The sequence below is a fragment of the Melospiza georgiana genome, chromosome 10 (genome assembly GCF_028018845.1).
Source record: "Melospiza georgiana isolate bMelGeo1 chromosome 10, bMelGeo1.pri, whole genome shotgun sequence".
Lineage (NCBI taxonomy): Eukaryota > Metazoa > Chordata > Aves > Passeriformes > Passerellidae > Melospiza > Melospiza georgiana.
This window is the reverse complement of record NC_080439.1, coordinates 21,875,057-21,936,004: the sequence shown is the minus strand read 5'-3', so window position 1 is coordinate 21,936,004 and position 60,948 is coordinate 21,875,057. Positions and strand designations below refer to the sequence as shown.

General features: G+C 41.9%; 2 protein-coding genes across 8 annotated transcripts in view; one reads left to right on the top strand and one right to left on the bottom strand.

The window, feature by feature from the left end:
- Positions 1-5,030: 5,030 nt before the first annotated feature.
- Positions 5,031-45,628, bottom strand: UGGT1 (UDP-glucose glycoprotein glucosyltransferase 1). Of its 3 annotated transcripts, XR_009114888.1 has the most exons (42): positions 45,574-45,628; positions 43,064-43,199; positions 41,243-41,325; positions 40,568-40,698; positions 39,656-39,768; positions 38,267-38,441; positions 36,876-36,972; positions 36,202-36,280; positions 35,903-36,003; positions 35,019-35,118; positions 33,864-33,924; positions 32,208-32,299; positions 31,411-31,561; positions 31,041-31,160; positions 30,194-30,279; positions 29,624-29,759; positions 28,583-28,714; positions 27,110-27,274; positions 26,798-26,918; positions 25,993-26,091; positions 24,654-24,677; positions 24,024-24,118; positions 23,234-23,440; positions 22,524-22,655; positions 21,420-21,550; positions 20,676-20,771; positions 20,247-20,349; positions 19,711-19,790; positions 19,071-19,260; positions 17,163-17,321; positions 15,447-15,532; positions 15,021-15,105; positions 14,065-14,153; positions 13,670-13,774; positions 13,011-13,095; positions 12,288-12,470; positions 10,913-11,073; positions 10,296-10,410; positions 9,940-10,056; positions 9,505-9,664; positions 8,678-9,110; positions 5,031-5,546 (listed from the first exon to the last, which is right to left on the bottom strand). XR_009114888.1 is itself a non-coding variant. In XM_058030966.1 (41 exons), exons 2-41 carry the CDS (start codon positions 43,186-43,188, stop codon positions 9,085-9,087), a joined length of 4,596 nt encoding a protein of 1,531 aa, XP_057886949.1. In that variant the 5' UTR covers positions 43,189-43,199; positions 45,574-45,628; the 3' UTR covers positions 5,031-9,084. The 3 variants fall into 3 exon arrangements, 2 of the variants coding, with proteins under 2 accessions (XP_057886949.1, XP_057886950.1); XM_058030966.1 differs by having other exon boundaries at positions 5,031-9,110; XM_058030967.1 differs by lacking the exons at positions 5,031-5,546; positions 8,678-9,110; positions 9,505-9,664; ... (1 more) ...; positions 10,296-10,410; positions 10,913-11,073 and having other exon boundaries at positions 12,443-12,517.
- Positions 45,629-47,844: 2,216 nt separating this feature from the next.
- Positions 47,845-60,948, top strand: part of SAP130 (Sin3A associated protein 130) — a 19,901-nt gene continuing 6,797 nt past the window's right edge. For 3 of the 5 annotated variants that reach the window (XM_058030963.1, XM_058030961.1, XM_058030965.1), the window contains exons 1-14: positions 47,845-47,918; positions 48,388-48,504; positions 49,234-49,469; positions 49,960-50,118; positions 51,127-51,238; positions 52,739-52,863; positions 53,641-53,765; positions 54,329-54,479; positions 54,664-54,754; positions 55,030-55,134; positions 56,149-56,290; positions 56,467-56,588; positions 58,853-59,155; positions 60,123-60,300. In XM_058030963.1, the coding sequence (XP_057886946.1) occupies positions 48,393-48,504; positions 49,234-49,469; positions 49,960-50,118; positions 51,127-51,238; positions 52,739-52,863; positions 53,641-53,765; positions 54,329-54,479; positions 54,664-54,754; positions 55,030-55,134; positions 56,149-56,290; positions 56,467-56,588; positions 58,853-59,155; positions 60,123-60,300 (1,961 nt within the window). In that variant the 5' untranslated portion in view covers positions 47,845-47,918; positions 48,388-48,392. The remainder of the gene's footprint in view (positions 47,919-48,387; positions 48,505-49,233; positions 49,470-49,959; positions 50,119-51,126; positions 51,239-52,738; positions 52,864-53,640; positions 53,766-54,328; positions 54,480-54,663; positions 54,755-55,029; positions 55,135-56,148; positions 56,291-56,466; positions 56,589-58,852; positions 59,156-60,122; positions 60,301-60,948) is intronic. The other 2 variants (XM_058030964.1, XM_058030962.1) reach the window with 1 other exon arrangement.

Here is a 60,948-nt window from a genome sequence, read left to right as displayed (position 1 = left end):
AAACGCCGTAATACTGCCTTGTACTGGTATGCCCAGTGTCTCCATGGAACTTTCCTGAGAAGAAATTAATTTCCTGCATGATACACATCACCATTGCTCGGTTCTGTTGTCTGCCTGCTTCTTCACCTAGAGAAAGCTGCCCTGTCTCAATCTAAATATTTACTCATGGCATCACAAGGACTGAATAAGTTTGTCAGATGCAGCGTGTTCATCAACTGCATTTCTAAATTTAAAAATTAGTAGACTGGAAGTAGAGGTAATATCAACTTACACCTAGCACAATAACTTAGGCCACTTGAAACAAAATTCTACTTCCTTAAATTTTCTTATCTCACTTTGCTGACAATACTGCTTCTGATATAAAAAGTGTAATCCTATACACTTCTTTTTTTTACACAAAGGAGTGTAACTGCCCATTTTATCTCTATTTTGGTATAGATACCAAAATATATATGGTTAGGATTTGAAAGTTACGTGAAACAAGGCTTTGCAACACTTTGACAAAACAAGTGTAAGAATGCCTGAGACCACAAAGCAAGGGGAGCCCACCTGCCTGGATAGAGAAATAACACAGGCCAACACTATCATTTTGCATTGTCTGTTCCCTGGGAGACCTTGGGTTTTTACCTCAGGTGACAAGAGTCCTCAGAAGTGGAGGTCCAGGCTCAGCCTTTGCATTTAAGCACGACAAGAAGAGGTTGTTGTTGTCAAATTGTGTAACTGGATTATCAGAGAACATCACAAAACCCCAGTCTGGATGATAATTTCTGAGGCAAACCAGTTCTCCTTCCTGAATCAGGTATTTTGTTTCTGAGAATCAATTTCCCATATCCTTGTAGCTTTCCTAATACTGAATAATTAAAAACATTTTGACACATTCAAAGAGCTCCATTCAAGTTCCTTTAAAGGAATGACACTGAGTCATTAGTGCCACTGGCAAACACACACAACACATAAATGAAATGGTTTAAGGTATGAGAGCAGCATAAAAAGCATATCAAGAGTCAAAGTAAACATCACTTTTCTTTAAATAAACTCAGTTTAAAACAAATGTGTAGACCTCATATATGTAGACAATAGAATGCCTGCAGAGAAATTCAGGAAAGCCTCCAAACACATTCTAGCCAAGCAACAGGAAACTGTGATCCTAAGAATGCACTGGAGATGTTTTTCTGTTGGTTTCTTTTAATAACAACTATAGAAAAAAACACTTGGTATGCAGTTTGCTGTGGAAATACTGCAATCGTGTACATGTCAGCCCTTCCAAGAATCCCATCTCAGTCATGGACATAACTGCAGAATAAAGTAATCAGGCCCTCCCCTCTGTGTATGGCAGGCTGGGTATTCACCTGTGCTGCAGTTTCTCCCAAATTCCTTTTCAGTCTCTCATTGGAAATGAAAAACTTTTCAGTTGCCCTCTGGCCAATTATTTTCCTGGATTTTCTTGTCTGACACTTCTTTCAGGCCTTGCATATGCTGCAATTTGAACTATTTTCCTCTTTCTCATCCGAGTTAATCTTAGTCACTGCAAACTTTGTTAATCTAAGAGAGGTATTAAAGAATGGAGAATCAAAACCATGCAGGGAAACTTTATCTCATATCCAGTAAGATATTGGTCAAATGTACTGAAAAGGTTGTGCTGAATTCTGCACCAGACTGACTTTTTTAATATCATATCAGTGATATTCTACTCTGCAAAGTATGAACAGGGACTCATAGTTCAGGGGGTTTTGTGCAATTAAAACTTTCAGAAATGTGCCCCTTAGCAGATTAGATATCAAGGTACATCTTTGTACATCAGCAGAGGTGTCCAGATGAATAACCAGGCAGGAGATGATCACAGCATCACTACTTGGCTGCAGCATCGCAAAAACTGCTTTCTTCCAAGGTGAACAGGGAGCCCCTGGAGCTCTCTGTCTGCACTCCTGCTTCCTCCTCCCACTCCAGGCACTGCCCCGAGTTCACAGTTTCCCCTTGAAGGCAGGAACACATAATGCAGGCAAATGTGATCCCATTTCAAAATAACTCAAATACCTGGCATAGAATTAACCTTGCAAAAGTGAGGCAGATGATAATTCAGGTAAGAGCTGCTTCCCCCTCTTGTTCAGGACACTCCAGCTTCAGCCAGAGAAATGGGAATCTGTGGAAGGTACCTTGCTTGAACTGCAAGAGACTATATCCAAAAGGAGATTAGGCCACAAGACAGAAATATATTGATGGGTTTATTCCAAAAGAGAGACATTTTATGTAAAGACATGCTAGTGCTTCAAATCACTGAGCCAACTTTATTTTGTCTGTAACTAAGTTAACTGTCAATACAGCTACAAGTAGAATAAATTTATCCTCTGGGATTGATGTTTTGATTTTGTGGCTTAAATACTTTATTATCTACCTGATAAGTTATTTTTATATTATACTACCTTTTTGGTCTAAAGTAAAAAGACTAATTTCTATGCCTGTGTTCAAAGCCATTATCTCCAAAGCATTTACTCAGATGATACATTTCACTTTAAATTTGATTCCAGCTTCAACTGGACTGTTTTCTAATTACATTTCTGGTGTAGGTTTCATCCTTATATCCATGTGAGCTGAGTTATTCACAGTTAGAATTTTATTTCATCTAAATTACAAGTTTGGAATGTTGCTTCATATGTAATTAATTTGAGTAATTGTCATGGGTCTGCTAAACAGCCCATGTTCATTGAGATGAGGCTTTATAAATCAGACAGGCAGTGGGTCTACCAGGAGAGTTGGTGTAGTAGAGAAAGAGTGCTGTTTTCATGTGTAATTAGAAAATGCATCATTCTCCAATTAAGGAAATTAATTAAAATCAAGCAGATGGTAATCAAGGCATATTGCAATATAATTTTCCCTAGTACATGCATTACTCTCAGGTGCTATCAATGTACACTATTGGTTTTACACTGTAAATTTAGCTCCAAGGTACATTATCCTGATTATCTATTTCTTGAGATAATCTTCTCACTTAGTTTTCAATGTTTTTCATTGAACATTGTACAATTAATCCTGCGCTACACATAAAAGGCAGTGGCTACAAAATTTTTATTATGGGATATTGTTCTTGTCCACAATAGTCCTGGGTCAAATACAAACTTAGATTAGCAAATATTTTGTCCATGTACAAATTAATCTCATTGTTATATGTGATGTGTTGTGATAACATTGATCATGTAATATAATGAGAATTGTCATCATATTGACCCTGGAGAACAGAACATGTTGCACACTTTACAAACATTTAACATTCTCTAAATGCTTGATTGAGAGAATGTTAAAATTTTCTGAGCCTGCAGGGTCTGGGGGTGTGTGAAGCACCCCCTGGCAGCACCACTGAGAAAGCTCTGGGGGAGTGGCAGGCTTTGGGAAGGCCAGTTCCTGGAGGAACCCTGTGCTTGGTGTCCCACTGGGCATTGCTGGGTTAGGGATGGCAGACTGGAGAGGCTTGGTGCAGAGGCTGCAGGTTTAACTCCTTTCCTGGCATGCATTGCTGCAGATCAGGCTGCACTTGTTGGACACAGCAGGTACAGCTCTGGAGAGCAGTTCCAGCACTGCTGAGGGCTGGCTCTGCATCCTCACTGGGGATCTTCCCCTCAATTTGGGCACCCTCCTGTCGGTTTCTCGGCTGTTTTATGGCCTGGAAAGGCCCGGGGTGGCCTTGGGCAGCCCGCGCTCCAAAGGACGAGAAGAGGCTTCAGGTTTTTTCTCGGTCTCCAGTGTTTATTAATTGTTTATCTAAAAGATTTTCTCTTGGCCCGACAGAGGTCTGCTCAGCAGCCAGCCATGAGCACACTGAGAGCCCCCGGGGCGGTCACCTATCTTTATACTCAAAACTACGTACACAATATCTATCAATTTTCCCCAATACCTTTTACCCTTATTGACCAGTGCACTTTTAGTAATAACCAATCCCAAAGTGCCAACATCACCACAGAAGATGGAGGCTAAGAAGAAGAAGAAGAAGAAGAAGAAGGACAGGACACGCCCCAATTCCTCCATCTTACTTCTTTAGACCCCCCTGTACAGAAATCCTAAACCCTGTGTCTAACACTCTAATTAACTTATCCCTCCACCATTCACCCAGTGAAATCCTCCCATCCTCATACAGGTGTCGTCTCCTGTGTAGAATCAAAGTGCAGCCACCAGACACTTCTGGCAACATTCCAGGACTCCCGAGCCCCCCAAGGGTGGTCTCGGTGACTCTGCACATCAGTCCTGAGGTGCTGAGATCCCACACCCTCCCCAAGGAGAGGCGGGAGGGCTGGCCTGGCAAACTGGGCAGAGCCCCCGTGTGGATCGAGGGGTTTGCCTTGAGAACTGCAGCTGTTTGCTGGGCACAGCATTAACTCCAGCAGCCTGGGCTCTCCAGGCAGGGCTGGCTGCAGGCAAGGGGTGCCTGGGGATGGGGCAGGAAGGGCTGCTGCACCCAGAGCAGGGCTGGTGTGCTGGTGTGTGCTGAGTGCTGAACTCAGGGATGTCTGTGCATGCACAGGAACTGCCAGGTGTGCCTTGGATGGGCCAAAGCAGCAATGTGGGAGCAGGACCCCTTCAGGATTAGCACAGTGGCATGGGTTATCCCTGTCCCTCTAAGCCCTGGGGGGATAGGGGCAGCACAACTGGTGTTGTCTGACTACGAAGTGCATTTTTGTGACTTTCCATCTTGTTAAATGATGACTTTTCATTTAGTTAAATAATACTTGCACTGTTACATCAGTGCAAGTATTCATTTTCTTTATATCCCCACACAGCTAAATGAAAGAGAAATCTCCAAGTCTCATTTCTTTGTTATTTGCTTTTTAGTAAAGCAGTGGCATTCTCCTTTTAAGATAAAATACATGGAAATGGGCAGCAAGAGCAGCTCGTGGCCTGGTGGTTTGTTCACCTGTAGACAAAGTGCTGCCTGCCCTCATATGGCTTTGTAACTTCCCCAGAAAGAGCCTAAGTGGTACACAGCAAACCAGCAAGGAATGGGATAGCTTGCCCATCAAAGAAACCTGTTGTATCCAGGTTAATACAATTTTTAAAAATTTTATTTAAAAAAAGGATTCAAAACTACTTTTTGCATCCCCTCTCCCCACTCCCCCATCAGAATTTTTCTCATTTATGCAGCTCTTTTGGGGTGGAGGGTGATCAGTTCTTCAGCATTAAGTATATACAGTTACATGCTTCAATAGGTACTTCAAAAAGCAAAAGGGGAGGAGTGCAAAATCCTGTTGAGGTCATAGGCATATGATGTGTATTTATTCTTTCTGGCTGCTTCCTTTTCCTCTTTTAGTTGTCTCCTGGGATTTGGTCTCATTTCCCAAACCTGAGCAAGTTCAAACAGTCAAGTGCAGGTCTCTGTAGCATTCAGCTGGGCTTCCTGTGTCAAGCTGTCCATTTTATAGCTCTTTGATTAATAAAGATGCTCTGGAAAAGAGCCCTTGAGAGTCCCATAGGAGTTTGGAATTCATTCCCAACTCTGAAAGAACTTCAGACACATCTCTGTACTTGGAAGTATTTCAGGAGCATCACTTTCCCAGTGCTTACTGTGAAGGATCAGTGTAAAACCAAATCAAATGAAGAAATGACAAAAAGCTGACCTAGAAACATTCTTTTATAGTAGCAGTAGGTAGAGTTCCAAAAAAAAAAAAAAAACCTAAAAGGCAGATTTATATAAAATATTCCTATTGTTTAACAGAAGTTTAGGGGTTACCCAAATACCATTATTAACAAGACTGGCTGGGAGGAGGAACCCTTTCCTCTTTTTCCCTTCTGGCTTTTCAACAGCATCCCAACACCTGCATGCAAGAAGTGAAAAATGTACTCCAAGGAACACTATTAAAACCTCAGTTATGTGCCCCAAAGCAATTGACAGGAGAGACAAGGGTAAAGAACAGCAGAGGTTTTATTGTGTTGGATCTTGTTCTTAGGGAAGCTCACTGTGATCTCAGTGCCAGTCAGTAAAGAGAACTCCCCATACCTTGGATCACTTGCCACACAGAGTTATGGAATATTCTTGAACAGATTACAGAAGATTTGGGTAAAACCAGGTCATAATTTAACCATGTTCTGATTCCTCAGACTGTTACTGGGTATTTACTGCTTTTATATGTCCCTTTCATTTTCTTTATAACCCTATATGGCTAAATGAAAGAGAAATCTTAAAGTTTTGTTTCTTTGCTATTTGCTTTTAGTAAGGCAGTGAAAAGTTCCTTTTAAAATAAAAGTAGAGGGCATTTCTCAAGTGTGAACTCCTCACCAAGAGGTCAAGCTGCTTTGTAGCCAGAGATGGAACAATGTCATCACCTTACCCTAGACATGGCTTTTCTACTCTGAGGGATGCAAAACCCCACTGTGACCTCTGTAATCCCCATTTTCTAATTATCATCACTCTGCTAGTCCCAGGACCAGGCCATCAGTGATATGACCAGCAGCTGCTCTATTTCATTAATAGATTAATTTCATCTCTCTACAAGATGCTTTCTACATGAGGGTAACAAACCATTTGTCTTTCAAGGCCCCATTGAGCATCTAAGAGCAAACACATGCACAGATCCAAAAGAAGTGATTATTCTCTTTTTGATTGTCATTTTTGGGTGGAAATAAATAGCAGCTTCTCAGGAAAAAGGGGGAATAGTTCACATTCAGAATGATCAATACCATGTGCATTTTATACTGTACTTGAGAACACCTTAAAAGTACTGCAAAGGTGTAGAATCTCACAGTACGCTTCTGGTTTCTTTCTGTATCAATTGTGAGTTTGATGACTTTTATTTCTTCATAAAAAAATGAAGAGCATGGTGTCTGTTAACTGGAGACATAAATACCCTCCATAGCCAGAGAGATCTTATCATTAAAAAAAAACCAATAGGATGCAGTGTGGGTGTTTAAGTACATACATTACCTATAAGAATGAAGAAGCACATTTAAAAAAAAACAATTGTAACTGACATTTAATTTAGATGTATTTTCTTATCCAACAAAGCATTGTTAATGTGCTGAATTTAAGAGTTGGGTTTCTTCTCAGTCTTGTGGCTCCTAATATAATTTGGGAGAAAAAAGAAGCCAGATACAGTTCTAGAGAGGAAAGGGCCTTGTTTCACAGACAGCTGCTCCTGTTCTGAGGGCTTGAGCACATTCTTGCTCCATCCATCTCCAGAAGGAATAAGTGGTGTACAGCTCCTGCCCACTTCTCCCTGTGCCACTCCATGTGCTCCAGCAAGGCTGAAGTGATTTGGATCAGAACACAAAAAGGACAACCTTGCCTGTGCTGTCTTAGCTGTTTAAAAGAGGCTAATTGACACAACATGTAATTAATTTGTTAACAGGTGTATTGTTTTTTACACTAGAAAGAAGTCCTGCTATTGTAAGTCTGCTTATCCTTAAGTGGAGCAGTTTTGATGGGAAGCATAAGGCACCTCACCTGTCATTTCCAGAGACACCAGACAGACTATCTGAATTTAAAACCCCACAAAGTGGGAAATACTTAAGCTGATAAACTCTGTAAGTTGCTCTTAATGTGCTTTTTTTAAGAGTTTGGGCCCTTCCTTCAGCTGGCTGGAGAAGAGCTGCTTTTTCTCTTAAATCACACTATTGAACAGTTTAACACTGCTGATGTCTTCTTTCATATTCCTCCAAAACATTATAGCATTTATAACACAGCAATTCCAGAAGAATATTTCAATATTCTTATACTGAGATATGATTATTGGGTTGAAGGTCTTACAGCACAAAACATTGATAAATGTATGAAAACAAGGGAGTCACAAAAACCAAAAAAGTTTGGATTTCTCAAGCTGCATAGGTGACTATATTTTGTACTAGAAATCTCCTTTTAGTTTTTACATTTCAACTCTTCAGAGTTACAGGGAGCAGACTATATTAACCCTACAAAATGGGGGAAACTGGGTTTGAGGGTTTTCTTTAATTGGTATGTTCATAGTACAGAACTATGGCAGCAGCAGCGTCTTTCAAAATGAAGACATGAACATGAATGATAAAACAGCCCAGGGTAATTAATCCTTGCAAGAAGAAACATCCTTGTCTATGCACAGAATGCAAGCAAATGCAAGTGAAATATCCAGAAACCCCAAAATTAAATGAGGACTGTAATGTGTGCAAGGAAAAAGGATGATCAAAGTGGGAACTAAGGCTTAAGACCTAAGAACTCTGAAGTTTTTATTGATGTGACAACTTCTCTGTTTGAAGAAAAATAAAGTTAATGAAATTTACATGATGATAAACTTCCAAGTTCCACAGATTTTTCATAAACAAAAAAACATTCATGAATCAGTGAACCACAGCAAGAGTAAGGCTCTGCCAGTTTTGCAGACTAATTTACACTTGGAGGAGGAGGAAGGGAGGGCACTTTGATTCAAATCATAGAGACTAGGATGAACTCAGCTGCCAAATTCTGTGTTCTGCTCACTTTGTGAGCTTAGGCATTTGCATTTGGATGGGCATTTAAAGAGACTGTGGTAGAGTTTTACATTAAGCCAAACCATCAAAAGTTGGGCAATAAATGAAGACAGAAAAGAGAAAATCAAAATAATGCTGATTTTGTTACAAAATCAAGGGCAGACTGAACAAATCCAAGAAGTATTTTCAATTGTTTGTAAACCTGAAGATGAAACAGTGTCCCAAATTCAAGGCATAATTTCGAGCTTTATAATGTTACCTGGAAAAAATTATGTCCATCAGATGAGGTTAGGATGTATGTCTGCAATTCCCAGACTCTCAAGTTAGATCTGAGGCTAAACTGGAGCTTCAGCAGTGGTGGAGGCAGCAACAGCTGAAGGAACAGGCTGTGGCTCTTCTGGTGGATTGTGAAGTTTTGTTTCTGAAACACTAAATTCCATCACGGGGTCTTTCATCACCACCACAGGTGCAAAAAACACCAGTAAAGCTAATTCCAGCAATCCAGATCCTATTTCATATGCAGAAATTAACCCAAAGGCAAGGAATAGAAATGCATACATCATCCCATTCAATTATTCAGCAGTTTTGCAGACACACCGGAAAAAAACTAGCTTCCAATATAAAAATTGTCTATGAAAGAGTCTAACTTGAATTTGTCTCCATGGATCATAATTCCACATGTGCCTCTGGATCTGCAGAAGAGAAGAGAAAAATGAGCACTCAGTTTGAGCTGCCTCAGTTGGCAGGTTGGTTTGAGAATCAATAAAGCCTCCCAAGACTTGTTCTTTGCAAGGTATCAGTGCCTGCAGAACAATTCTCACCCACAGTGTGTAGCAGAACTTCTTTAAGGGTTAAGAAAAGGCCAAGCTCATAAAATTTCAGGAACAGTGAGGGTCTTTTACAGAACTGGAACAAATCTGTTCTCTGGCTTTCAGAATTAGGTTAAATTACACCAGACTTGCTCAGCAAGTTCCTTCCATCCCATGATGATTTCATTCAGCCCTGTGCATGGTACAAGTGAGGGAGGACACAGCACAAGACCAAAAGGCACAGAGAAAGTCACAGAAGTACAGAAAGAAAAATTACCATGTGTGTGTTGTCCTGGCATCTCAGCTGGTGTTCCCATTTCCTTCTCCTTCTGGAAATTACTCTGGAGCAGTTTGATTTCTTGATCATAGTCCTGCCACTCTGGAACTATCCTCATGGCTGCCTGCAGCTTGGGCTCTTTGGTCATTGGGTTGTTACACTGCAAACAGAACAGAGAGGCTACAAAAGGTGTCTGCACTCAACAGAGGTGTGCTCCCCTCTGCAGGGATCTTCAGCCAGAGAACAGTGCAAAGTCTCCTTCCAAATTCATAACAATGCCACTGCTCCAGGTAAGAGAAACACAGAAACTAATGGAAAAAACTCAAGTGCTGAAAATGTGCAAGTAGTGGTAGAGGCTGAGGAAGGGAAGTGCCTCTACAACTGGTTGCTGTATTTTATTGTGCTGTAAGAGTGAGGGAATCATCCTGCACTCACCAGATCAATGGTTTTTGCTCTCTTCTTTGAGGAATCATCACACCATGTTTCACACCACAGCCACTCCTGTGGTAAGGACTTGATTGGTACTTGATGGATCATGTTGTTTGGCAAATCCTGTTGTGCAGAGTAAGAGTTAGTGGCTGTTTCCACAGGGTGAAGGATGGGAGGAGCAACCCTCCTCCCAAACCAACAGGATTGTGAAGGTTAACTTCTGTAAGAGTTTTCTTATTTCCCAATGCAAATATAAAGTGATGAATCCACACCTCATCCCATTCCAAAGACCTCTGGGAAAATCCCAAGTCCCATCCTGACACCATAGCCCAGTAAAACAAAACAAACACAATAAAGCACACCTGATCAAGGTTGGACAGACTGTTTGGATCCTGACTCAGACCCTGATACTGTCCTCTGAGTCGATCTCCAGCTGCTATCTTCCTGAACTTCTTCAGATCCACAACGTACAGAGCACTACGTGGAAATGATGCAATTAGTAATGACTGCAATTAGTAATTTCACTGGGGGGTAACACTGCAGCCCTACTAAACCCCTGAGACACAATACCCTAAAACAGTCTCAGGGTGGCAGCACATCTATGATCTATTACAAAGCAGGAAAGCAGTTCTAACAAAAAAGAATTTCCGACAAATTGGAAATTCAGGAACAAATCATGGCATGTACAAAAAAGAATTTCCAACAAATCTGTCTTAGCTTTGCTGTCATGCAGTCCCTGTTCCAACATTTGTTATTAACAAAGGAAGATGTCTGTTAGTTAACACTTCAGTTCTTCATCTCTAAAAGTTGTAGCAAACTGAACTAACTTGTCTCTAGTGCTTCACTGGCCACAGAACCTTAAAGAGGCAACAGGAAGCAACAAGTGGTTTTCAGGCAGAGCTGCATACCTCAGCTAGTTTTCTGCTAAATCCAAGTAGCAACCTCTCTATTTTAGGAAAAAAAGAAGAATTCTTCATACCTGATGTGGTATTTTCTTCCAGCTAAATGACTTGCCCAGTATCCTGATTTCCAGAACCTGTATCCATCCATCTCCCTTCGGCTGTCACAGAAGGGGGTGTATCCATAAGGAGCACCATCCAAATTAAAATCCCTCAATTCCTTCAGGTCTGTGCGCACAATCTGAAGGGAAAGGACATTTTATTTGCATTTCTAGGAGCCTGCCCTTCTAGGGTTGCTTGCAAATGCTGTATAGGTTTTAACTCAAACTGAGCAAGCAGATAAAGGAAGAATCACCTGATATATATGTGGCAGTTTTTTGCATTATATATATGTAGTACAAAAATACAGCACAAAAGGTGTTGTCTCCCCTGCCCTAAGAGCTGGAGCAAATAAAATAGAGCTTCAAATAACCTGATGGGGGGTGGTTTGGAGAGATGAAGTGCAAAACTGTTTCTTAATAAGCAGCAAGAATTCTCACTATACATAAAACTGTTTCTTACTATACATAAAACTGTTTCTTAATAAGCAGCAAGAATTCTCACTATACATGAACTGGGATTCTTGGTATCCCTTCCTCTTCAGTGTCTGCAGACTCTTCAGGGATGAAAGCTTTTTAATGGCTTTTTGACACAGATGTGGCACTAACACTACTTTAAAAATACCACTCTAATGGGAAAAAAATGCCTTAGTGTCTCTCACAAGCAGAGAAACAAACTGTCTAAAATGACAACTGGGGAGCTGGAAATCTCTCCTAACTGATCCTTCAGCTTCAGTTTGACCTGGCATGGCTTCCCACTGAACATGTGCCAAACCCCCCAGGCAGTTCACACTCACTTGTTGATAATCTGATAATACTTCTCACTTCACATGTACTTTTGAGAGTAGTTTTGGCAGTTCTCACTGCACATTTCCTGCCCTTCCCACCCAGGAGCTGAGGAGGGGGCACAGAAAGCCTCCCATGGCCTTGTGCACAAGGGATTTGCCTTCTCTACCTCTGGCCAAGGTAAAAGCAGGGCCTGGGAGGGCAGAGTGGTTGGTGAGTTAGGAAAATACCATCTGTGGTAAGTGATCTGCAGGCTGGGAGAACAGACTGAACTGCAAAACTGGAAGGGTGAAATGAGAATCTGTTTGGCAAGCTGGCTGGAATCACAGTGAGTGAATGAGGAACCAGATAACAGTAAAAGACAGGCCAACAAAGCCAATCTTGTGGAAACAGGCACAAAACCCAGCCCTCAGTGAAGCATGCCATAATTACAGAATCAACCTCTAGTCATGCCTGTGAAGGGCTCAAACTCGCAACCCTTCCAACAATATGGAAATTGTATTCTAGAACTTATTAATAAAAAAAATTAGGAAAAAAAGAAAAGATCAAATAACTGCAGCCTCTGTGTTACCTGATCAGCATCCACAAAGAGGATTTTATCAACAGCTAATGGGAAGAGCACATCTAGAAAGAGGATCTTGTAACCCCAGATGATTCGCTGCTTCTCTGTCTGTTGGTGCAGCCAGCGTGGCCATTTATACTGGACAAGCTCATACTGGAAATTGTACTTCTTGGCCATGTATGGGATGAACTCCTGCAGAGGGAGGGGAAAAAAGCAGCTTATCTCAGTTCTTTGTTCCTCTGCAGGAAAAAGAAAAGCACATTACAAGAGACAGACTTCAGTCGAAGGCACAGAACATCAGCAAATGAAATAGCACAAAGAAAATTAGTTTCATTTTTAGTTCACACAAAACAGAGGCCCAAGCTGAACAATCAATACAAATTGTACAGGCAACTAACTATTTCAGCATTTTTGTCCATTATGAGCCATTTCATAGTGATCCACAGAGGAGAATGCATTACTCAAATCATAAAAATTCACAGATGGGACAATTGTTTAGGGGTGTACACAGCAGTGTAAGTGGGAGCATGTAAAATGAGAGAAGAGCATTGGGAGAATTTTTTTACTAGAAAAACTTGGCCCACTGTCACATCAGCTGACATTCCCATCTGTGAGGCTTCCTGCAGCTTTGGGTGAGTTCAGGTTTAGCCAAGTGATGCTGGGAAAGGGAGGGGGAAGCAGCTTGTGGCACCTTTCCCCCACCACCAAATAAATTTCTAGTTAGTAACAAACCTTGAATGTAGGTGATAAGTAGTTCTTCAGAAACCAAAACTTTAAAGGAGTCTTGGTGTGTTTCAGCACAGACAACATCATTATGCTATCAAAAGAAAAAAAAAATAAAGCAGTTACAGGAACAAGTGGCATCCATGAAAAGTGAGCTGTGGAATAGATCACAAATTGCTGGGCTACATGATTAAATTATTTGTAGTTATGTGTCAGGTAACTGAACTTTATAAATAAAGAAAAAGTGGGTAGCTTCAGCCTATTGTAAATTGCTTAATTTTATCCACAAAATTACTAAACCCCCAACATCTCTATATTTTAACTAGGCAGAGAATATACAACCTGTTGGCTTTCACAGTCCTTTGAGAACAGAAACTCAGATTCTTTCCAAAGCAACTGTGACTTATTCTGTAACTTCTTAACAATACATTGGTTATATTGTAGTGAGAAAACTTAGGACAGCAACACACCATCTGTTAAACTAAGTCAATTTTTAACTCATGAATGCTATGCAGACAGAAGTTCCCATGGCATGGTAAATGCAGATTCTAGTGGACTTCTGAAGCATTGAAAAAGTGGAGTTTTTTATACTCTTACAGATTGTAACCTTTTTCCTTGTGCAAGGCCACCACCCTTTGGCACACTGGGGTTATAAATTCTCAACTAACCGTAGGAATCTCTCATACAGGTGTCCTGAAGCCACAGAGAATATATTTAGTACATCATCTTTATCCTGTTTCACATCTTCATTCTTCTGTCCTCCTGTGAATCCCCTGAAAGGAAAAACATGGTTCTGTGAAGCACAAGCCAGGAAGGGCCAGCTCTATAGGAAAGGCTGCAAATACAAATGTTTTCAGGCTCCCAGGTAGCAGGGGGAGTAAAGGAAAGTAAAAGCAGTGCAAAGCAGGAGCCCAGAGCTCTAGAAACAGAGGAGTCCAATCAATGACAGCCCTGAATTCAAGCAGACTTAACAGACAGCTGTGGAATTTCACACACATCATGGTATTGCCAAAGAGTTTTCCAGTTTCAAGAAACTTGTAGGTTATCATTGAATTAGTTTTACCATTTCAGAGATTCCCAAAATCCAGATTCATTCTCATTGGTGCCATCACTTAGCAGATCTTCATTCATCATATCAAACTTTTTCTGCACCTGTGAAGCAAGACATGGCTTTAGTAAGTTGGAACCACATATTGAGTAGATATTGCAGGAGTGTTATCCTGCCACTGGTTCTGTTTTTACCTACTTGAATAGCTGGCAGGTAACCTAAGCTCTCTGGGAAAACAGCTCAGTAATGAGTGACTTTTTCCAAACAGATTTCAAAGGAGCTTTTAGACACCAAAGGCATTTTAGTCTGGATGGTTAAAATGCTTTTTTAAGAGATATTTAATGAGGTGGATGCCAGTGATCTTTCTGGCAAAGAAAATCCTTCAAAGAAACCAACAACCCCTACCCCTCAAAAAACCAACACACCAACTCCACCAGTCTCTAAGTGGTATAATTGTCACTGAGACTCCAAAGCAGATACACAAACAAGAGAGTGAATGGGGAGAACATCCCAAAAATAGTCCAGCACATGTAAATAGAGGTGTGAACTGGCTCTGTTATAGCCATCACTTATCTACCAGTCATTCTCCTTGAAATTCTCAGCTATGGCATTACCTGACAGGCAACCCTGAGAGACAGCAGATTAGTAATTTACCATTTTTTTTCTTTTTTTTTCAAATGTATTCTCACCTAGCCTGTGTCAGAGTGACACAAAAAAATGAATAAAATTGTGAGTATTATTGTAGCTCAGGGACATACACAAGGAACAGGACTTTGTCATTCTTTCCTGTATTAAAAACCCAAATCAAGGCTACAGATGATGCTCTCTATTCCTGATACAGTGAGGTGAGCTTAGTGCAGACTGCCTCAAGTGTGTGCTCATGGGAAGGGAGCTTCAGGCCTTAATCCAAGTTTCTCCCCACTGTTGATCCAACAGATTTCTTTAAGGGCACCTTAGGTTTATAAACTCACCTTCACTTTAATAATTTTGCTCTTGAAGTTATTGAGAACAACAATAACTTCATTAGCTTCAGGTGGAGAGTCCGTGCCATCATGACTGAAAATAGAGCAAGATACTGATTTTTACTACAAAGCAAAAATATGGTTTTTATTTCTTCTGGCCATTTTTATACATATATTTAGCCTCAGCACTGCAAAACAGGTTTCAGACATGCCAAAGAAACAAATACATTTATCTGAACACACTTAATGGGGTTTTTAATTAATGAATTTCACCTTGCATAACCTATGTTTAGTATGACATGTAATTTGCTGTTTAATTTGCTGTTCAGGTCACCACACTTTGGCAAGGGAACCATTAGATTCACATATTACAATGCTCACCTACTTCAGAAGCTTTACAAGAAAAAGACTGAAGTATTTCTTATCCTGGCCTACCTGTAGATCCTGTAAATATCTTCAGATCTGCCTTTTCTCAGTCTTAGAGTCCATGCACCAGGATTGGCTTTTAACTGGAAGTAGCCCTGTAAAGTGAAAAGAATATTTGGCACTTTCCAGAAAATGCAAATGCAGAAAAATCAGCTTTAAAGTTATGGGTTTTGACTTATTGTTTTAGATCTAAAATGTTATTTGCAAGATTGTTATTAAATCCAGAGAACAAGAGAAAAGCCCCAGTAATCATTCTATTCAAAATTGTTGGGTTTTCCCCATGATTTAGAAGCTTGAAAAAGTCTGGCATTATTTGTTAGATCAAAATATTCACTGTCCTGATGGGAGCAGGGCAAGCCCAAAGTCTTTTCCTGCAAAAGGTTGCCTTCATGAAGGAGTAAGGGAATTTCAAAACTCTAATTTGTGATTATACAAGAAAATCTAAAGGAATTTTGAAGCTCTACAGAGTGGTAATTCTAGAGCAGAAGCAGTAACATAATTTACAAGTTACAAGACATCTCTTCTACAGAACTTAGAAATTCAAATATTGTGTTCAAGTCTTTTTAAGCTTCAGATTCAGATCTTAAGATTCAAATTCAGATCTGAATATTTTCCTCAGTGATTTAGATTATTAGACCTATAGAAGACACATGCAACTGTAGAGATGCTCCCATTCACTTTTGTCCTGTGGCTTCAAATGCTTGCAGTCCCTATGTGAGCCAAGCTGCTTTAATAAGAAAATTTAAAAATATTTTTGAAAATTTTGATGCAGTTAATTAGAAAAAGGACACTTCTGAGTTTTTATTCCCCAACATAAACACACCACATGTAAAATCACATGTAAAATAAGGCACATCTTTCTTTCTACAGTAAGAAATACAACATCACTGTAGGATATACTCTGGCTAAGAAAAGGCATAAATTGAAAATTAGTAAGAATTCTAAAGTAAATATTTAGCACCAGGAAACAAGGAATATTTTCTCCTTGTTTTTCTTTTAATTCATTTAAATAAATGTAATAACTTTAAAAACCTTAAAAATTAAAAAAAAAAAAAAAAAAAAAAAAAAAAACAAAACAACACAAGAGGTAATGTACTTCAGTTTTTCACTAACATTACATATCAAGAAAACACTCCAGTTTTTTCCTCTGCCATAATTTCAGTCCATTACCTTTCCCCTGCTCCAGTGTGGACACTGAGAACAGACACATCCCTTATGCAGAGACATTACAAAAGCAGCTGCAGGGAATAATCATACACTTGGATTTCCAGCATCTTTCCTCACCTAAAATAAGCAAATCCCATTCTTTCACACTTCCTTTATTTTCTACAATGCCAATTGTCCTTGCTGACTCTCCCCATTTATGGAACAGGTCTCTTGAAGAAATGGGTCCCAAAAATGAGACAGCCTGAGGCTCACAGCACCAGAGTGATGGCCCAGGGAGGACCCAGGAAAACAACTGAGCTCCCCTGGAAAGGGGCTGCTTGAGAATATTGGCAGCATTCAAAGACATTCCAGAATATCTCAGAAGGGAAAGGAGCTCATCTTGAAAGAGGTGAGAGGTGTGAAGGTTCAGACATCAGTGTGAGGAATGATGGGGTTCTGGTGCATCTGCATCAGCTGTGGAGTGCAAGTTACACCCCAAAGCCAGAGGCCATGCTAGGAAACACCCAGGGGGGGAAGGCAGGGCTGTGCTGGCTGTGCCAGCTCCAGGAGGACACTCACCAGGTTGGCCATGACAATGGTGTCCACGATGACAGGGCTGCTGGAGGTGCCCAGGGTGAACTGCAGCCCCCGAGGTGGCTGCCCAGTTGTAATGTCATAGCAGTGGCCCTCGAGCAGCAGGTATTCCAGCTCATACTCTGCAGCTACAACACTCTCCACCTGAAAGGAGCAGACACTGCTGACTGCAGCACGAGCTCTAAAGTGCCAGATGTTATTCTCTAGAATAGCTATAGTCATTTAAAAAAAGCTATTTCACCAGAGTAATTTTATTGTTAGACAAATACTTAGAAAACCTCAGAGCTCAGCTCCTTCAAGTGACAAACCTCACACAAATATAAGAGTGGCCCAGACAAAAGTATTTGAATCTCAACATATGCTAGGATAGGAAAAGGGAAAGATTGTTGCTCTATTCCACAATTTATTTTTTTAACATTTACTGGTGAATGGAGAATTGGTATCTCATAAAAAGTATATTATGGGATCCAGAATTTTGACTGTAAATGTGTTTAAAGCTCATCTCACCTAGTATTAGCCACCTGAAATAAAAATTTTATTTTGCTCTGCATTACTCTTACAGTGCACTAGGGTACTGTCAGGACACACCCATTCTTTTTTTTCTATACTGAACAAAGTTGCCAAGGAAAGAGAAGAGAAAAAATAACCAAAGAAAACCCCACAACCCCAAAAGTCTTGGGTCCCTACCAGGCCAAATTCAGATGTAGCCTGAGGACAGTACATAAGCAGAATGTTAGTCTAATCCCACAAAGCATCTCCTCTCACTGCACATCCAAAATGAGATTTTTAATTGCTACAGCACCAACAGACTGCACATTGGGAACTGGAAATGGTGCACCTGCAAAAGTAAAGCTGCTGTTTATTTGGAAGCTCAGGAATGCACTTGGAATGCCTGAAGCATTTAATCCCCCTCTCTCTCAGGTTTTCAATTAATCAATGGGGCAGGCATGGAAATCAGAGGCTTTAAATGTAGTATCAATGCTTCATTTATGGCTTTACAGTTAGATTAAGAGATGAAAACAAAGAAACTCCTAAACCAAAACATACTAACCCAAAACCAAAACCATAAAACACACACACAATTTCCTAGATTTGTGATTAACTAGTACAGGATCAGTAATACTAGATATACCACAATACCACACCATATTCCCAAACAATACCAGAGAGATGCAGAAGCAAGAGGGGGCTAATAATAGGGACTAATAAGACAGTGATCAGTGAGAAGGGGACCCACATTTGTGATGCCCACAAGGCTGCAAACACTGTCACTTTTCCAGAGGCCTCTTTGTAAAGGCTTTGACAGTCTTGCTACACACACATGTGTAATATTACAATAAGGTAAATAAATAAGGGATTTTCCCTATTTCTCCCTCTGAATGTTGGGCAGCACTGCCCAGATCCACAGTCCAACAATCTGAGTCAAGGTCTGCTCAAGCAGCAGCAAGCTCCTGAACCTCAGCTGGGCCTCCTGAACCTCAGCTCCTGAGCAGCTGAGTGGATTTCTGCTGCATGGCTTTACTGCTGCACTGACACTGCACATCCTTCTGTGGACCACAGCAGTGTTTGCCAGTTAATAAGCACTGTGAAATTAGTGAAAACTGAAACCAGCTTGGTGGCTTCTAGGAGCAAGGGGAAGGACCTGCTCCAAGCCTATGGTGTCTGAACCCCTGAGTCAGGCATCCATGAGTAATTGAGAACAGCAATCCTGCTGTTGGGGAGCTTATGCTTCCACCTCCTAGAAATCATTTAGAGGTCTGTAAATGCAGTAATATCCACAGCTCTATGTTTACTGACATTTTAAAATTCTGCATTTCTTTCCCATTAAATAAAAACAAGCCCTGGAAAAGCAGCACCATTTAAATGCAGTAGGAACATGATGATTTCTCTTACCTCCTCTAAGAAGATATTGTCAAGGTCATAGGGGGTTCTAACAGATTCCACCATCCAGCTCTCAGGAGTGTTTAAATTCAGAGTGAACAGTGGAGACTGGGGCATATCCAAAAACTTGGCAATTGGTCCTGGAGCAAAGTTATTCTCTGCTGTGAAAGAAATCTCTGGCTCCAAAACATAGCGGTAAAAGCTGAAATTTCAGAGAGAAAATGTTAGAACACCCATCTGCCAAAATTTGCTAATATTTCACTCTCATTGTATTTGCAGATGCCATCAGCTTTCCCTGACCTCTGATATCTCCAAGCCTTTGTCCAAAGCAATGCAGGTTGTGTTAACCTTAGGACAAGTCAGAATTTCTATCTTGAAGGACCAAAACAAACTGTGCAAGACTTAACTAGTAAGTTATTTAATTTTATATAAATACAAAAAAAAAAATTAAAAGCAGCCAACTTGTAAAATAGCAGAATTACTTCATGCCATCCACAAATTCCCAGATTCTCTGTGGGAAATGATGCTATTATATAAATGAGATCAAAGCAGTTATTGAGATTTCCCATGGGACAGCTGACCATGCTTCTGTGCTTGCACATTCCAACAGGTTTCTCTCTCTCTGCCCACCCTGTATCATGGAACTGCTTACCTTTTCAGTGGCATGTCAGAAAGCTTAGACTGGCAGTTCATAAACACTCTCAGATTCATATTTATCAGTTGGTTCAAAACCTAAAGTAATAAGAAAGAGACATCCCTTAAAAATCTAATGAGGAGAGCTGACCACTGTTTTATAGACAGGACCTCAGGGTGGATGTTATCTGCTCATTCCCAATCCTCCCTCCTTGTGGTTTTCTTTACCACCCCTTCCCCCTTTTTAATTGGTGGTTTTAAGCACAGTTACCTGCTCCTCATATTTCAGGCATTCTTTTTGGCATGCTGAGACCCTCCTCAAGAACAGAGTTACTGCAAACTAAGCTGTTAGAATAGTGAAACTAAAAGCTCTCTGGACAATAGCTGAGTATGATTTTATTAGTGTGCAATACAGCTTAATTAGTATTTCCACTGATAAATGCATTGTGAAATTCAGACACACTATTAGAAAGCCACTGGTCACCACACAGTCAAAGAGGAAGCAAACATTCCAAAAGGATGGAATTTGAAGTTCTCACAACCCTGCCTACGTACCAAAAGTAATGGAGCAAGTCTTTGAGCATCTCTGGTCACAGGATCAACAATAGCCACAACATCAAAGTATGTCTCCCCCTCTTTTGGTCTCAGTTTAACTGCACTAAACAGAAGAAAATACAATTTTAAAGTATCAAATACATGGATAAACACTTGAAATGCATTACAACCCACTGCTATCCATCTCATTCTGAACTGAAATTACTTCCTAAATGCTGTGCACCTTCAGAAACTTAATAGAGAAAAAAATTGACATATACATGTATGTTTATATAGATAGGTGAAGAGATAAAATTAATTTCTGGAATCTTTCTGAAAACTGTTGGGGACTTTCCTACTGCTACTTAGATGGTTTTTTTTAATTAAATGCAACATAGAACATTGGGGATGTTAAAAGACACAGAAAAGCCTTGTTCAGCAATTCTATACCTGTATCGTTCTTCAAAAAACTGATATTCAATCCTTGCCTCTCCTTTTGGCTGAGCAGAAAGAAGAGCATCCACTTTCATTACCAAATCACTTGCCCTGAAAAGAAGGAGAAGAATAAGGCTTGCAGATATCAAGGAAAAAGGCTGTAGTTATCACATTTCTGTCAGGCAGCAGCAAAAGAGAAGGCAAACAAAATCCAGATACCAAACACTCCTACTACCTCTCTACACAAGCTCTGAAGAATTAAACATATTTAAGGGTTAATCCAACAGTAATTTAAACTGGTTGCAGCCTTATTACTGAGTATACCAAAGGATTTAAGTCTAACAAATACAGAACAGCTGTATTTTAGGGGTCACCCATGTTACAGGACCTGAATTCCTGATCTTCACCAACCACTCAGAACTGAAAGCCACTCAGATCAAACCCTTGTTTCACTACTCTTCCCATTTTACACTGCAACTCTGAGCACTAGGAAGCAATCCTCTAAGTGGAGAAACTTTTGAGAGGGGTCCTATCATAAAAGATAATTACTTTTGAGCACTACTTCTTTTTCAGTATTTCCACAATTTTTCAGTCTAGTATTTTAAGAATATATTCAATTGTTAAGGTGTAAAACCTCTTGAAAGTTCAATGAAAATAGATTTGTACATCACACCTTTGCCAAGAAGCAAAATTGCAACCTACAGATCTGTCAGCTTTTCTTGAATTAACTGAGATTTCTAGTGACAGCTGTTTACTTACAGATCTTCTTCAAATCCCAGCTGTTGAATCTGAGATTTGATTTTCTGTCCCGATGTCTTTAGGATTATATTTTCAAGGAGATGAAAATCATCCTGGTTGAACATCTCTCCATCCTCTAATGGGCCAATAATCTACCAAAACATAGCAGAATCAGCATTATTAGGTGCCCTGGTTTGAAAAGGAAGTGAGTTTTTTGGGAGTTTGGTGGTCAAAGTAAAGGCTACACTGAAACAAAATTCAAAGATGTATTAAATAAATACTCCAGCCCAGTCTCAGTGGAAACCAACCATTTAGGCTGGTATTAATGTCAGTGGCAGCAGAGTTTAACAGGTAAATTCAGGTATTGAGAGCCAAGAGCCCCAGACTAAGACATAAAATACACACTTAAAATTTTCACTGGGTCAGGCAATTAAAATTATACATGAAGTACCACATCTGGAAGGGGCAGCAGAATACCAAGCCAATTCTAATAGTACAGCAAATCTCCCTTCTGCAACCTTCAGAAGCCTAAGAGTTATCTACACAAGTCTTGTTATTCTGCTAATGAGAAAAATAGTACAGAACAACTCAACACCTGAGATTTTTAACCCACTGAAATATCCAGCAACCACTGGGACCTGAATGGGTTTGTTCCTAACCAGAAACAGATGACAAAAGAAAACTCAATGCTGTACACAGCTGTGTTTCATTATTTGCAGTGAAATGCTATTGTAACATCATTTACCTCATTTCAGATAAACTATAATAAAAACAGATGGTAGAAGAGACCAAAGCACCTTGGTCAGGGCATTTTCAGTACACTGAAGCAGCATAATCTTGCAAATTTACCATCCCCTTCTACCCCTGGAATCAATTCACAACCAGCATGAAGGAACTTTGTTATTGAGAGACCTGAATTTGTACCAAATGCCAGCAACTAACTGCACACATTAAAAAGAAAAGGTCACACAGGTGTGAATAAATCAAACTGGAAGTGATCCTAAAGATTGCTGAGACCTAAAACAGGCTGGCACTCCTGTGTCTGATCCCCACCCAGACTCTGCTGCTCAAATCTGCTCCTTTCTCACACTGGAAAGTCTCTTTCACTGTTTGTTATCATCTCACCCGTCCATTGCTGATCACAGCCCTCTGCCCCTTCTTCAGCTTCAGAACATCTCTGCAGTAAATAGCATGGGAGAGAATAAAATCCACCTTGGGAGACTCAAAGGCTTCTTTGAAAATGTTGGTATCCATACCCTAAAAGAAAAGAACACTTGACATTGGAATAGGAAGAAAAACTAGACCATTGCACACTTTTTAAAAGCAATCTTTTTGTTGTCATTCAAGAACATCTTTGTATCTTGCTAAAACTGATCCCTGGCCCCCTTTACTTTGTGGCCTTAAACCTAATTCTTGCTTGTCACCACTATCCCAACTTCTGCTGTGAAGCTACTTTGACCAGTTCCAATCTTCCTGCCTAACTTTTTAAAACCTACTTTGAGACATGCACTTCTATTTTTTCCCATCTTTTAAAAGAATATTATTCTCTTAACCATCCAAGAAACACTGACTCACTTAAATAGATCCCTGCATCCACGTTCCTTTTGCCTTTTTCAAGATACATAGCTCTGATGAGTATGAGGATTTACTTGATGTTTAGATGGATTGTTCTATTTCAATCTTCAGAGATTGAAAAAAAAAGCAAACTAGCAATCCCAACAGGGTTACTTTTCTCTGTTACTGCACCTTCTGCATATGAATATACTACACTAAAAAATGAATTTGAGGAACAAGCAAAGCACCCTCCCCATGAAAACCCCAGCAGACATGCCTACCCCAACAGCAAATTCCAAGATGTCAGCTCCTGCCTCCAGTGCCTTCACAGTTTCTTCTTTTGCCATCTTGGTGATGAAGTTCTTGGCATTATTTGAGGTTTGTGTCTGCAAAGCTGCCCATATGGCTTTAGCCACAATGGTATTCTGGCTGTTGGGTTCTTCACTGGGATTATTAATCATGCTGATTCGAATGTTATTGCTGGATTTCTGTGTTTAACAAAACAGGTGATGGGAAAGTTTAACATTTCAGATGAAATAAATATATAATAAACACTATAGCAAAAGCTTTGTGTTTCTTAACCAGAATATCAGATTTCAAATTGGGTAAATAGCAGCACAAGGTTAAATAATGAATTAACTAATTTAACATCAAGCATTTAGCTTATGTATAGGCTCCACTGTCACAGCAATCTTCCAGATAAGCCTGTGCTACCTAAGAAATCCAGGACCATGGCCACCACTCAGTCTGGCAAATAAGCTGTGCTTTATTTTGTTCAGTTATCCTCCAGAACCAATGGGACAGAGCAGAGAGTAATGCTTTTGTTTATCTCCAAAACAAAACACAGATATTTCAGTTTAACACCACAGGTTTAAAAGAACATTTATTGTATTCTGTCCTAGCTTAAGATCAGCAATATTCCAGTCCCTAAAAATGAGATGAGGCTGGAAATTAGAGACCCTGCAGGGAGAACCAGGTGATTTCACATGAAGATTGTGTAAAACACAACTTGTGTTTTACAAGCCTCTACCAAGGGCTTTGCTAACCCATTCCAATGAATGTGTTACCTACCTGATGTTTAATGGCATCATACAACAATTGCCTTCCTGAAGGTTTATCAAAATCACCAACAATCCAAAAAGTAACTGGTCTAACAAAGGAATCATCTGCAATTATTAAAAAAAAAAAAGAAATTTGAGAGTGAAAGGAAGGAAAGCTTCATTTTTTTCCTCATTTGGAGGTAAACTGCAAAGACACACATGCAAAGACTTCAAAAAAGTAAAATTCCATAGAATTTTACTATGGGTGAACCTAAGCTATGAAGCCTGGCAAGACAAAATTAATAGCATTGGTGTATTAGTCTTTATTAGGTCATTCAGAAAACCCATGTGGGACAGCATGCATTGCTCTAAGCTAGAATCTTTTAGGATTTTTGTTCGTTTGCTACTTTTTCAATTACAAATCATAAAGAAACACATAAATAACTTGGAGATTCCAGCTGGGATTGGAATCCAGCAGACATATCCCTTCTTTGTATTCAAGCTGTTAATTTACAAAATCAGTTTTGTATAAAAGACACAAGTGCTGGAGCAAACATGCATTCCAACAGCTTCCTTCACTGCCTGCTGGTTCTAAAGCCAGTGTCATAAAGGAACCAGAAAATTCCAAGAACAATATAAAAAATGCCAAAGCATGAGTTACCATAGATCTCCTTGGAAGACATTCCTGGTCAAAGAGCAGAAAGGAAAGGGGAAAAGGAGAGACACATTAATAACTTGATGGTAATCCCAATGTGTATTTAGAAACTGCAGCACTGTACTGGGCATAACTGAATCACTACAGTTCAGATCCAACAGCAACAAGTTGTGCTAATTTTATTCCAATAAGCTTTGACTTTTTCTTCCCCTCAGACAGATGGATGCTTGATTTTCATGCCAGCTTTAATTAATATTACCAGTTTCATACCACAGGGTGAGGACATCATTCTGAAGACTGTTTACAAACACTGCTGTGCCACTGTGTTGTTATCTTCCCTCTTTAAAAAGCAGCATGGCAGTGCTGTATCAGTGCTGGTGCTGAGCCAGCAGCACACAGAACTTCTCTATTACTTCAGAAAATAAATGTGGAACAGCAATACTGTAACCAGATAGCAGCTATTAAATATCTTAAGTGGCAGAAGAGGCAGTGACCAAAAAATGTCAAGCCATGGAATTGCAAATTAATGCACTTTCCAACAAGCATGCCAAGGTGTGGATTTAATTAAATCCCCTTGTTCAAATCCAAGGGACTGAGCATGAATGAAGAGCAGGCATGAGGCAGGAAGAGCAATGGGAACATTTCAGGCAGTGCACATGGATGGCAGTGACTGGAGACAGGACCATGGAAATTTGGGACAGTCTAGTAAAGACAGGAACAGGAACAGGAGGATTTGGACCAAATGACAGCAGCTTATTTCTGGAATCTAACCAAAATGGATAAAGGAAACACCTGATGGTGTCTGGTTAGACCTGGTTAGGCTCTGTTTTATGTCTATGCATGCATTTCCTACACTTGAGAGGTACAGGCAAGTTTGAACACTTTTGTGTGCAACTGTAACAACACTGCCATTGGAAAAGCAGTGCCTGCACTGGAGCAATAAAAACAGCGCTGACCACATTAGGTGATGTCTTATATAATGGGCAGTTGGAATTTTCCTCTGAATCCATGTAACTTCTAGTAATTTTGAACTGTGAGACAGAGAACTAAAACCCCTTTTATATTTTCCTAGTCACTTGCTTACACTGCTGCATTTCTGGGAGTCACTTGCAGAAAAGCAAGAGCAGTTTGGTTGAGACTTTATTATTCAGTAAGAGGTTGGACTAGGTTTAAGAGGGGAAAATTCTTGTTCCATGTAGATGTCATGTCTTACTAAAAAAATCTTTAACAGACTATGCTGTTACCCACAGGCCTGGCAAGGCTCAGTGAGTGTGTGAAGATCTGCACATGTGCTTGGAAACAAACATAAAAGCAGACTTGGATTCAGAATCTACCACAGATTTACCTTTCTTTGTTAAGTAGGTCATGCTGTTTGCAACAGCAGCTGTCTTATCTTTAGACTCCAATGTGGTAAATCGAGCAAAGTCATCCACAAAATGGTTATCTGAGGAAGAGAGCAAGCATTAAATGCCAAAGCAGCTATTCCATGTAAACTGAAAATACAATCACTACTATTACCAGAACATTAGGAACATGTCCCATTTTGCTCCTTGTAATACTGCTTGTATCTCATTTTCACTGTTAATATATAGGCTGAGAAAAGAATTTTGCTGTCTCACAAGTCACAGTAATAATTACATTGCATATTTGATAGGGAGAAGTCAGTTGAAAGAATTTTCCAAGTCTCACTTAGTTGACACTGGTGTATGTAAATAATATAGATTGAAAAATCCACTCTGCTACTTTTTCAAGCAACTCAAAAAAGGCAGGAGTAATGTCATTGTACTGCAGTCACTTCATTGGGTGTTCATTTAGCACGGGAACATTTTGCTAAATCTGAATTAATTCCAGAGATGACTGTCAAGCCTGTTCAAAAGAAGGTCAGAACTAAGAAACAAACTGCTGCTTTATGCATTATATAATTTCTCAGCTTCATGAGTCATATTCCCCTTAAGGTCTGTATAAAAACAAAACAAATTCCCATTTTGAAAATCAGTAGATATTTAATGCTGTACATAAACATCTGTCTGTACCAGGACTGGGTCATCACTTCAGGTGCTGTTAATGCTTTGCCACCTGAGCTTTCCACTGGAACAGCAAGTCTTTCACTCAGACATTTCAGGTTTAACACAATTAAAAGCATCCCTTACTCATTCCTGTCAGATCTAGGTACTCTCTGTCAGACCTTAGGATTCTTGAGTTAATTCTTGGAACAACATTAGGCTGGTTCATGATATACTCAACCACATCTTGGTCATTAGATAATTCACCCTGAAGGAAAGAGGAAAGAAGCATTATTTCTTATTTGACATATAAAATTGCCTTACATAATCTTAAAAAAAAAAAAAAGCAGAAAGCAATTCTGAAAGCTAAGCTGTCTTGTATAATATGCAGCCAGGGACTTGTGGATCAGCTTTTCCAAATCTGGTTTCTCTCAAGCCTCAGAGGAGCTCAGCACCCACCAGGTACACGGCTCGCTGGAAGACGCTCGTGGTTTCCAGGATTTTGTGCATTGTCACAGTTTCCAGGTCATCAGGATCCAGCTGATCTTTTTGGAAAGGCATCCCATTGAAGAGGACAACAGGGAGGGGGCCCACACCAGTTTGCTCATAGTAAGCTCTTGCTGCCTAAAAACAGGAACAGAAGCAACTTTAGCACATCAGCCACAAAGGTTCCTAACAAGTCTAAACACACAGGAGATCCTTTACCACTTCTGTTAGACACAGACAATGTATCTTTGAAACTTTCAAAGCAAAAAAAAAGTTCATGCACAATACTCCTTTAAGTTCATTTTGTAAATTAATTTCAATGAGCACTTTCTGGTAGTGGCAAAAGATGCACAACAGGAAACATCACTTTGCTTGTGGAAGCAAATGCAATGCAAGCAGTGGTAGCTGTAATGTAAGACAGGGTAAAGAATGTTTATTTTTTTAAGAATGTATTTCTTAAACCTGTAAGAAAGCAGTTACTTGTGAGGCAGGGGTTATTTTGTCAAGACAAATTTCCCTATTTCATGTAACCTCTGAAAAGTGCACCAGCATTGACAGATACCCTGTTAAAAGTTAAAATTAACTAAATTCTGCTGGTTAGAGGTTCTGGTTGAGGCCTCTCCTCTCAAACAAAATGCCTGTCTTACTTTTATGGATTTTAATTTCCCTAAAATGTTTTTCTCTTCACTATCCTGCACTGGAACACTCATAAGCCTAGGAGCCTATTTTCTGTAACCCTGACAGCATTCCTTACATTTGCAGATGTAGGCAGCATCATGTGTGTTAAGAGATACTGGTGACAGTATTTTCATTTCTTTTAGAACAACAAATAATAAGAAATATTTGCCTATAAAACCTCAAATAAAATCTGCTTCATCTTACATATAACTGGTTCAATAGTGATTTGCCCTCCTAATTTTCTCCATACAGAAAAGTATCAGACCTAAAAATCACTTCAAGAATTATTTGCAGAAATTTGTTGGATGTCTTGCTATAGAAAAAGCATTTTGAATTCATGATCATGGCTTTATCTCACTCAGTACTCAAATACTGATTCAGAAGCCCCCACTGATCCCTCCCAATGTTAAGCCTCTTGGTTTTTTCATTAACCATTCCATCACTTTGATGTTTTTGCAAACACTAATAAACTCTACTGAAGTAGGCATTCCATAATGAAAGCATGAATTATGAGTCACAAGAAAGCTATCTTGGTTCTATACATACAGATTTTTAAAAAATATATATTCCATTATATGTACTATGTATAATATATAAAGCTTGTGCTGAACATAAACAGTGAAGTATAACTAGAAATCCCCCAAGGTGGTAACAAAATGGTTCCCTGGTTAGTAAGAGAACTGGACCAAGAAATTGTATGTAATTATATTTTCAGAACTGTTGCAGCAAAAGAAGTGGAAAACAAAGCTCTATTTGATGAATTCTTACCTTTCTGTTTTGATCATAGGCAGAATCAATTCCCAGCACGCTGTTGATTTCCACATAAGGATACTGTTTCTCAAGAACACTAACAACATGTTCCACTTTCAGCTGGTCTCCTGTTTTCACTTTGTTATAAATCTGAAAGGGGAATAGAAGTTTACAGCTGCAACTGTAAAGCCTCTGTCCTTCTCAAAGCAAACTGACCTGTCACCTGTATTACAGTAGTTATAATAAGGCATTAACAGCCAGACTGCAAAACTTCTTTTCATATTTATCAGTTGCAACAGCTCTCAAGCACTTGTAGTCATTATAAGTATCTTGTTACACCTTGTAGTCATTCCAGTGAAATATATATACTTCTTTAAATAATAACTTGCATCTTTAATTAGAAAAGGTATTTGAGGAGTGAAAAGAGTTGTCCGGGGAAAAAAGCCTCAAATAAAGAATATCCAAGGAGCTACCTTCCCTTCAGAACTTGGGATATGCTTATGAACAGTACAACCTCACAGGTAAAGCAGGTAACTCTTTCCCTCTTGAAGGCACAAGATTTTACTTTGAGCTACAAATACACACCCAAAATAAAAAGAATAAAAGAAAAAGTATCCAGCAATTTAACGTCACAGCTTGCCAATTTGTACAAGTATCAAACCACAGGTGAAATTCATTTACCAGCACCTGTATTGTCCTTTGATGTGACAAAGGTACACAGCTGGAATGGTTTAAACTCAATTATAACATTGAAGGGATGGGGCAGTTCAGAACTCAGAGACTGAATGAGCAAAGGAACAGGATCAGAAAAACATGCAAAAATGTTAAGTGTCACCATGAAATCTGTGTCACAATGAAACCCAGTCTCACTTGTTAAAGTTAGGTCAGAAACACATTACAAGGACACGTGTTCTGTGGTACCAGTATCTGGAAATACTCTGCATACTACCCCAGCCAAAGAACAATTCCTTCCATTGGCTACACATTAGCCCCATTAACATAATCTTATATACATTGAAAATATTAAAATATTAATTTCCCTTTTTAATTAATACTTACAGACATGACAGTCTGAAAAGCATAATTATTGTCCATTTCTTGTGCCACATAATTGTATGTCCTCAGGAGGGCAACACCAGGATCCTGCAGTCCATCAACATCCTCTGAGTCATTAACCACAAAGACTAATCCTATCCTGCAATCACACAAATCCCCAGGTCATCATTTCTATAAAGAATACACTTTTCACACAACTGCTGGCTGTGATCATCATCTTAAACACAGGTTTTTTCTAGAATAGCCTGGGAAGATGTTGAGAGAGCAGCCAGGAATCAAACTTAGGACATGGAATGAGTCCATCAGAATCTTGCTTTTCACCTCTCTCCTATCCAAAACTTTAGATTTCTTTTGGACTGTTAAAAACCAGAACTCTGTTTTGCTAGTAGAGGAAGTTATACTCAAGAAATATACACATACCTTGAACACAAGGAATGCAACATTTCTGCAGCGTCCTAGCAATGAGAATCTTACAATGGCAAAAGTCACATGCATAAAAACTAATTTAAAAAACCCCAAACATTAAAACCCCAAACATTAAAATCATAGAATAATCACTTATTCTATGATTACCTCAGTGGGATGTGGTTACTGAAGAACATTTCTGCCACATTCAGTAATTCTGCTGTGGTCTCATGGGTAGGATCTACTATCAGCACCTGTATGCAAACAGCAAGTGAAAAGTTTTTATGCCCTGGAGAGCCAAGATGTTCTCTGCTGTCTCGGCCCAGACAGAACTGGGCCATTCAGACTGCATGTAAAGCCCTTCCTTCATGCAGCTGTTGCCTTAGAATTTTAAAATTTTTATGCTAAAAGTACTGAACTCCAGAGAAAAAGGTAACACATCCAAGCTCCCACAGCTTCAGATGGTTCAAGTCTCTGTTTTCCCCTAATCAGAGTTCCTGTTTTGCATAGGGCCACTTTGCCACATGACAAGAGTTACAGTGCACAATTTGCAAACTCTTCATCAGATCTAAGTAATTTACCTACAGACTAAAAGGACAGCAGGACTAAGCTGAGGACTGTCATCATTTGTTCAAGTCTTGGTGCATGAATGCTTTCTAACTGAAACAACTGAAGTTGGTCTTAACTCTGCCAAGAAGACAATATTTAAGATTTCATTAACCAACTTCAGGTATTATCACTAAGTTGAAACACACCAATTTGTTATTTTTCAGATTATAATTTTGTCCATTGACAAAACAACACCTGGCATCAATAGATGCCACAGAATCATGCTCAGAAATCTCTGAATCTCAGCCATAACTTACTAATACTAGGAGAACAAAACCTTTTAGAAAAGCACCCTCTCTCTCAAGCTATTTACGTGACAGTGTATACATGAGGCAAGCGGCAAAAGCTGATGTTCCTGAGCTTGACAAAAGAAATGCACATATAATCCAGTCAGATGATTACTTACAAAGTTATGGAAGTTTTTTCTGATTTGCCTGATGACACCAGGAAATGTGGGGCGCAGCAGTTCCTGCACGCTGGAAGGCCAGGAATTGTATCGACTATCAACTTCCAGATTGTTGATCCACTAAGGAAAAGTAAAGGCATTTAAATAATTTACAGTCCTCCTGCTCTGGTCTGAGACTAAAATATTTTCAAATCAGACACTATATTGAAGAAATAAAGCTTTTAAAAAGTGCTAATTATAACCTTATTATCCTTTTTACTTCACTGCAGTTTCAGAGCTGATTGTGAGACAAGGACAAAAGCTCCCCTGACAGTTTAAGAATGCACTGCCCAACAGCAAATCAAGTATTTCTATCAAAAACCAAACTCACTGAAATGGCAGGGCTTCTGATGTCCACAGCATAGTCAGAATCTGATGGCTGGGTGTTCAACTTCAGGACATTGTGTAAGGAAACTCCCTCAATTCCCAAGCTGTGCAGGCCTTCCATAACTCGGGCTTCATTGCGGAGCACATCAATCAAGCTGCAAGGAAAAGCAAAATGGGGCTGAATTTTAACCCCACAGCAAATAACTTAACCTAACAGATGAAAGGTATAAACAAGTCTGTCTGTCCAGGCATTACTTCTTATTTATCACCTACTTCTTACCATCCTAAGAAACTTGAGATGACTTAAATCTATTCAAATAATATTGTATAACTAGGAAAAGCAATGTTAAATCAGGATAATTAATCCATTATATACATATATATATACATATGGATTATTCAAACACATCTTGACAAAGGTATAGGGTGGTTTCCAGATGAACAATTTACAGTGGTTTATCCTTTGAGAATCACTTTGCTGTCTTCAGAATAAATCTGTATGCTGACAGGCTGAGAAACAAAATCTTGCTAGTCACAGCACAGGTCAAAAGAACAGCACAAAGGTCACTCCTCATTCCAATCTTCAAGAGTATTCCACTTTTCACATTAGAATTTTTGTTGGAAATGCACTTTGAATAAGACAGGGAACCATTTTTTTCTTTTTACAGTACTTAACAATTAAACCTAGTCTAGACTATGAAGAAGGTTCAAAACTGTCTAAATAACTTTATCATTCATGCACAAGCAAGATGTAAGTTTCTAAGCAGGATGCAATTATTGTGAAAAATAAAACATTCCTACCTAAATATATCCTGAGTGTCTAAGTCAATAAGCAATCCATTGATGAACAGGGCAGAATCTCCTGGTTGCAATCCTAACGTTCCCTTGAAATACTGAAAAGAAGCAGAGAAAATATCATTAAAGATTTTAATGTTGTTTTTTTTTCCGATAAGACTTGTCTTGCAGTACCAGTCACAAATTTCTATTTAGAGGCATGATGAACACTGAAGGAGAAACATTGTATTTGGATATTTTACAACCCTACCATCATGAACACTGTGAGGAAAGCAGAGGAATAATAAGTACCAAGATGAAGTACCAAGTACATGAATAATAAGTACCACATGAAGTACCAATAACAGGAAAGTAGCTTCTGAACAGAAAAGATTTACTTTTTTTATTAAATTTGTAAGGCTCTCAAAGAAAAGCTGAGTGTTAAATTGTATCTTTCTGTTGATAGTTACATAGTAAACTCTAATGTAACAGTAGCAGTGAACTTAACTATCAAATAATACCCACACAAAGGGAGTAGTGCAAAGAACAGCTCTGAAGGGCACGGCTGGATATAGTCTGGTCTGGATGGAGCAGCCCAGGGATCCTCTGAATAAAAATGAATCCACAAAATCATGGCTTTACTTGTGGACCAGAGTCTGATCTAACACACAGCAGAAAAAGCTAACCAGGTAGCTTTAGCATGGACTTACATTCTATGCTTTGTCCCTTCCAGAACCACATGGGACAAGAGTGTCAAACCCCATCCCTTCTCCTCTGATTTTATCACTGTTGAACAACAAAGCATTTCTTTCTCAGAATAGGAACCTCAGGGGATAAGTAGCTCTGCATTTACTACTAGACTCCCCAAACAGATTTCTAAACAATATGTGTGTACTTAACATACAATGTCTTTTTTTCCGATAAAACCAAATGAGACTGAAATGTGTGAACAGGGCACTGTAGCTCAAACAGCAAATGCTGCTGTTTGACTTTTTTCACTGCTATCCTAAACTTTTGTTTTGGTCTCTATCCAGACCACACTACCTGGCATATTTTAGTTGCACAAATTCCTGTACAAAAGCCTGTACAACATTCCCAGGTGGCTGTTGGTTTTTTCAGTGCTTTGCTAATGCCAAGGACACAGCTGAGCTGTCTGAAACACTTCTGCAAATACAGAGCCTACTCAGTGACCTCCAGAGGCCCCTCATGACCTGGGGAGTTTTATGATTCTGTTTCAAAGCACATCTAGATTTAGGTGGTTAATTTTATCCCTTCACTAAGCAACAACATTGAAACCATTTCCTCCACACAGAATGAATCAGTCTAAAGCCATGGCAGGTTCTGAATTCATTCTGTGATTTCCTAGTGATCACTGATGTAGACAGATATCTAAACATCATCTCAAACTGGATAAGGAGAACTAATTTTCTTCTGCATTGTTAAAACTGTAGGAAGATGCTTAATATAGCTGCTTTTCAAGCAATAAATTTCTAAACAGAGTAGTATTTTCCTATTTGAGCAAAAAAGTTTAATAATGCTCCTCATCCATGTTTGAAAATCCACCACTTCTTCACTTCACATAGATGCATACTATGAAATTTTGTGTGAAAACACTGGGTCATTGTCTTGAGCAACATGTAAACCAGAGTGCAAAGGCACTGTGTTACTTTCTGGACACGTTACCTTTTGGTTCTCTTCAATTTCTGCTCTGAGTTCCGAAGACACAACTGTTTTTGTTATGGCTCTGCAAAAATAAAAACATCATGCTATGAATCCTCTTTCTGTTTATCTCCTGGATAGATATTTACTTATCTAGCTATTATACCTTACATATTAAGATAATTAACCTTCTAGTATAAAGGGGTGCAGCAAGAAGCAGTTGCACTTGGTGACACCATAAATAGTAGGATGCAGCATTTTTCTTACACTGTATAATCCAGCAGTACAAAAATGTTAACCACATGCCAACTCTCAGAGTCTAATTTCACATTAACCATAATAAAAGTGTGCAGCTGCCAAAAATGTAAAGATGGAGGCTGACAAGAGAAAATAGGGGATTTCACTGCTCATGGTGGGTTCCCATTCCTTTCCTTACTTTGGATGCAGTGATTGCATCATCAGAGCGGGTGAGTACAGCCCACAGATCAGCCTGGAAACACAGTGAGATGCAATGCTTGCCTTCAGAAGCTCTAAATAACAACTTAACATCATGTAATGGGAAATAAGATCAGAAATCAGTTTATTTTTACATTCATCTCAGGTATATGTCCCACCTACTCAAAAAGGTTCTGTAGTATCATCTTCACAATCCAGGCAATGGAATTGTTCAAGAGAAATATATCTCTAAACTGGCTGGCCATGCCAGGTCATATTGAGTTTTTTTAACAGATGTGTTAAAGACAGGCACTGACAAAGTGCAAAAACCAGTGGAATTGCACATCAGCCTCTGACATGAGACTGGCTGGGTTGTTTGGCAATGTGGACCCCAGAAGAAGAGTGGGACCCTGTAAACAGATAAATGTTAAGGTCATCAAACAGAAAACCCAGCCAATAAATTCTTGATGACTTCATGTAATAGGTTTCGATGCATTTCACAATAAAATAGCATGGGCAATTCTGGAAAATTTTCCACCAGTCCACATCAGCTGCCATCCAAGAAAAACACCATGAAATCCTCTTTGTTACAGTAGGCTGAAGAACTTCTCAGCATAAACATTCCCCAGTGTTTGCTTCCAGCTAAATGAAAGTCAGAGTTAACCCAACCAATGCTGCTTGTCTCAGGTCCTGCTCAGGAAAAGGAGAGTAATAAAATTTTCTAGGAGTCAAAATTAAAGTTACCTGGCCTTTGTAGGAAAGTTCTGACTAAGATCTTTCATGACCATCAGGGCATCCACAGGGGGAGCAGTCAAAATGCGAGCAGCAGTTTGAAAACTCAGATCTTAGAAATGAAAAAAAAAGAGGTCAATAATTCAAAACTGAAAACAAGGCAATGCAGAGAGACATCTTAAGTTCATCTTGCAACTTTTTTGCATGTTACCTAATGAAATTCACTTTTTATCTGCACCTATAGATACTTTTAAATTCATTTTCTTTATATTCAACTTGTATGTGTTGCCTTGAAGCAAGTAACCCTCTCAGGTTGTTTAGGTGAGTCCAGACCAGCCCTCTTTGTTTGGCTGAGCTGGGAGGATCTGCCCTTCCACTGATATTGGTAGATTCCCCATGGCTACAACATACATTCAGCTCTTTGAATTAATCTTTTTGAGAGGATGAACAGTTTTTTTCATAGGCTTTTATAGATGTTTTAAGGGAATGAGGTCAGAGCAGCATGTAACTGATTTTGAAATACAGTTTTCCTCTGGTCTTGAGAAATCTCAAGATTTCACATCAGAAGTGTGGTCATGGAAAGAAACTTTGCATTCCTTTCCTTTCTGCATTCAGCAGACCATACAAGCAGTCAGTTTAAGAGCAAGTAGCTTACTGTACTTCACAATACAAAAAGCCATCCTCATGTCAGAAGTCCTGTGAAACAATGCCAAAAGCTATTTCAACAGGAAAAGGTACTTTAAAAACCAAGTATTTTCCAAGTGAGACAATGCAGGAATTTACATTCAAACTGTTAACTGTACATAGCCACTAACAACCTCAATAGTGTAGAACACCAGAAAACACATTTACATTGAGTTTTTTGGACTATAACTGAAAGCCTTTATCCAGATTACCTTGGAGCTGCCACACTTTCAGAGGTGCCATTTCATTGGTACTTTCCACGAGGTGTTTTCTAAGCTCTTTCAGCTCTTCTGACAAGTCAGGATACAGCTGCCTGAAAGGATACAAGGGTCAAACAACTCCTGTGGTTTCCTGTAAGAAAGTCTGCTGCTAATTTAAAGAAACTACCACATAAAAAAAATATGCTGCTAGCATATACAGAAAACTCAGACATGTAAAAAATAATAATAAAGCAAAAGATCAGCATTTCTGCAAATGTTTTTTGATATGATAAAGTCCAACTGTGCTTTACCTTAGTTTTCCAAACAGAAATCCTTGCACTTCATCAATAGGGTCATTTTCATCTATGACTGTAGCATTCACATCTGTGCCTATAAACACACAGAGAACACCACTAGCACCAAGCCATTAACAAACAGAAAAGCAGGAGAATCTGGGGTTTGTATGTGTATGTAAAGAAAAAGCACAGACACAGATTACACCATTAAAATAGTTTTGGCAGGTGCATGGGAGTTTGTAGAACAGAGATCACTGCTCCATAAAAGCAGTAAAAGCAAAGAAAACATGCAGAATTCTGAGAATTTTGTCTTCCCCCAATTAAAAAAAAATTTAAAAACAAAAAAAAGAAAAATGAGGAACAGGGAACACAGTCTGCTCTGAAGATGGATAGGTTAAGGCAAATTAAAGTCAAGAAATTTCCTTTACACCTGCAGAGTAGCTGGTAAAAAACGAGTTGCATTAATAGTGCCCTTACTAAGATCTAGTCCATGGCTATGACTCCAGGATTGCACAAATGTGGAAGTGCCATGGCAAAGATCTGTTTCATAAGGAACATGCTCTCAAAAGGGATTTCAGAGCTAAGGAAAGAAAAATATCTGCAATTCAGACATTCACAGCAAAATGAGTATAAAATTACCTTGGCAAAATTAAAATGTTCGCATTAAAATACTTGAAATAAAAATTCACCTTTCACCTGGGTATCATCCTTGGCCTTATATTCTGTACTTTTAATAGCCAGTTCTACACCATAGCCAGAGAGGTAGACCTTCTCCTTGCAGGGATTCTGTAAGGAAAAGCCAACAGTGTGATATTGCCATCTTTGTTTGATCCAAAAAAGAAAAACTACCACTTCCCAAAGCTGAGAAATCTCAGTCTGGGATTTCAGACATTATGGGTAGAGAGAAACAAACACTGTGAGTGGCTCTGCAGTAGCATACTCTAATAATTTTATTTCCTACTGCTTTTCAACACACTTCTTGAAGTTCAGCAAGCAAAAATTATCTCTGTGAACCAAAAAGACATCAAAATCCACAGAGTAAAGAGGAACACAAAACAATGTTTTCAGGATTCAGTGTGTGAGCAAAGCAGAGGGAGACAGAGTCCTATCATCAAATCAGGTAGAGGGTGGAAAGGAACTTCAGCCTTAAGTTCAAAATGAAACATTCACTGAAGAGCTACCACAGAGAATGGCTAGGAATAAAATAATGACAAAAGAGTGGTGCATAATTAGTTCTGCCTTTAATGAGAGAAGCATGACCACTTTCTAAAAGTATTTTGAAGTATATAACACATAACAGTACCAAGATCTAAAGTGCAATACACTGAATTTTGAATGTATTCCTCCCAACACTGACAAACAACTACTTCCTGTTATAAAAGGGAAGTAGTGTATGCAATGCATTACTTTATTTTATTAATAGTACAAGTAATATTAGAAATTAAGGAGCTGATGCCTTTTTTTTTTTTTTTAATTCAAGCCTGACTGCTACACTGCAGGTTTTGGCAATACTTAGTAATATTCAAGCAACAAATGAAAGAACTCCAGCTCTTCATACCTTTTGAAATGTTGTTTTAAATACTAATCCACTGGCTATGCACAATTTACTGGAGGAAGATGGAAACCAGGACAAACTGCACTAGAAATGTTAAGTGGTTCTGTAAAAAAATTATTACAGAAACAATATCTTTCTTTTGAAAATGGTACCTAAATGTTAATCCTTACTTTTTATACCAAGTGACTAAGTGGCCTGATTGTGAAAGATTTGACTACTTCCTATGCTCTAATATGGGTAGAGAAACACTTCTTTTTACACTAAAGTCTCTAATTAATCTGGAATTTAGGTCTGGATTTATGAAATCAAACAATCTTACTTAAACAATCAGGAGATGTAAAATATTCTGTATTCCTCAGCTACATGCAATAAAAAAATAAAACTTTGAGTATTCCAAGTAAATTAACAATGAGAGTAGGCAAATGTCAGTGTAAAGGGAACAAACCTGGGTCAGTTTTCTTTTTGAAAACCCAGGCCAGTTCCTCAATTTCAAATTCCTCTGTTGCAATGCACAAATATACTCACAGCAATGTAGTGTCTGAGCACATAAGTGATTTCTCCAGCCTCAGCCTTTGCAACAAGCCTCCTGTGCTGTCTGTAGAACCCCTCTGAGCCAATCTCTGCATAAAGTATGACCACAGGGCTTTCAGGGTTTGCTGCTGGGTACTTGTGGTCTCCCTTGAACAAAAATGGCTTTGGCCTAAGAGGGAACAGTGAAGAGTCACAGTGTGAGTCACAGCATTTCCTCACTCAATGCAAAATGAACTTTTTTCCCTGTTTATTCATTTTCCTGAATACATATGCTGAGCTATTCCTACATATTATATCAAGGCTGGCAGCACTTTGTGCACATTGACAAAAGCTTTCGGAAAAATGAACATATGAAAAGAAACAAGTGACTAAGAGCTCTTTTGAATTGAATATGATCCTAATTTTAAAAATGAACAACTTCCCTTAGATTTCCAATTAACTTTCTCTCCCCACGGTGATTCATAAATTCTGTATGAAAAATTAAAAAGGCTGATAGAACAGATGTGCCAATGGCACAAATTCATTTCAACCTGGTCCTTGGCTTAGTATTCAAACAAAAAAGTGAATGAAAAGTCTATTTTCAGCTCCTTTGATTACATTTTGTCCAAAGTGCAATAAATACTTAAAGTATTCCCAGTAAGTCAGAAGAATAGCCTGTGAGCTATAGATGCCATATGCCTGCACATTGACAAAAAATTCTTTATTCTCAAAAGAACCAAATAACCAAGATCACAAAACTTGTATTGAAAACAAAAATGTTTTCATATCATGAAATGTAAGGATTTGTGTTGGTTTTGGTTTATTACTTGTTTGGGGTTTTTTAATAAAAAGTACTATATTTTATACCTTCCTTTTGTTATTAGCAGTTACAATCAAGTTTTATTCTTGTAGAGAAATCTGAATTTTAAATATATAGTGTGGTAATGGTTTTCTCTGTCAATGCTGAGAAAAGTATACAGAGAAAAAAAACCGTGCTTGCTTTCAGCCATTCACAAAACAATTTGTTACATTAATCTCATTTGAATATGCAGTCCAGCTCCTATTTTCCCTGCACACTGAAGGTTTTACACACTTCTGAGAATTCCTAGAATTCCTACTGTCCTTCAACAGTTCCCAGCTACTTCCAGAATTTGTTCCCAAATTTTTGTGTGCACATTCCTCTTCCTAGCAGAATTATCAAAGAGCAAGGGATAAGAAAACCATCATTGCAATTTGAATTAACACCAAATAAGACATTGCCACTCCAGTGCCAACAATGGACAGGAGAAATCAACACTGAAGAACACAGAAATAAAAAGTTTATTACAACCTCTTCACAGCAGTAAGTCTAAAGTTAGGTTAAATTTGAAGAGCTAATCCAGTAATAGGAAATTAAACAAATACCTGTCTGAAGCTGCCTGTAAAAGGTTTCCAAGAGAGTCAAATTCACAAGTTTTCTCCCCATGCACAACAAAAAACAGGGTACAGCCCTCTGGTGGAGATTCATCTGCTGCTATCTGTATAAAACATTTATAATAATGTAGGTTAAATGTTTGCCCTTAGAACAATCAAAAATTTTAACAGTGTAGCTGTGCAGCAAACAGTATTATTTCCTACACTCCAAAGTAATACTTCTTCCTTGTTCATGACATAATTGCAAGATGGAGATTTAAGTCTTAACTTATTTTTCAGTCTGTTACTATTAACTGTAAGGTTAGTTGCAGGTACAGAAAGCAAGGCTTGCAATTGTAGGGGCTTTGGTTGAAGGGGTTCTTTTGTCTTAGACATCACAAAAATCTGTATTTGTTAAATATCAAACAACAAAATGAATCCACGTGAACAAGGAAGATGTTTCACAGTATTGCTTAAATAAAGCACACTCTAATGTGAGACAATTTCCAAAGAATTAAAAAGGAACAGAGAACACAATGAACTCTAATTTATGAGTTCTAATCCCTATATATATATATATATATATATATATATATATGGATTACTATCTACAAGTCAGTTCAGCTGAGCAACAGGAACAGCAGCAGCATCCCAAGTACCAATGGAGCCATAGAGATGGTCCTCACAAAAATTTTGCACCAATTCTTAATGTAGCAGGCAAAAGGTACGCAGGCATGTCAAAATGCCAATTCTTTAGTCTATTCTAGACAAAAATTCAGCACCTCATGAAATTTGTATACACATCACTCTGTAGCTCAGGTGTACAGAGCGGTGAATCAGTTTAGGTTTTTTATATCTCAAATGTCTCCTTCCTGAGCCTTTTTAGAATGCTCTGCCCCTCACCTGAGCATTTCCTGTACCAACCTGTTGGAAAGCTTGAACTGCTGCAGAGTAGGAGCGTAAAGACAGAGAAAATTTCAACAAATTCTGCTGCAAAGGTGACAGAGTCTGGCAGGCCACTTTCAGCATCTCCTGGTAAGAAGAATAATCACTACCTGCAAAATCAAAGTACAAGCAGTTATCTTTGTATCTCATAGTCTCATTGAAGAGGGGCTTCTCATCCCAGTGTGATTTATACCAACAAAAGCCCATTACATGAATTCTGAGTTTGCACATGACCATTCCTCCTCTAATTTCATTACAGCCAATTCTACAGGATGAGAGTGAACTTGAACAGAGATCCAGGAGAGTTCACCTGAATTCATTCTTGAGGATGCAAACATGGGCAGGGGAGGAGGGAAACAGTTTAGAGCTCCCATTTAATTTTGGCTGAGAAATAGGAACACAGAGAAAAGGCTTTTAAAATATTTCATGCTTCGTGTTGAAAAAGAATCTGGCAAGCAAAATGTTTCAGACTCATCCACTACAGCTTTTGTCAAATGGATATCCAAAAGCCTTGAGTACATTACAGCAAAAAATATTACTGAAATAAGTATTTTATAGAAGTCAAATGATGATTAACATGATGGAAGACAGAACACTGTGGTATATTTTTCAACTATCAGTCAGCATTGAGAAAAAAAAACTATAAAATCTTACCATCATGCTCAGCTCTCTTAATATTCTCACTGGCTTCAACAAAGTTCCAGAATTTTTCTTGACCTTCTTCTGATAAAAATTCACTAAGTAAGATGAGAAGAGTGAGTTAGATCTACAAATTTTCTCTCAAGTTACAAATCTGACACCTTGCAATGCTTTACAGAAAGTTAGCACCTACCACCTATATCAGCAAACTGTGTTACTAGGAAAAGCACTGCAGGACAGCTAAAAACAAACCCAAACAAATAATCACTGCAGACCAGGACAGACACAGAGCACATGCAAGCAGCTTGTGAGGCACCTCCTGATCCTTTAAATGTCACTAACAGGCAGCAGGGTCCATCCTGGCAGCTCTCCTCCCTAATGCATTTCTTTGGAATCTCTCTTTTATGAGAAACACACATTGTGCATGAGGCAAATTGTAATTATCAGCTTTGATAGGCTTTGATGGAGGTTTTCTGTTGGCTTGTTCTTGAAGAAGTAAAAGGAGAAGTCACAGCTTCAAACCATGTTATAATTCCCATATATGAAGCACATAATGGGCAGGTATACAAGGCTAGATAATGAAATTCATCCTCTGAACATTGCTAAGCACAAACACTGTATCACATCCACACTTGTAACATACTTGCTATGCTCAAGGATGCTACAACAGCAGGTTTGGAGCCTGCTCAGTGCCACAGTAACTGTGTGCTCCAACCCAAGGGTAAGTGCTGCTGGAACACCTGGGTACAAACTGCAGGGCTGGGCTAAGTGCAGTGACCAGCAGGAGGGATTTCTTTTACACTGCAGTGCTGCATCATGCTGCAGTTCATCCCAGGTGAACCATCCTGCCCTACCCAAAGCCTCTGGCTACAATGCATCAAGTCTTTGGCATGTTATTTTGATTATCTGCTTACTGTTCCACACTCTCTTAGGTTGAGTTTTTCCCCAGCAGTGTCTCAGGGTATCTAAATCCTGGCATTAAAACCTGTGCTTTGCATTTTACTACTCAAGGAACTTTCAGGCTTCAGCTTCTCCAGAGAAGGTTACAGAAAAGTAACTTCACCTAGGAGACACCTGTCCTCTGAATGAGAGCCATGCTCACGTGAATGAAACCCAGCAATGCTCAACTATTTTCACGTGAAACAATCTGCAGTAAAACAGACAAAATTCCACATTTGGCAATACCCTTAAGTGATACAAAATTAAGCACACATTAACTTGAAATTCTAAAAGTCCTACTGACATCTCTAAACTAAAACATGACAAAATTAAACAATGAGGGATTTCAAAAGAGACAGCATTTTGCTTTCTTTTTACACAACATCTTAGAAATAAAGTCTTTAACGCCATAGAAGAAATGTTCCCAGGGTAACTTGCACGATCTTTAACAAAGGAATTGACTTTAATCAATGCAAAACTCAATGAACAAAGCAAAACTCAAGTTTTACCAAGCTAAATATACACAAGCAGCAGATGTGTATCAAAAGCTACAACACTGAAGTAAAAGACATTCAGCTGCAGAATCTTACAAGACCATGCTGAACTCTCTATCTAATGCTTTGAGTAAAACTTCAGAAGGCAAAAAATACCAACTATGTAATTGTTTATGGTTATTCATGTTTGTTCTAATGCAAAATGAAAGAATTTATCACACAGAAAAATTACTGTCTCCTCTAAAACCCTCCTCCCATCTCCCCATGCACAGCAGGGATCACATTCCCATGTTATTACTGTTGGTAGTGACCAGAAACCAAAGTGCCACATAACAAAGAGAACTTTACTTTATCCTCTAAGCATATTCTGATTTCACAATGAAAAAAGTCACAAAGCACCTACCTTGTTTCAAGGAGCAAAGGAGTTGAAGACCACTTTGTAGTCAGAGATGTTGTCACAGCCTTAGAATCTGCTTGTACAAGTGAAGAGCTGAAGCAGACTCCAAGAACTGCAATAAGTATTCCCATTTTATAGGACACTGAAAATGATGAAGGAAAATAATAAGTTTTGCATTGCCTCTTCTTATAAATACAGGATCTCAAATATATTGAGAGGTATGTTAAGACTTTTAAAACTGCACTTAATGCAATATATTAATGAGATGATCATCCTCTCACCTGGGCTTACAAACTTGAAGAGAGGCAAGGAATTTACAAATTCACTCCTGAGATGCAATTAAACCTAAATCAATTCCAGTTTCCTCTGTTTATGCTTCCAAATAAGCTTGCTTCTGTTCCAGGACACCAACACCACATACTTCTTGTTTTAAGAGGTATTGCAAACTGCACACATTTCAGACTGGGGAGGAAAACAACCCACTGTTGATTTTATGGGAAGTAAAATCATACTTTGTGTCAGCACAGATCCAGCAGCTGTGGACTAATCCAGGCAAGGGTGAGGAACCCCAGTCAGCCCTTTAGGTTTTTTGGGGAATGAAGAAACAAGTATTTCCTGGCTGCACTAAGCACCACCAAATTTAAAAGCTGAAAAATGAGTGAAATCACACAAACAGACTCAAATGATACAACCTACTGCAAGAAGTGACCAAAAAAACCATATTATCCCATTTCTTTATTGTCCTTCACTTGGTGTAATTTCAAGACTTTGTATTCTCTGGCCTATACCCCAAAATAAAGCCAAGGGGAATTTCCTTGCCCACAACTCTTAAGCCTATGGAAGACCTGAATTCTTCCACTGGCTTTCCATTACAGTCTCCAAAAGTTTAAGCTTTTTTTGCCCCCCTCTGACTATAGTATATTTATATTTACTACACCCCCAATATGCACTCAAGTACTCTTTCATTTCTTTATCTTTTTTTCCCTGGATAACTCATTTTCCATGTCCCCCCTGCACCTGAAAAAACATCCTGCTGCAATTCTACATATGTCACACCCAACAAGCTGCCAGGATCTAACTTCTGTCTCTTTTTTATTACCATCTCAATATAAAGAATAGGGTTATAAATCTGTAGCTCTAAGCTACCTGTATATATACATAAATAAATGAACCAAATCCTCCTCTCTTTAAAAGTTTACACCCCTCCAGCCAAATGTTTCCCAACAATAACTCAGGCATTGTTCCTTCTCTGGGAATAAAACCAGAAATTCCTGCTGTGATCTCCAAAGAGCACACGACATTTGCTTTATGCCACACCTGGGAAGCAGACAGATGGCATCACAGAATGGGCACAGCCATCACTCCCTGTGTGCAGAGGGGGAAGCTCAGCCAATATTTGTGGAGTGAAACACTGGCCAAGTGCAAGGAAAAACCACACTTCACAGCTCCTCCCAGAGATGGGTCCTTCTTATTCTCTGAAAATCACACACTGGAGTTTGGAATAGGTAAATGAATATACCCAACAGCACTCTCATGGCTAAAGCTCCTATGCAGCTCTCTTGTGCCAGCCTTCCTGCTCTGGGAAAAACTGAATTAAAAGCCTTTTTCTGCATGAAACAGGAAAGAAACCAAATGACACATTTGTCACCTGACACAGATTAGCCAACTGAAAATCTGCAGATTAGAAATATCTACAAGCCCTCAACAATAACAGCCATAAAACAAAGGAATGGCCGATATCTCAAGAAAAAATACACCATGGAAAAAGAGGAAAGAGGCAAGGCAATGAACAAAAGTGACACAAGGAGATCCAGCTCTGAGCCAGGTAACAAAGCAAAACCCCATCTGAATTACAACACCGCAAAGCAGTGTAAATATTTTTCCTCCTTATTTTTCTTCCAATTACTCCCTTTAAAACACTCCGGGGAGCTTGCACATCCAGCCTTGGGGGAAGGAATAACGCAGCCCACATTGACATCAGTGCCATGTCCTGCGGGGTCAGTCTGGTGCCCGGCGGGTGAAGGGCAAAGGGAAGCGGGAGCGAGGGGTAAGCCCTGCAGCAGGCACGGCTCTGGGGCACCGGGACCGAGCCGGTGCACGGCAGAGATCCCCGATATCAGCGGGCACCGATCGCACCGGGGGAGCACGTCCCGTAAAGGGCTCCCACCGACACCAAACCACGGCGATTTAACCGCGACTAGAAATCAGCCACTGAAGCGCTGAGCAGCCAGGGCTCAAAACACGCATTAAACCCGGCCCGTCAGGGTGTTAATGGTGCAGGGCATTAAACCCGAGCGCAGCCTCCGCCGCTCCCCGGTCCCGCTGACCGACCGACCGACCCCCGCGGGGCGCGGAGGCCGCTCGAGGGACCCCGCCGGTGTCGGTCCCTCCGCAGGACCCGCCCCGACCGCCCGCTGCCCCCCAGGCCGCCGCTGCCGCCGCCCGCCGCGGGCCCGCCCCGCCACCGCCACGGCCGCCTCTCCCTCAGGGCCCCGCCGGTGCCCGCGGTACCGCACCTGCGAGCGGCCGCGCGCCCGCCCGGCTCCCGCCGCCCGCGCCGCTTCCGCTTCCGCTCCGAGCCGGCGGCGCCGCGCAGTGACGGGGCCGGGGCAGAGGCCGGGGCCGCCCGCAGCCCGAGTCCAGGGCACTGACGGGCCGGGGCACAGGCCGGGGCCGCCCGCAGCCCGAGTCCAGGGCAGTGACGGGGCCGGGGCAGAGGCCGGGGCCGCCCGCAGCCCGAGTCCAGGGCAGTGACGGGACCGGGGCAGAGGCCGGGGCCGCCCGCAGCCCGAGTCCAGGGCACTGACGGGGCCGGGGCAGAGGCCGGGGCCGCCCGCAGCCCGAGTCCAGGGCACTGACGGGCCGGGGCAGAGGCCGGGGCCGCCCGCAGCCCGAGTCCAGGGCAGTGACGGGGCCGGGGCACAGGCCGGGGCCGCCCGCAGCCCGAGTCCAGGGCAGTGACGGGGCCGGGGCAGAGGCCAGGGCTGCCCGCAGCCCGAATCCAGGGCACTGACGGGTCCGGGGCAGAGGCCGGGGCCGCCCGCGACCCCAGCCCGGAGCAGGGCCGTCCCCACAGCAGCGGCTGTGTCCGCGCTGCCGTGCGGTCTCGGTTTGACTAGGTAGCGCCCGAAGCAAAGGCGGAACCTGTGTGGTTTTTGTGATATTAACTGGCCCGTGAGCAGTCCCCAGCCTGTGCTGCTGGAAGGAGACCCTGTGCAAACAACTGCTGATTTATTTACAGTGTAGAGACGGGAGGGGAAGTGAAAGCAGCATACGGCAGGTTAAAAACAGCCGTTCTTCATTTATCTTCTCTGCACCCTTTACACGTTCTCCATCAGAACTGCCCTGTCCGTGCCGGGCTCCGCTCGGCTCTGGGTGTGCTCCGTGCCCCGCTACCCCGCCGCGCCCTCTGAGCCTTCCGTGGGCACCGGGGCCCTGCCGAGAGGTGCAGCAGCGGCTCTGGGGGCTCAGGAGAGACGTGGGAAGGCAGAAGGAAGCTGTAAATCCAGCCAGGCACAGAGAAAGGGAATGTCTCAGGAGGGAGCTGAACCGCAGGACAGGCTGGCTGGTGCGGGTCCTGGAGAGTGACACCCGCCGCGACAAACTGCTGCTCGTGTTACACAAATACAAACACTGTTTGTGTTCCTGTTCACAACAGACACTAAGGCAGACCTAAGGATTACTTACACGTGATCCTGAAATTTTAACGGTTTTCCTCCTGGTTTCGTTTTAAAATGTTATTAAATCTCTGAAACTGGCAGGTGTCTGGCTGAGTTCATCTGTGAGCCTCAAAACATGAGAATATCATGAAGAATGGTGGTGTTCTGATGTGTTTGTAAGCAAACGTGAGGCAGCCCTGCACTGTGGTCTCTCAGGGCTGTGATGTGTGTCGTCTCCGAGGTTTGTGGGGTTGTTTATTATTTATTTTTTTTTAATTATTACTAACTTTTCCCCCCCCATCCCAGTGACAGGGGAGGGTGGGGTGCCCCGCCCGTATCCCGTTGTCCCTTTCCAGAATGAGGGTTGGGGATTTCGGGGAATCTCCAGGGTGCTTCGGGGACACTCCCGAATTTTAGGGGATTTAGGGTGCTAAGCGCCAGAGCCCCGCCATGTCCTTGTGTCCCCTTCCCAGGACTGGTGGGAACACTTTGGGCGGCCTCCCCAGGGACTTTTGGGGGACTGCCCAAATTATGGCGGGTTTAGGATGGTTTTGGTGTGCTGACTCCCTCCGTGCCCTCCCCAGCGACGCCCAACGCCTTCCCGCCGCGTCCTCTTGTCACTTCCCAGACTGGGTGCTGGGGACTCTGAGGGGGAGTGTGTGTGGGGGGGGAGTGGTTTGGCCGGACGTGTAGAGCAACAACGGGGTGCGGAGCTCGGGGTGCGGCTGGAGCGGGTCCGAGGGGGCGTTGGCGGGGCAGCGGCGGGTCCGAGGGGGCGGTGGCGGATCCGAGGGGGCGGTGGCGGGTCCGAGGGGGCGGTGGCGGATCCGAGGGGGCGGTGGCGGGCAGTGGCGGGTCCGTAGGGGCAGGCGGGGCCTCGTGGTGACCGTGGCCTGTCCCGCCCACCCCGCGTCTCCTCGGAGACCTCGCGGCGCGCGGCCAATGGCGCGCTCGGGCACAGCGCCGCCCCTCCCGCGCCTCGCGAGATCTGTGCCCGCCACACCCCCATTGCGGACTACATCTCCCGGCGGCCCCGCGGGGCGGGCTCGGCAGCCAATGAGACGCGGCAACTCAGGGTAGGCGGGGCTGGCCGGGGCCAATCGGGTGCGGGCAGCTACAGCGGCGGAAGCGGCGCTCGGCAGCGGCGGCGACGCGGGGCGACCGGCCTCAGGGACCGGCGCACGGCACCGCCCCGGGCACAGGTACTGCCGCGGCCGGCGCACGGCATCGCCTACATCTGCGGGCCGGGGCTGGCTCCGAGGAGGGGCTGCGGGTAGGGGACGGCGGCCGCCGCTTCACATCGCGACGGCGGCAGGGGGCAGCGAGCCTCCAGCTGGCAGAAGCACCGCGGAGGGGGCATCGCGAAGGGGCGGCAGCAGGGCAGAGCGGCGCGGTGCGGCCCGGCCCGAGGCGGCGGGGCCGTCGCGCTGCCGGGCACATCCGGGCCCTGCGGCCCGGCGCGGCGGGGCGGGGCGCGCAGGGCGGGCGCTGATTGGCCGGTGCCGCCCCGCCGCCATTGGCCGGGCGCCGCGCGAACCCGCCCGCGCGGGCGCGCCGGGGTGGGTGGGGCCGCGGGGCCGCGCCCGGAGAGCGGGAGGGACGGAGGGAGGTCGGGACGGCGGGGCCGGGCCGGGCGTGTCGCGACATAACGGCCGCGCTGCCCTCCCGCAGGTGACATGAGCTCGCAGCAGTTCCCCCGTTCGGGCGCGCCTCCCGCCCCGCTGGGACCAGCGCCGCCGCCCATCCCCACCAGCGGCTCGGCAGGGATTATCGCCCCCGCCGCCACAGGTAAGCGCCATCCCGGCCCCGCGGCTGTCGGCAACGGGGGCGGGGAGCGATCCCGGGAACCCCGCCCCGCCCACGGCGCTCTGCCGCTCGCCTCGGCGGGAGGAGCGAGGCGGGCCCGGGCCGGGCCGGGAGCTGCCGCGGGTCCGCGTGCGGAGAGCACCGGGACAGCGCCGCAGAACCGGGATGTGCCTTGTGCCCGGTGTCTGCGCACAGGTGCCTGTTCCGCTCAGCATCTCATGGAACTGGAAATAAATGGGGCGGGAACTGTGATCCCAGCTCCTGCTGTCCCTGCCGCGCTGACAGGTTTCCAGAAGTGACTGGGGGAGCAGCTTCATTTTCAGGTTTTATACCTTTCTTCTGCTCGATATTCACACACATATTGCGTTAAATGTGCAGTTTTTCATGCTGCTTGATCTGGGACTTAATAGCAGTTACTTAGATAATTAAATATTTTTCACTTGAAAGAAAACTTAATTAATCTGTGTTTAAAGGAGGTGTTTAGTTGGACTTCTCAGAGTTGACCCCAGGTTCCCCAGCATTGCCCAACCCATCAGCTCTGAGGGGAACAGACAGAAGCAGTGCCAGAATTCCCAGTTTTTCCATCCCTGAAATATGTCTAATTATAAAACTGACTTTAATTTAGATATTTCCAACATCTCATCTCTGACCTAGTGGGTGACCAAAGCAGGCTTTGTAACAATTCTGACCTTTTTCCCTGTTTTTCCCCAGTGAGTGAGGAATCCGGTCGTGAGGCAGAAGTCGCTCCCAGGGAGCACATGGGCCCCAGTGGCTCCATCCAGCCCCGGGAGGAGAAGCAGGAGCCCGTGGTGGTCCGGCCATACCCACAGGTCCAGATGCTGACCCAGCACCACCCTGTCCAGTCTGGGGCCCCAGTGACAGTGACAGCACCACCAGCACATTTGACTCCAGCCGTGCCACTTTCTTTTTCAGATGGACTTATGAAGGTAATGAGAGGATTCATCAATACAGTCTGTATGAGTAGGTTTTGAAAAAAAGTAAATGACACCAAAACCTTCCCTGCTTTTGATTCTAAAGCTTTCCTTGCGTGTTCTGCTAGCTGTGCAGTGCCTTGTGGGTTTGGCTGTTCCAGATGATACATTGAGGACTTGCTAGTATTTCAGCCATGATTTCAACCAAGTTTCCATTTTCTCTGCGGGATATAATGTTAACTGATAATATCCAGTGCCTGTAGGGCAATACCATAGCCCTGACAGATTCCACTGATGGCCCATACCAGAACCTGCATATTTCCAGGACAAAATATGCCCTTTCTTTGTTTGGAATAACCAAATGTTCAATATCTTTCCTCTCCAACTATTAAACCATACTTACATAAACTTTCTCCTCAGGCTTTGACCCCACAGAATGATTGCTGCTCCAACACTTGGCTCTCATTTGAGGTTGCCAATGTTTCTGTTTTTCCATTTCTTGCAGCCTCCCCTGAAGCCCACCATGCCCAGCCGGCCCATCGCTCCTGCTCCACCCTCCACTCTCTCAGCTCCCACAAAGGTCCCTGGGCAAGTGACTGTGACCATGGAAAGCAGCATCCCACAGGCTCCAACAATCCCTGTGGCAACCATCAGTGGGCAACAGGTCTGGTTTTCTGGTGGCTTTTCTGTTCCATCTCACTGCATGCTCAGATCAGTACCAGTACAGCTGAGGTGAGGGGGTGTAAAGAGAGCAGATTTCCCTGTTCAGTGCTGCCTGGACCATTAAACTTCAGGCTTGGTTATCACCATCTCTTTCCAAAGCTGCTGATTTTTGGGATTATCCAACTGGATAGCACAGCCAGGCTGTGATGGCAGAGCCATACCCACAAGCTGGGTTTTTTCCATAGAAGCTCCTGCTGTGTCAGTGTCACTTGGAGAATTTCTGCTGTGGAGAAACTGCTGGGATTCATTATTGCAGTGTTCTTCAGCTTCCTTGGGAGGAGATTAGAAGAGATCAGTGAACAGTGCATGGGTTTGCACTGTGTTCTTACTGAACTAGGAGTGACAAAATTTGAGTCTGTGTAGATCATGATTTGAAATTCTTTTTCTCCTCTAACTTGACTGCAGAACCAGCCCTGTTGGTTTGAAAATAGTTTGTCAGAACAGTCATTACTAAACCTCTCAGGGTTTTGATGTAAAGTGCCTTTAGGTGGACTTGAATTAGTCTGGCTAAGGATGTGCAGCAATTTCATGGATTTATCTTATATTAATATATCCCCAGGCGGTCCAGAATTTAAAAAAAAATAGAATTAGTTCCAGCATTTGCCAGGTTTCTACCATTCTCTCAAGTTTATTGGAGAGGTGGTATGAAACTCTGCCTTAATGTCAGCAATGCTAGAAGGGGCTGTTTGTGGGTGGCTGCTGGGTGACTGTCACCAGGTACCAACCATCAAAACACACCAGTGAAACAGAGAAGTGTTCACATCTTCCAGTGGCAGCAGGCTCTGTAACTTTATCCTGTCTCCTCCACTCAGCTTTTAATGCATGCAGCCTTGGTACACCAAGTATTCCTCCAGGATCTCTTTTTTGTCCCTGAGGCTTAGATATGGTGATTCTGTGGCCACTGATTCTTGTCAACACAGCTGACTTGTTTTGTTCTTGAACTCTGCAGGGGCATCCCAGTAACCTGCACCATATCATGGCCACCAACGTGCAGATGTCCATCATCAGGAGCAGTGCTCCTGGGCCTCCCCTGCACATTGGAGCTTCTCATCTGCCCCGAGGTAAAGATCCAGCTCTGCTGTCCCTGCCTCCTGCTCACAGGCTCTCAGCTGCTGCATTCAGCCCACACCTCTGAAACTCCTCACTGCTAATGCAGCTGTTCCCTCAGATGTTAAAACTGCTGCCATGAGGGAGTGACTGCTGGCCTTTTAAGAATTATGTTGCTTTCAGCCATTTAGGGCAGAACCACGTGACAGTGTTTAAAATGCTGGCAGATAGCAGCACATCTGTTATTCTACTTCTTTGCTGTTAAAACAATCAAGAAAAAACATCCACTGGTAGAGACACACCTGCCCTGCAAAATGTCATGTACATTCTGGGCAGCAAGTATTGCTCACCTCTGGCAGTTGTGAGCCACGTTCTTGTGTCCCCCTGTCACAGGACCACTCGTGCATTGTTATGCATGCTAGCACATCATATTGTGTGCATTTGCATTTTCCCATGAGTTAAATGCTGGTGATACCTACAGGCTCTTGTTTCCCAGCATTTTGGATGCTACAGCTTGTAAAACAGGAAATCAGCCCTTAATGCAGCCCTGTGCTCAGTACAGCCTGGCAGATTTCTGACTGCAACTTTGCTTTCAAAGTCTTATGGGTTGGGTTTGCGGCTCAGCTTTAAATTGATCTGAATTCCAAGTACCATTTGTCAGTTTTATTTCTTTTTATGCTCAATGTTATTTGCTGACTCACTCAAGAAAAATAAATTGATGTGAGCAAAAACATAATCTTCAACTAGAGCAGGTAGAAGGACTGTGGAGGTTTCTCTGTAGCTACAGTAGTGTTGTTCACCTCATTCTGAGGGGACAGCTGCCACAGACTTGCACTCTCAGTACACATTTTCTTTTTTTCCCTGCCCTTTTTCTCTGGGTTTGAATATTAACTTTTGAGGTAATTTCAATGGAGGACATGTACAGAAGGTAATATATAACTCAGTCCATCATCTGACTGCAAGGCTGTTTGCCTGCTACTGTGATTTATTATGATCAGGAGTCATCAGACAGGAGACAAATTAATCAGTTGCAGGTTTAAATAGTGTGGAGTTTTGGTCTTGGTTTTCTGGGGGGAGGTGTAGCTGTGTGTTTTGTTTTGTGTGGTGTGGTGTTTCCTTGTTCTCTTGCAAGTGTATTTTTCTTCTGAACTTCATCAGCTGCAGTGAGATCATTGCTGGTATCAGATGACTTATTTACACATTGGCCCAGTAATCAAACTGAATTATTTCTACTGATTTCCATAGCTTGGAATAAGAAAACGTGGCATTTGCAATACAAGGCTATTATAGGGGAATATGAAATACCTCTAAAGCAAATTAATTTAAAGTAATACCTACCCCTCCACACATGCTTTTGTAAACCTTATATATGTTTATTGAAAGCCTTATTTTTACACCATTATCATGAACTGCCCTGAATATGAAATGCATTAGAACTGAAATACCAGCTGATGTCAGGGTGTGTCTGTGGTTGTGATGGAGCTGAATTTTAACGTGCTTGGTTTCTTCCCCAGGTGCAGCAGCTGCTGCAGTGATGTCCAGTTCTAAAGTAACCACGGTGCTGAGACCAGCCTCCCAGTTGCCAAATGCAGCTGCAGCCCAGCCAGCAGTTCAGCACATCATCCACCAGCCAATCCAGGCAGGTAGCAGCCAGGCAGCTCTGCCCATCACTGACCTCCAAACCCTTCCTGGCACTCAGCTGTAATGTATAACCTCTCATTGTTTGTGTGCAGCTGCTGTCAGCTCTCTTCCAGCTCTATTTGCTGTATTTCCTTCATAGACCTGGTGGGTTTTAATCTGGCTCCAAAGTACTTAGAAACTGGGAAGACAATTTCATTCAGACACATTCAAATTTTAAAGACTGAAAGATCCAGTACAATGTGCTAGTGTTAATTTATTGTTCAGTATATGAATTGATGTAGAATTTTTGAAATCTCACTATAATATGCTTCTGTATATCTTGGCTTTTGTACCTGTATAAGGAGAAGATGGTAGATCTTGTCTCCCTGCAGCAGTGCTAGTGTTCAGCCCCAGGACAGAGGGTTAAACATCTTCCCACTGTGCTTTCACTTAGGATTCCAATCACCTCTAACTTTGTCTGTACTGGAATTTCCTTTCTTTTCATTTTGAAGGGAACTGACCTTTGAGGTTTTTCCTAAAGACCTTCAAGGTCTTTAATGTTATCTTTGTTGCTTCCTGGTTCCTGTGCTGTATGTGTGTTGAAAACCAGGACAGTTCTGCTTAGGAGCTTGCAAATCAATTCAGGAAGACTGGAAATGCCTCAGAATGCCAAAACTTAGTGACGAGGTGCAGGGAAACCAGTTTTAATCAAGTAATTCCTAGTTGTTCTCTAAACTGCAGAATTTCCTTTCTGAATGTTCTCTCTTTGATGCTTCTTTTTTTTTTTTTTTAACAGTCACGTCCTCCTGTGACAACTTCAAGCACTATTCCTCCTGCAGTGGTGGCAACTGTCTCAGCCACGAGAGCTCAGTCCCCTGTTATAACCACAACAGCAGCACATGCCACAGAGTCAACTCTTAGGTAAAACCTACAGAAACTCTGAATATGACAGAAATTGCAGCAAGGGGAAATGTTAATCAGCCTGAGCTGATAATCCTCTACTTATGGGAGGATATAAAATGAAAATAGTAATGCTTTTGCACAGTGCAAATCCTTGAAGTTCTGTGAATAAAAATGTGTATAAGCATTAACTTATACAGATTTATAAGGGTAAAAGGGCTTTATAAGGGCTCTGTGTTATGGAAAGGAAGGACCTTAAGGAATCATTTGTGGACCGTGGAGTTTGTGTTGCAGGAACTTGTGGGTATTTGGCCTATATTTTTTATGAAGACACAGTGAAAAGTGACATGTGAATGCTGAAAGGAAGTTTAACTGATAAGAGTTATGATAACTCCTGGCTGGGCACAGAGCAGATGAGGACAGCACAGTGTAGCTCAAATTCCTTATGTTGCTCGGCCACGTGATTGACAGCAGCGCTGCTGTCACCAGGGAGGGCACTGAGGCCTGATGTGTGTGCCTGTGTTGTGTGTCCCACACTCAGTCTCCAGAAGGTTCCCTTGGTGAGTTCTTGTCTTGCCCTGCAGCCGCCCCACGCTGTCCATCCAGCAGCACCCGCCCTCGGCAGCCATCAGCATCCAGCGGCCGGCGCAGCCGCGGGACACGGCCACGCGCATCACGCTGCCCTCGCACCCCGCCATCGGCACCCAGAAACCACAGCTCCACACCATGGCCCAGGTAGGCCAGCACAGCCCCTCCCGCTGCTGCTTGAGGCTTCCTTAGAGCCTGCAGGCTGAGATTACACTTTGGAGAAGAGTTAGAAAATAATGTTCTGTACGGTCAGTGCAAGGTGTTTCTATACTAACTATAGATGTTAAATGTAGTAGTCTTCTAAATTTAAGATTTATTTTTTTTTTCATAGAAAACCATTTTCAGTACTGGTACTCCAGTGGCAGCAGCAACTGTGGCACCTATTTTGGCAACAAATACCATTGCTTCAGCGACCACAGCTGGTGAGTATTTATAAGGCTGTTGTGGGAGCATCATGAGGGATGGGGTTTGTTGCTTTTTGTTGGCTTTCTTTGAATTTAGAACCCAGTCATTTTTGAGCAAATATTTTTTCAAAATAAAGACTGCATTTGGAGGTGCATGGCTTCAGCAGTGAAATTACTGAGTTTTTCAGGGAGTTTGTCTGGTTTGGGGGTTTTGCCCTCTTTAGGATATGGATACACTGGCATGGTAGGGCTCCTTAAAAAGATCTCCTGTTAAGTTTGGTTTTTTCCTTCAGGTTCTGTATCTCACACCCAAGCGCCTACAAGCACCATTGTTACCATGACAATGCCCTCACATTCTTCCCATGCTACAGCTGTCACGACCTCAAACATCCCAGTTGGTGAGTGATTTCAGTTCTCAGAAAAATGTGTAACTCGTGCTTCAGTTTTTCTCTGCATGCTGGAAGTGTTTGTGCATGTTAGCAAATTAAGGAGGGAAAGAAAATCAGGCTGGGAGAAACCAATTAACACGTCTAGTATTCTAATTTTTTTTAATATCAGGAAGAAATAGATGTTCCAGGAGGAGCAAGTAATAAAATGGCTCATTTACTTTCTCTGTTGAATTTTTATACAAACTTGGGCCTTTTGGCATTTCAAAACCCAATTGGATTCTCTAAAATTTTAACTGCTTGGTGATAGACTATGGCTTTCATAGCTGATTTTGTTAAGTTACTTCATGTGCTTCTTGAGGTGTTAGGTGTAGCCTAGCTGGATTTGATTAGTGTGTTCACTTGAATGTGAAACACAAAGGCCTAAAGGTTGGAACTTTATTTGCCTGGATGCCTGTGGAATGTGCCTGAGATGTTTCCTACAGAACTGCATAACTTTCCTTTTGTTCGTCTGTTTTTCTGCTGACCTCCTTGTTCTTTTGAAATATTGAAATCTCTACCCCAAGTATAAATTTCCAAGGAGTGAAATTGTATCTCATACATCAATGTTTCTTGTAAAGCTCTTGTAGGTGTTTTCTTCCTTTTCATGGCCTCTGTCCACAGACACTTGTCTGCCTTGGTCTCATTTCCAGTGTTCTTGTTCTTGACATCATGGTTTGGGTTTGGGCTGATCTTAAAAAAATTGACTTAATCTGAGCACTGAAGTGACTTTGTTAGCCAGTATCATTTATATAAGTATTTAGAATATCCATCCATTCTGATATAAATTGATGAGAAATGCTTTGTTCTTTTTCTTTTGCCCTATTGTGGGTAGGAAATCATTTGTGGATCGGGTAGGTTGTTCTGGGTTGAGAGGGAAGGGAGTGGAGTTGGTTGTTTTGTTTGACAAGGTTATTGATCTTGCTTTGCAGTGTTCACTAGCCTTTCCTTTGACTGTCAGTTGATGACATGTTTGTTTTCTTGCAGCTAAAGTGGTTCCCCAGCAAATCACCCACACTTCTCCCCGGATCCAGTCTGACTACACAGCAGAGAGGAGTAACCTCATACCTCTGTCCAGCCACAGGGCATCTCCCAACCCAGTGGCCATGGAAACCAGAAATGACAACAGGTGAGCAGAACCAACACCTTCACCCATGAGAGAGTGTGTGAGTGAGGTGTGAGTGCCCTGTTCTGCTGTGGTGGAAATAACACTGTAAAACCTGAGGGGGAGGATGGGATTTGGTAGTTCAGGGAGTCCTAACCTCTTGAACTCTGTGTAACACTTGCTCTCTTTGATGCCTGTAGGCAGTCGGTGCCTGTCCAGTTCCAGTATTTCTTACCCACCTACCCCCCCTCTGCCTACCCTCTGACTGCCCACACCTACACCCCCATCACCAGCTCCGTGTCCACCATCCGCCAGTACCCAGGTAAGCCCAGCTGGGGGTGGCAGCCTTGGGGCTTTGTTGAGCTTATGGATGTGCTCTAGTGATGGAAGGAACTAAAAGGATTGTGCTTGACTCTGACAATTAGTCACAAAAAGTCTCTGATGATTTGTTGTTTTTTTAGGAGTTTCGTATTTGATATCTCAAAGGCTCTACTTATAAACTTTTACTTGTCTATAAGTAAAAGTTTGGAGTCTACAAATTAAAACAGTTTGGCTCCTCCAAACCAAGCCAACTCTTTGATACATCTTCATTCCCTGTGTTCTGATAAGCTTTTTTAATATCTTTTCATGTGAATGTACAGTTTGAGATAGAAACCTGAACCAAAAAGGGAGAAATTAATTTGCATTGCACACTTGCATTAGTGTTCTGTTTAGGAAAATGGAGCAATTAATGTATTTGAACAGTCACAGTAATTTGCAGTCAAAAATTGATGCACAACCCAAGCTTATGTGATTCTGTGACAAAATTTGGAGCACTTTTACCTTACCAGGTTGTTTAGGGCTGTTCTCTATAATGGGATCATTCCCACTATCCAGACTGCAAGAACATGCATGATGTGGATTTTCATGGAATATCTGTGTCTGCTGGCAGCATGATTCCTGTGAGCAGTACAGAGGAAATTTAGAAGGACTGGGAGGAGGCAAAGCCCATTTGTTGAACAGGAAAGTGGGTTCTTTAGGTTGAGAAAGACCTTCAAGATCATCAAATCTAACTATTAATCCAGCACTCCTAAAGGCACCACGAAACCATTTTCCCAAGTGGGAAATATATTTTTATATATAATATATATTAATATATTTTATATATTTATATAAAATATATATATATATATTTAAATTCTGCCAGGGTTAGGGACTTCACCACTTCCCTGAGCAGCCTGTGTCAAGGCTTAACAACCTTTTATGTGAAGAATTTTTTCCTACTATCCAATCTAAACCTTCCCTGACAGAACATAATTGCACACAGTCAGGAGTTCCAGTTCTGGAGGGATATTGGGGTGCTGGTAGGCTAATGGTCATTTGTATAAATGCAGATGTATATTCTTCATCAGGAGCTTATTGACAGAGACATTTTACATAATTAACTTGTTAAATTGACTTGAAGAATCCATGGAAGGTATTAATTATGGAAGCTGGGGGTGGCAACTTAGAGAATTCAGGGTATGCTGAGCACAGCTGGGTGAGGGTACAGAGGATTTCAGAAGAGACTCTTTAAAAGATCACTGAGATAAGGAGAATTAGTGCAGAATTTTGGTTTACCAAATGCTGGTTATGTTTTATTTAATATCCTAAAAGGATTTTGTTGGATAGAAAGTTTTGCAACAACAATGTTTTGACTAAGAGAATAAATGTGCCGCACTTTATACAGAGCCATTTTCAGGGACCTGGTTTCAGTTTTTGATGCCTGTTTTTAGAGTGTCTTGTCAGCACAAGAACTTGATGGAAATCCTGTGACAATGATAAAACCAGCTTGTTCTGCGTTGTTAGCAATCAAGGCCATTGTTGGCAAGTTCACACTTGCATTCTGTGTGTGGCTGCAGAAATCCTGGTGCAGCTCTGCAGAGCCTGGAAATCTGGAGATCCAGGGTCTGCTAGTGGCCCAAAAATATTAAAGTGCTGCATGGGAGAACTGTAATACACAAAAAAAAGGTGGAATCAGTAGTTTGGAGCTGTGAATTTATTTAAATTATTCTACTGCTTGAGCTATTGTTGGAAACCTTGTTCTGCCACTGAAAGATAATTGTGTTCATTTGAGCTGTAGGATCCAGCCTGTAACTGGATCCCTGTTCTATCTGGCCTGTTCTGAGGCCAGATAAGGTTGTGTTCAACTTCAGAGTTGAGTCAGCTTCAGAGCACAATAAATTACTTAGGTTTCTGATTACTTTTAATCTATTTTTTAAGGAGGGAAAAATGCCAAGTGTTGGTACTTACAAGCACTGTAAAATACGATAGTGGGCAAAAATAGAGCACAGCATTCTGAGACTGTAATTTGAGTCTGCCTAAAAGCAGAGTTAAACTGCTCTTTTCTCTTGCTGCAATTAGAAATTAAAAAATGGAATTAAAATCAACAGTAATTAATTCCTCTGGCAGACAATCTTCCCTACTCTCGTATTTACTACTGCAACAAGCAGACGGGCAAATTAATTTTTCAAAGCAAAAAAAGCCTTTGCAAAGTTGTGTTTGAGCAGGAGGTGGGAGGGGGAGCTGAGGTGGTGACCTGCTGCTGAGGTGTGTGTGCTGCTCCAGTTTCAGCCCAGGCACCCAACTCGGCCATCACGGCTCAGACTGGTGTGGGAGTGGCCTCCACCGTGCACCTGAACCCCATGCAGCTGATGACAGTGGATGCATCTCACGCCCGGCACATCCAGGGCATCCAGCCTGCCCCCATCAGTGCCCAGGGCATCCAGCCTGCGCCCATCAGTGCCCAGGGCATCCAGCCAGCGCCCATTGGCACCCAGGGACTGCACCCTGCTGCACCCATGGGTGCCCAGGGGCTGCAGCCAGCGCCCATCGGGGCCCAGCAGCCACCGGGAGACACCAAAACCTCAGGTAAGAGCAACCAGCCAAGTCCTCTCTTCAAAGTGAGACAAAGCAGCTGAGCTTTGAGTCCTGCACATCCGGCTGTGACTCATGATGTTGTTGCAGTCTCTGTGGTCCAGAGGTGGACACTGAATACATCCATGCACACACTCTCCCAGCAAATGCTTGTTGGCTGTTTCTGAAGTGATTTATTTTTAAAGCATGCTAGGTGGAGCCTGTGGGTAGCCTTGGATGGGTTACTTCAGTGGAAAACACTGGTAGTGCCTGAGCTTAAACAAATGCCTTCAGTAAGGCCTTGTAGCAAAAGTAATTTACAAGTGAGTGATGTTCTCTGGCTGTGCATGAGATCCTAGGAGCAATTAGAGTACAGCCAGGTACCTTCTGCTGTTGGTAACCTGATCTTGAGCTGTGACAGAAACCATCTTTCATTGTAAGTGATTGGTCTGATGAAGCCCCAAGAGCTTACAGGAGGAATGGGAGATGACATCCAAGAGAATGAGCTGTTGCATAGCTGGCAGGCACTGCACAGTGATTTCCTGGCTGTCCACGTGCTCTGCATCCCTCAGCTGGCCAGACAGGCTGTCAGACTGCAAACACACCTGATGTCACTTAGAGCTCACATGTGTTGCCACATGGGCTCTACCAGAAATGTTGCTCTGTTGACCCAGTTGTGTTGATCTCCCTAGTGATTTCTGCATTTTCCTTGTCTTCTGGAGAAGATAATTTCTCTAGAAGTGGTTGTTAGGCAGGAAGTAGTTTCTGTCTTCCCAGCAGAAGGTTCAGTGATCAGATTGCTCGTGGCAAAGGCTCTGCTTACAAAGGAGTCTGAAAGCACTGCAGTTAAGAGACTGAGGGACTCAGAGAATGGACAACATTTGCTCTGCAGACACCTGCTTTGTCATCACATTCCCTTAAGTAACTGCTGCTTTCCCCTCTCTGTTTTTGTCTCTGCCTTGTGCATGTCCATCCTTCCCAGCAGTAGTCTTGGCAGATGGAGCCGCCATTGTAGCCAATCCTATTAGCAGCACATTCAACACTGCATCTGCAGCAACCACAGTTGTGCAAACCCACAACCAGAGTGCCAGTGCCAGTGCTCCAGCCCAGGGCTCCTCGCCACGGCCCAGCATCCTCCGCAAGAAACCGGCCACGGACGGGTGAGTGCAACGGAGGTGACACGTGGGTGACACTTCTGTGCAACCCACCCAGCCACATGGAATCATTTCAGTGCAGATAAGCAGTACTCCAGCAGATTATTCAGTCAGCAATGGTTATAAGTAACCTGCTGATCAGTGAAACAATGATTTTCCTCCCCCAGGGCAGGATATAGTTTTCTGTAGTGTCAGTAATAAAATGAGAAGGACAGTTTGTCTCCTAGGTCTTGAAAGTGACTTTTTGAGACAAAGTGGATTTGAGGCTTTCTTGCTTAGTGTGATAAGAAGGAGGAGTTCATAGTCTACTAAAATTAGAATTGGGTGCTTTTTCTTCAGTGCTTTTCTTGGAAGAATATGTGGATGAGTGGAAAGGATAGGATTAGTACCCTGCTGTGAAATCTGATTAGGAAAAAGGGAGGGAGTAACTTAAACTCTTAAAATATTTTATGTTGCCTGTCTATTTTTAAATGCCTTAATAAAGAGGCAAGAGACAGCTTTAGAATTAACAATGCATTTCTTCCCAGCTAGCAGCTGAAAATGTGTGGCACTACTGTGTCCTGTGAGATTAAAATTGCATACTTTCTATGTGGGTGGAAACCTTTTTTAAGGCAGAGAAGCTGTAGGCTGTAAAACTGAAAGAGAAGTTAAAGA

Bases quoted from the DNA above. Each gene is read 5' to 3' on its own strand.
- UGGT1 (XM_058030966.1), bottom strand. From the start codon at position 43,188: ATGGGAATACTTATTGCAGTTCTTGGAGTCTGCTTCAGCTCTTCACTT. The intron at 35,119-35,902 runs GTAATCTGGATA...TTCATTTCTAAG, and splicing joins GAAAGTGTGGCAGCTCCAAG to ATCTGAGTTTTCAAACTGCT. The intron at 31,161-31,410 runs GTGAGTTTGGTT...ACTTTTCCTTAG, and splicing joins TCAGAAGCCCTGCCATTTCA to TGGATCAACAATCTGGAAGT.